Source organism: Triticum aestivum, chromosome 7D (genome assembly GCF_018294505.1).
Source record: "Triticum aestivum cultivar Chinese Spring chromosome 7D, IWGSC CS RefSeq v2.1, whole genome shotgun sequence".
Taxonomy (NCBI): Eukaryota; Viridiplantae; Streptophyta; class Magnoliopsida; order Poales; family Poaceae; genus Triticum; species Triticum aestivum.
Window position 1 is genome coordinate 20575942 of NC_057814.1, and position 71317 is coordinate 20647258.

General features: G+C 46.1%; 3 protein-coding genes and 1 pseudogene across 5 annotated transcripts; 2 read left to right on the top strand and 2 right to left on the bottom strand.

The window, feature by feature from the left end:
• Window positions 1-26574: 26574 nt before the first annotated feature.
• Window positions 26575-30960, top strand: LOC123164283 (WPP domain-interacting tail-anchored protein 1). 2 transcript variants are annotated; one of them, XM_044581701.1, is made up of 6 exons: window positions 26575-26783; window positions 26993-27057; window positions 27878-28390; window positions 28453-29612; window positions 29726-29893; window positions 30559-30960. In XM_044581701.1, the coding sequence occupies exons 3-6, from the start codon at window positions 27895-27897 to the stop codon at window positions 30775-30777; spliced, it is 2043 nt and encodes a 680-aa protein (XP_044437636.1). In that variant the 5' UTR covers window positions 26575-26783; window positions 26993-27057; window positions 27878-27894; the 3' UTR covers window positions 30778-30960. The 2 variants fall into 2 exon arrangements, with proteins under 2 accessions (XP_044437636.1, XP_044437637.1); XM_044581702.1 differs by lacking the exons at window positions 26575-26783; window positions 26993-27057 and having other exon boundaries at window positions 27846-28390.
• A 686-nt stretch (window positions 30961-31646) lies between these two features.
• Window positions 31647-33095, top strand: LOC123164284 (gluconokinase). Its single transcript, XM_044581703.1, has 4 exons — window positions 31647-31985; window positions 32093-32135; window positions 32293-32372; window positions 32483-33095. The coding sequence occupies exons 1-4, from the start codon at window positions 31745-31747 to the stop codon at window positions 32911-32913; spliced, it is 795 nt and encodes a 264-aa protein (XP_044437638.1). The 5' UTR covers window positions 31647-31744; the 3' UTR covers window positions 32914-33095.
• Window positions 33096-34655: 1560 nt separating this feature from the next.
• Window positions 34656-42083, bottom strand: LOC123165092 (protein MODIFYING WALL LIGNIN-1). Of its 2 annotated transcripts, none has more exons than XM_044582723.1 (3): window positions 37739-38057; window positions 35985-36190; window positions 34656-35335 (listed from the first exon to the last, which is right to left on the bottom strand). In XM_044582723.1, exons 1-3 carry the CDS (start codon window positions 37832-37834, stop codon window positions 35017-35019), a joined length of 621 nt encoding a protein of 206 aa, XP_044438658.1. In that variant the 5' UTR covers window positions 37835-38057; the 3' UTR covers window positions 34656-35016. The 2 variants fall into 2 exon arrangements, 1 of the variants encoding a protein (XP_044438658.1); XR_006482757.1 differs by lacking the exon at window positions 34656-35335 and adding an exon at window positions 41537-42083 and having other exon boundaries at window positions 37739-41295.
• Window positions 42084-46839: 4756 nt separating this feature from the next.
• On the bottom strand, window positions 46840-47568 carry LOC123170649 (uncharacterized; annotated as a pseudogene).
• Window positions 47569-71317: the final 23749 nt, after the last annotated feature.

Consider the following 71317-nt stretch of genomic DNA (forward strand, 5'->3'; position numbering starts at 1 on the left):
GTTTGAATTTCATTCTCATTTCTTCCATGGGACCTAGAAATTCAACCAAGGACACACATGTGATTTTTCAACCCACTTTGGTGCACCGGAGCATGTGCATGCAATTCATATTTAGATTATGCACATTAAAAGTCCAGAAACTCAATTAATGTATAAAAAGGCCAAATGAACCCGAAATAATTCCAAAATTTAACAGGGCACTCATATAGTTCTATGTTGCCTCTGTAAATAAAATCAGGGGGGAGGCAGCGTATATCGTTTCGCACACAAAGGTGACACGTTCCCTCTCGGAACCATGAGGTTTGTTGAGAGAAAGAGGCTTATACCAAAACTGGTCCCAATTCAGCCAAAAATTATACGTATGAAAATAGGGTTTTGATTATCCCAAACATCTCGCTACCTAGACCAATAATGTACTATGATTTGAATTCAACATAAAATGGATACAAATATTTGAATTGGAGAGCGTATGGTACATGTAGTTCATAGTGAAATATGATTACTGCTATATGTATGTTTTTTGTTATCAAGATAATATTTAAATTATTGTATAACTTGACAACAATCATATTCAAATAAGGAAAATTGATTCAAATTTAGTCCATATGGTAGACGACAATATATATGTTCACATGGTGGAGTAAAATGTTCATATATGATGGAAGATCAAAATGTACGACTACATCAATTATAAACCGCAAGGTCACCTAACGATATATTCGAATTCAACATAACGTGGATTCAAAAATTGAAATTCGAGATCATGGCATCTGTAATCATATAAAAAGGGACATTACTCTTTCTTTGGTGGGAATTGATTTGTTTTTTGTTGTTGTTGAGGGAAGTGCGAATCGATTTGGTACTGTGCAGGGTAATCTTGTTCTCCCGATTTTTTTACATTTTTCTTGTAGTTTTTTCAATGGCATCTATAGCAATATAGTAAAAGGGGACATGACTCTCTTGTGTCTTGTATGAATTGTTTTTTTACACGTTAAGTTTGTTCTGCCGAACAAGGAATCCGCACCTTGTTATCCCGAAATTTTCAAGCTCGAGTATCTTTTGTCTCACCTGCTTTGAAACTCCCGCTTCTTCAACCCGCGCCGCGCCTTGTTATCCCGAAATTTGGACGCGCGCGAGAACTCCCTCCTCATCCGAAATCGCTCCCGCAGCCCAGACACGCGAAATCCCCCTTCTACCCCTCAGCCGGAAATGAAGCTCCACGTCGCGGTGTCAAAACCGGTGGGGGTACGCTGGTAACTTACCCTACATTTCGGACAAGCGCGTCCCTAAGCTTGGCTCCCCCTCCCCCTTCGCCCCCCCCATTCGTACACCGAGGCCGCCAAAACCCGCGAAACCCCACGCTCCTCCGTCGGCCTCCCGACCGCCGCCCAGCCGGAGACTCTTCCCCGACTACGTCGTCCACCGCAACAGCTCGCCGTCCCTCATCCACCGCACCGGATGAGGATCCGTTGTCGATCTCGTCGTCCCGCCGGATCAGCCGCCCCGTCCTCCACCTCCAAGGAGCTTCCCCGACGTTCGCCTCGTCTATCGCGCCACCTCAATCCCCACAGCGCCGTCTTGACCTGCCCCACCGGAACCGCAGCACCCTCACCAATTCCTCCGATGAAGCCGAGGCCAACTCGGCGCCACCAAGGAGGTTCTGCACTCACCGCTGCATTTTATCTTTTATTCGATCTCACGGGGCTGCCGGTGCTCGATACCGAGCAGACATGGCGTGTCTCCATCGACGGCGCCGTCGCCGGCCACATCATCCACGGCGTCTCTCCCCCATGTCGTTGCTTCCTCGGCGGCGACTTCCACAACGGCACTAGCTGCAGCTGCTCCGGCTCTCGCTCGCGCTGCGGCTCTGTTCTTGCTGTCGGTCGCGCTGCTGCACTGCTCCTGCTTTCGTTCGTGCTGCTGCTCTGCTCTTGCTCTCGCTTGCGCTGCTGCTGCTGCACGACCTCCGGCAGCTACAGGAGTTGCTGCTTTAGCACTCGCTCGCGGTGCTACTGCACGACTTGCTCTCTGCTAGTGCGTTCCCTGCTCGAGCGTCTGCTGATTTAGATCACTGCTTCTCTGCTACTAGTGCTCGAACGCCCTAAACATCTATTGCAATGCTCTGTTACTAGTTCAATCAGTTTCGACAGTAAAATTCAGTTTCGACTGTGAAGTTCATTTTCTTCAGTTAAGTTCAGAGTGAACAGTACTTACAGCATCTGTCGGAGCGGCCGTGGCGCGGCTGATGCGTTTTACATCTAGCACTTTTTGGTGATGTATTTTACATCATCTATTGCAGATGATATTAGGGTCCCACTTCAGATTAACGTTGTCTGTCTTGTCATGCTTCAGCCTCGTCGCCGTACACCTTAGCGGAGCTGCTCCAACGACGGAACCGTCCATCACAGCGGAGCAGTACCCTCGGCGCCGTTTCCAGAGGCCTCGGATCTTCTTCCCCGCCTCCGACAGTCACACCAGCATCATCACCATCCTCCACGTCCAACCCAATGATGCTGAGGTCCACAAGGCTATGCCAAAGAGGTTGTACACTCGTCGCATCAGTTTGTTTCTCCATTCCTCTGTTCTTCCAATTCATGTGAGCCAAACACCCAGGTTGACTGAAATCCTATGTTTCCAAATGCTCTGTTTTGCACGTGCATTCCTATCCTATTCCTGTGTTTTTCCTGTCCCTGCGTTTATAGAATCCTCCAATTCTAAGGAGCCCTTACAGATTTACTTCATTTTCAGATAGGCGTCAAAGAAAACTCTGTGTGTTATGTCCTGCTCCTGCCGTGCCGTCATCCACCCCACCTGAGGTGCACCATCGACAGAAGCGTTCACTGCAGCAGAGATCCCCCCTGCAGACTTCCTTTCGCCGCCTCAGATCATCTTCCCCGTTGCCGGCAGCCACGCCAACTGCATTACCATCATCGACTGAGCAGATGAACCTGAGGACTACACAGTTCCGGAAGAGAGGTCGCAGTCTTTCGTGTTTGCTTACGTTATACATCGGTTATTATTACCTGCTACTTTATCGTTCAATCTTGAGTTTTGAATTGCCCATGGGTCTCATATCGAGCCAGCAACGAATAGTATCTGTCTACTATCTGGTTCATCTGGGGTCTTCTATGTGGTTCATGTTGGGTGGGCAACAAACAATAGATGATCCATTGTCTATCTTTTTAAACTGAAGCTATAATCTACCTGCTATCATTAGTTTTGGATCCATCCACTCGTTTGCTACCATCAGTCTTGATTTTTGCATGCACCCCTTAGGCCTTACAAAATCTAACTATTTTTTTATTATGCATGTCAGATATTGTACACAATCGTACTGAACATGTAGAGAAAAAGAGAAGACCGTTGCGTGCGAATATAATGTCATGCAGACGCCGCTCCATGGTGGGCGAAGTGCCCCCCCCTCCTGCATTTCCAGATTGTATTCCAGAGGAAGATAACTGTTCAGATGGAGATTCAGAAGGAGCCGACCACGCCTGTTTACCACCTGAGGTGTTTGCTCTAACCTGGCATGCTGATGTTGGTCATATCATGCATATGGCGCCTTGCATTGCTTACATTATACATCTTATATGTCATCAGCTTAGTTTAGATTTGCTTTGTGTGAATGCCACCTGTTTGGTTTCTATATCATACTCCCACCATTCCTAAATATTTGTCTTTTTAGAGATTTCAACAAGTGACTACATACGGAACAAAATGAGTGAATCTACACTCTAAAATATGTCTATATACATCCGTATGTGGTAGTCCATTTGAAATCTCTAAAAAGACAAATATTTAGGAACGGAGGGAGTATATGGGAATTATGCAATGCCATCTTCTTTAGCCAGGCATCATATACGTGAATCATGCAATGCCATCCTGTTTAGCCAGTCATCGTATATGTGAATTGTATTGTGCCATATTTTTTCCATAATGTATTCCATTTGTCAACAATGTTTATACATTCATCTACTCTTCCTGTGCATCAGCCATTTGAGTCGGTCATGGGAAAATCTGGAGTGAAAACAAGGTCTTCTGAGCAGTCAGTGCTACCTGTCGATGCAGATTTCTTGCTGGTTACAGATAGCTCCTCAGAGGAGGATTCAGAGAGAGATGACCAGTCGTATCCCCCCCCCCCGAGGTGCATGCTCTAACTTGGCTGGGTTATATTGCTCATATCATGCATATGGTGTCTTGCATTGCCATGCCATCTGCTTAGATTAGACATGCTTTGTGTGAATGCCTCCTGTTTGCTTTCTATATCAGATATGTGAATTATGCAATGCCATGTTTTTCAGCCAGTTATCATATATGTGAATTATGCACCGCCATGGAGCCAGGCATCATATATGTGAATTATCTCATGCCATCTTTTTTTTCATTACGTATTCCATTTGTCGACAATCTGTGTATATTGAACTACTCTTCATGTGTATCAGCCATTTGAGCCGGTTATGGAAAAATCTGGAGTGAAAACAAGGTCTTCAGAGCAGGCAATGGTACCTGTTGAAGCATATATCTCGATGGTTACAGGGAGCTCCTCAGAGGAGGATTCAGAGACAGATGACCAGTCCTATATCCCACCTGAGGTGTATGCTCTAAGTTGCAATGTTTATATTTCTCATATGATGCATATGGTGTCTTGCATTGCTTAGTTTAGACATCATATGCACAATATTGAATTCTATCTGCTTAGTTTAGAGATCATACATGCGAGTGCCAGCTGCTTAGTATATGAATCAATTATGTCAATTATATCATGCCATCCTGTATACTTAGACAACATGTATGTGAATTATTTCATCCCAACCTATTTTAGAAAGACATCATATAGTTTTGTCATGTCATCCTGTTTAGGTACTCATCATATGTTGAATTATGCCATTATATCCTGTTAAGTTATCCATCATATATCTGAAACTGTGTCATGCTATCCTGTTTAGTTAGGCATCATATATGTGAAATTGTGTCATGTTGTCCTGTTTGGTTAGACAACATATATGTGAATTACCACATCTGTCTATCATACAATGTCTGTACGTTCAATTTCTTTTCTTGTTTATCAGCCATTTGAATTGGAGGGGGTGATGGCAGTATCTAAGGGAGCAAAAACCCGTTCTTCACAAAAGACAGTGCTACCCGTCGATGCAGATAGAACCATGGTTGTACTGGCCCACAAACTAGCCCCACCACACATAATCGAGACTCTTCCAGATTGCACACTTACACCGTTGGGCAGAGAACCAGCTACAACCCATCTAACCGCAACCCCAGCGGATAGTAACCCACTTATAGTTGACAAAGCACCATGTCCACCACAGAGTACCCCCACACGAGCAGTTTGTAAAGCTACTGCAGTGCCCAAAGCACGAAGACCACCACAGCTAACCCAAACTCCACGTTTAAAGCAGAAGAGCAACTGTTCTCAGGTCAGATTCCGTAGCTATGGTCCATACTCCTTTGCTGTTGCATCACTGTATTTACTCATACCAACTACTTTCGAATTTGAAGGATCCAATTGAAACTCCAATGGCGCAACAGGTATGTTTTAAACCTATTTCTTTAACTGGATTGCTGTTCTAACTTCTTGCTCTATGTTGATTTCAGTTTAAGTTGTATAAACAGTTATGTTCTCATGTGATGCACATTACAAGTGCTGCCAATGCTGTGTAGTTTCTCACACTTATATTCTGTCTATGCTGCTGTGTCTTAAAAATATATGAGTTGAACTGTGTCTCTATCTTGATTAGGGAACATAAACTAGAATGATATGGACAATACAGTGACCATAGTACATAGATATATGTTTGTTTCATGCTGTTATCCTGTCCACCTTACTACTGAACCGGTTTACCAAAATGAGTTTCGTATACTACAAGCTAAACCTGTGATGTGTCTGCTTGTTTCTCTTGTAGTATGCAAACAGAATATTGGAGAAGAGCACCCCACTATGCAATGGTAGAGAAAGTAATGCAGATAAGGTTCAAGATAGTGAGACAACCCTGTTGGTCTCCAAGAAAGGTGATAAAAACGATCTTGTAGACAGTGAGAAAACCCCACAGTCCTGCGTTGATGTAGTGTTCGAGTTACTGGCCAGTACCGCTGGCACAAGCTCTTCGAACTCGCTGCCTGAATCACTTCGGCTTCTTCAGTCTCAGCTACAAGCTGAAAGGCATCAGTCAGCTGTGCTGCGGCAAGAAGCCGAAGGACTGAGGAAGTCCCTGCAGAATTCAGATGCGTACTTTCTTGTGCAACAGCAAGCGCTGGAGGATTTAAGCGCCAAACAAGAGAAAGTTAATAAGCTTGCTAAGCATCTTGCCAGCATTATGGGTACCCAGGATATTGTTTCTTGAACTCTTCTGAAGTGGTTTCAGTTCTGGACTTGTTTTGCTGCGGCGTTTATATGCTGCTTTGTTCCCTATATTTGCACTGGTGGCGAACTTTGATGCCCAGTGGATGTAATATGTGTAATAGCCGTGATAGCCTAGCATAAGTTGCTTGCTTATTTATTTCCTTGTTGTCTTGTTTATTTGTTTGCTTGTAGTCAGTGCAGTTCTTTTTCCGCGGTTTGCTAGTGGCTGCAATAACCTATTTTTTAAAACTAGGCCACAATAACCATGGGCTAATATTTACTGTAGTGACACTGGGCCTCCTACGGGCCGTAGAAACAGTGGGCCTTCTACGGGCCGTAGAAACAGTAGGCCTTCTACGGGCCGTAGAAACAATGGGCCTTCTACGGGCCGTAGAAACAATGGGCCTTCTACGGGCCGTATCATCAATGGGCCTTATACGGGCCGTATGATCGATTGGCCAAACATGGGCCAATAACAGGCCGCATTATGGCCGTAAACGGGCTAGAGTTGGAATCGTCCGTTCATGGGCCGACCATAACGGGCCATCGTTAATAGGCCGTATTTGATGACGCTATGAAAACGGCCCAACGTATTAACGGACCACAAACGGGCCGACTGTAACCACGGGCTGAATTTGGCCCACAAGCAGAAAATGACAGTAACGGGCCGTAAGTAAACGAATGCTGGAAATGAGCCCAAGAATAAATGGGCTCTGAGAAGGCCGAAAGATAACATGGGCTGGAAACGGCCCAACGGAATAACGGGCCGTTAATGGGTATAAAGTGATACACTGTTCATTACGGGCCAGTTTCACCACGGGCCGTTAATGGGTATAAAGTGATACACTGTTCATTACGGGCCAGTTTCACCACGGGCCGTTAATGGGTGTAAAGTGATACACTGTTCATTACGGGCCAGTTTCACCACGGGCCGTTAATAGGCCAAGAGTTACATAGGGCCTCATATGGGCTGAAAGACGTCATGGGCCATACATGGGCCAGAAGTGAAAACGGGCTGGAATCATATTGGATGGCCCAGATGACGCTACTGGGCCTAATTCGGATAGGGCGTAACGGGCCTTGGGTTAGCGGGCTGTAAATGGGCTATATGCGAACAGGCCGTTAACAGGCTTTCCATGGGCCGGCCCGCCACCTTTTGACCAAGTCAAACGGGCCGGCCTTTTCACAGGAATGGGCCTCTGTTGGGCCGTGCCACGTGTCGACGTATCATAGGCGCCTTCCGTCCAATGAGTGGATGACATCTGTCCCAACTCCCAACGATGAGCCGACACGTGTTTCCTCCAGCCAATGATGATTTTACACGTGGAAAATCTCCATTGGTCGGGGCTGTTAACGGGTTATCGGATCCAAAACCCGACCCGATAGCTTAACGGCGTTCCGTTACGGTGGATGCCACGTGTCGGTCATCCTTGACGAAAGCACTTCTGTGACGCGCGATTTATCGTCATGGAAGTGGACACTTCTGTGATGATAATTTTGGCAATGTCATGGAACACTTCTACGACAGCACAGGTATGACTATCTTGATTCTGTCATAAATTTGTCATGGATGTACATGCATGACAGAAAACGCGACCTACTGTGACAAACATGTATCATCACGGAAGTGTATTTTTTGTAGTGCATGTTTAATTTCTTGGGATTAACTCACCGATCCCGGTCCATGCCGATGCCAGGTAGCAATCCTCATTTGGGTACGGCCACGAGGTCGAAAACGGCCGGGATTAACGAGGTCAGGGTACTTATTTCAAGGATTTAGACATGAGGATCCTTTTTTCGTCGAGCTCCACAATCTCAGGGTTTAAATCAAACTTCGCTCCATATCGGCTCGTGCCTGAGAGACCGGGACAGGCACGGCGTACCACGTGCGTACGTGGCTCTTCCATCTTGAGTGACTAAACATACGCCGACTAAATTATGCCAACTTTGATCTCTTGCACTACATTAGCACCATCTTCTTGCTGTACTTATGCTACTAATCAGAATATTTTTGAACCGGCCAGCTCTCAGATCGCCTACCTACCTTTTCGTTCGACCAATGGGATCCTAGCTAGCAGCTCATCACCACGATATCAGTTAATGTGCTCCAAAAGACAGTGGTTACGAGTTTATATTAGTATGGCATGTACACACACGCGTATACTCACTTTTATGAGCACATGCACGCACGTTCTTATCCCTGCGAGCTTATCTAAAAGCAGTGGCGGACCCAGAAAAAAAATGAAGGGTGTGCATACTTTAAAAAAATCTGCCTAATCTAAGTGTCATATCATATATGGCAAAAGAATAACACAAATAGCTCAATCAATTAAAAAAAGCTCAATCAAGTTTCGCAATATTATGTTTCAGAAAAATAATTACAAATTTGCGAAATTACAATACAAATAGTCGTACATGAAAGATACACAAGAATAACTTCGGTTTGCCCTTCAGCTGCAGCCTTCTTTATTTTGACCTCATGTTCTCAACAAAATGGACATAATATTACTAATCCTCTTTGTCTGTGAACGGATGCAGGAGAAAATTTGTGAGTCAGCGTTGAGAATATGACGTGGTAGATCGAAGTTGTCTCAAAAAATAACGTGGTAGATAGAAGAGTTCTTTTTTCTTTTTCTGTTTGCAATCCACGCGAGTTGCCGCTAGAGTTTCCGTCGAGTTGATCGATGGAATTGGTCTAGCTAGCTTCTACCGGGCTCATGTATATACTGGAGTCTTGGCTGGACACACACGTAGTGCTGCTAGTAGAAAAATCAGTCAAGCTACTTCTATGGTTTGCTAGGTTTGCATGCACGTGTACAGCTTCAGGTGACTGAGTTCTAGTACTGTAAAACCAACAAAATCAGAAGAAGATGACATGTAGTGAAAGAAATCTGCAAAATGCTGGGTGTGCCACGGCACACCCGGCACACCCTCTAGATCCGCCAATGTCTAAAAGAGTGAACCAGCGGGTCTTATAAGGTTGATAGGGTCATCACAGACGCTTCGCTCTAATATACTCTTATATATTCATTGTAATAACACCATATATTATGAGACGGAGGAAACAAAGTAGGTGCTTGCTATCAACTACTCGGATTATTTAGTCGTTTTTTATCTCGACTTGCCTCTCGCACTGGCTGGCCTCTCTTTTTTAGCAACTAAAACAAAAGATTTAACGTACGGACAGGGGCCGGTGTATGTACGTGTTGCTTCTTTCAGCAGTATATATACAGTAATAGTACAAAAAGCAGCAGTTCAATCTCGTCCTCCCGTTTGGTGGCCGCTTCGGTGGTGTCGCAGAAAAGGAACATGCGCTGGTATTTTGTTCCTATCTTTTTAGTCATGTATGATCGGTGATCTTTACTCTATATAAATGAGACACGCATTCTCGCCCGAGTGCACAATGAGACCAGGGCAGCCATGCACGTATGGCTACGGGTCAGGTATTGTCAACTTCTGCTGGCGGGATGACATCAAGCAACACGCGTGGCCATATGCATTGGTTGAGTAGTGAAGTTTTCTCTTGCTTGCTTGAGGGTATAGCCACTTTTGATTCCAAAGTGTTCCTCTTTATTCAAACGCAAAAATGCAGCACCTTTTCTGTAAAGATGGAGCAACTCGGAGTGCTGGTGGAACTGATTTCTCGGTAGTGCCCCACAAAACACAGCAGTTGCTAGAATGAGAAATCCCGCAGAAAAGAGCTAAGTCACGGCTCAGAAGTTTCGGGCGAAAGGAAGATGGAGGTACCGAACTTATGTTGTGACCAGCAGAGAAGCAAACCGAGACGGTTGCCAAGTGCCGAATGAAATGTTATGCTCGGAAGTGCCGATGCAAAGAGGAGGTATGTCAAAGTGGAATATGTGGGTCAGCAACTCTGGAACAAATGGTGGTTCCGAACAGTTGAATTTGGTTTCGTCTCTGGATATGAATAACCCTAAGTAGCTCATTAGTACCGGTAGAAAATCATCAAAAGTACTGGGGCTTAGAAGATTTGGCTAGGCAGCAGTTTTTTTTATAACTTTTACAAAAAGGAAAACCTTTTTTCGCACGGTGCAAAATTGCTAGTGCTCTGCAAATCTGTATTTTGTACGAGTGGTGGCATGGTTGTGGTGGTTCTATGCAATTGACTAGAGCCAGTAGAGGTTTTATTTAGAGGAGTTTCTTTGCAAGACATGCGACGTGGGAATAAATCTGCCTTGATTGAAGCCGTATAGTGCTCATCTAACATTTCAAAATGCAAGATCCCAAAAAATGGATTGGGTTCCACTATCAAACGATAATGAAACAGAAAAACAAAAGCATAGTGTCTTGTGATCACCTCACCATAAGCCGCTGCATCTAATGCTAACGACAAAAACTAGAGAAGCAACCACAAATAATAGTACATACTACATGAGGGGAAACAACACCCCAAAAAAACCAGCAGAACAAATGCCCCGGGGAAAAAGCATGTCTGCAGCAAAACATGGCTAGAGCAATTCCTATATAATTCGGAACTTAGTTCAATTAATGTGTAAATTAAATATTTGTGATGAATAACTAATGAACAGTTTAATGAAACTCAAATATATAGATAGATAGATTCATTACATCAAGTATAACATTACTTCGAGATAACATTGGATAGGAGTGGAAAAGTCGATTAGCAACAGAGAGGCGACAGGGAGCACGTGGTGCTTGATATGAGCTGCGTGGGCGAGCCCTCGGCTGCTCATATGGGATATGCATCTACCTTTGCTATATATCCCAAATAATGGAGTGTATACTGGGATTCCAATCCGGGCACATATCGAGGGAAGGATCCGCATGTGTAGTCTTCAGCGCATTATGACGATCCTCCTCCTTCTTCTTGGTGATGAGGGAGGCCTCCTCCTCTTGCTCCTGGTCCACCATTCTCTCCTCCTCTGAGAGCGGAACCCAGTCCGACCAGAGGGGAAGCGACATGGCAACCTGGAGGGATAAAGTGGCTATGGGCAGCGGTGCTGGAAGTGGTTGTTGTGAGCTATTTGGCCATGGTGACGCCATTTCTATAGCCGCAGACGATGAATAATATGTGACAGGCACCAAGAAAATGTGGCGGGAGAGGCCGCAGACGGTTGGCACGCCACAACTGCCACTAACCAGCACATTTCCTGGTGTCATGGCCATTTGCGCCATTGGCAAGGAGAGGATTCCAAAGTGTTCCTCTTTATTCAAACGCAAAAATGCAGCACCTTTTCTGTAAAGATAGAGCAACTCGGAGTGCTGGTGGAACTGATTTCTCGGTAGTGCCCCACAAAACACAGCAGTTGCTAGAATGAGAAATCCCGCAGAAAAGAGCTAAGTCACGGCTCAGAAGTTTCGGGCGAAAGGAAGATGGAGGTACCGAACTTATGTTGTGACCAGCAGAGAAGCAAACCGAGACGGTTGCCAAGTGCCGAATGAAATGTTATGCTCGGAAGTGCCGATGCAAAGAGGAGGTATGTCAAAGTGGAATATGTGGGTCGGCAACTCCGGAACAAATGGTGGTTCCGAACAGTTGAATTTGGTTTCGTCTCTGGATATGAATAACCCTAAGTAGCTCATTAGTACCGGTAGAAAATCATCAAAAGTACTGGGGCTTAGAAGATTTGGCTAGGCAGCAGTTTTTTTTTATAACTTTTACAAAAAGGAAAACCTTTTTTCGCACGGTGCAAAATTGCTAGTGCTCTGCAAATCTGTATTTTGTACGAGTGGTGGCATGGTTGTGGTGGTTCTATGCAATTGACTAGAGCCAGTAGAGGTTTTATTTAGAGGAGTTTCTTTGCAAGACATGCGACGTGGGAATAAATCTGCCTTGATTGAAGCCGTATAGTGCTCATCTAACATTTCAAAATGCAAGATCCCAAAAAATGGATTGGGTTCCACTATCAAACGATAATGAAACAGAAAAACAAAAGCATAGTGTCTTGTGATCACCTCACCATAAGCCGTTGCATCTGATGCTAACGACAAAAACTAGAGAAGCAACCACAAATAATAGTACATACTACATGAGGGGAAACAACACCCCAAAAAAACCAGCAGAACAAATGCCCCGGGGAAAAAGCATGTCTGCAGCAAAACATGGCTAGAGCAATTCCTATATAATTCGGAACTTAGTTCAATTAATGTGTAAATTAAATATTTGTGATGAATAACTAATGAACAGTTTAATGAAACTCAAATATATAGATAGATAGATTCATTACATCAAGTATAACATTACTTCGAGATAACATTGGATAGGAGTGGAAAAGTCGATTAGCAACAGAGAGGCGACAGGGAGCACGTGGTGCTTGATATGAGCTGCGTGGGCGAGCCCTCGGCTGCTCATATGGGATATGCATCTACCTTTGCTAGATATCCCAAATAATGGAGTGTATACTGGGATTCCAATCCGGGCACATATCGAGGGAAGGATCCGCATGTGTAGTCTTCAGCGCATTATGACGATCCTCCTCCTTCTTCTTGGTGATGAGGGAGGCCTCCTCCTCTTGCTCCTGGTCCACCATTCTCTCCTCCTCTGAGAGCGGAACCCAGTCCGACCAGAGGGGAAGCGACATGGCAACCTGGAGGGATAAAGTGGCTATGGGCAGCGGTGCTGGAAGTGGTTGTTGTGAGCTATTTGGCCATGGTGACGCCATTTCTATAGCCGCAGACGATGAATAATATGTGACAGGCACCAAGAAAATGTGGCGGGAGAGGCCGCAGACGGTTGGCACGCCACAACTGCCACTAACCAGCACATTTCCTGGTGTCATGGCCATTTGCGCCATTGGCAAGGAGAGGATTCCAAAGTGTTCCTCTTTATTCAAACGCAAAAATGCAGCACCTTTTCTGTAAAGATAGAGCAACTCGGAGTGCTGGTGGAACTGATTTCTCGGTAGTGCCCCACAAAACACAGCAGTTGCTAGAATGAGAAATCCCGCAGAAAAGAGCTAAGTCACGGCTCAGAAGTTTCGGGCGAAAGGAAGATGGAGGTACCGAACTTATGTTGTGACCAGCAGAGAAGCAAACCGAGACGGTTGCCAAGTGCCGAATGAAATGTTATGCTCGGAAGTGCCGATGCAAAGAGGAGGTATGTCAAAGTGGAATATGTGGGTCGGCAACTCCGGAACAAATGGTGGTTCCGAACAGTTGAATTTGGTTTCGTCTCTGGATATGAATAACCCTAAGTAGCTCATTAGTACCGGTAGAAAATCATCAAAAGTACTGGGGCTTAGAAGATTTGGCTAGGCAGCAGTTTTTTTTTATAACTTTTACAAAAAGGAAAACCTTTTTTCGCACGGTGCAAAATTGCTAGTGCTCTGCAAATCTGTATTTTGTACGAGTGGTGGCATGGTTGTGGTGGTTCTATGCAATTGACTAGAGCCAGTAGAGGTTTTATTTAGAGGAGTTTCTTTGCAAGACATGCGACGTGGGAATAAATCTGCCTTGATTGAAGCCGTATAGTGCTCATCTAACATTTCAAAATGCAAGATCCCAAAAAATGGATTGGGTTCCACTATCAAACGATAATGAAACAGAAAAACAAAAGCATAGTGTCTTGTGATCACCTCACCATAAGCCGCTGCATCTGATGCTAACGACAAAAACTAGAGAAGCAACCACAAATAATAGTACATACTACATGAGGGGAAACAACACCCCAAAAAAACCAGCAGAACAAATGCCCCGGGGAAAAAGCATGTCTGCAGCAAAACATGGCTAGAGCAATTCCTATATAATTCGGAACTTAGTTCAATTAATGTGTAAATTAAATATTTGTGATGAATAACTAATGAACAGTTTAATGAAACTCAAATATATAGATAGATAGATTCATTACATCAAGTATAACATTACTTCGAGATAACATTGGATAGGAGTGGAAAAGTCGATTAGCAACAGAGAGGCGACAGGGAGCACGTGGTGCTTGATATGAGCTGCGTGGGCGAGCCCTCGGCTGCTCATATGGGATATGCATCTACCTTTGCTAGATATCCCAAATAATGGAGTGTATACTGGGATTCCAATCCGGGCACATATCGAGGGAAGGATCCGCATGTGTAGTCTTCAGCGCATTATGACGATCCTCCTCCTTCTTCTTGGTGATGAGGGAGGCCTCCTCCTCTTGCTCCTGGTCCACCATTCTCTCCTCCTCTGAGAGCGGAACCCAGTCCGACCAGAGGGGAAGCGACATGGCAACCTGGAGGGATAAAGTGGCTATGGGCAGCGGTGCTGGAAGTGGTTGTTGTGAGCTATTTGGCCATGGTGACGCCATTTCTATAGCCGCAGACGATGAATAATATGTGACAGGCACCAAGAAAATGTGGCGGGAGAGGCCGCAGACGGTTGGCACGCCACAACTGCCACTAACCAGCACATTTCCTGGTGTCATGGCCATTTGCGCCATTGGCAAGGAGAGGATTCCAAAGTGTTCCTCTTTATTCAAACGCAAAAATGCAGCACCTTTTCTGTAAAGATAGAGCAACTCGGAGTGCTGGTGGAACTGATTTCTCGGTAGTGCCCCACAAAACACAGCAGTTGCTAGAATGAGAAATCCCGCAGAAAAGAGCTAAGTCACGGCTCAGAAGTTTCGGGCGAAAGGAAGATGGAGGTACCGAACTTATGTTGTGACCAGCAGAGAAGCAAACCGAGACGGTTGCCAAGTGCCGAATGAAATGTTATGCTCGGAAGTGCCGATGCAAAGAGGAGGTATGTCAAAGTGGAATATGTGGGTCGGCAACTCCGGAACAAATGGTGGTTCCGAACAGTTGAATTTGGTTTCGTCTCTGGATATGAATAACCCTAAGTAGCTCATTAGTACCGGTAGAAAATCATCAAAAGTACTGGGGCTTAGAAGATTTGGCTAGGCAGCAGTTTTTTTTTATAACTTTTACAAAAAGGAAAACCTTTTTTCGCACGGTGCAAAATTGCTAGTGCTCTGCAAATCTGTATTTTGTACGAGTGGTGGCATGGTTGTGGTGGTTCTATGCAATTGACTAGAGCCAGTAGAGGTTTTATTTAGAGGAGTTTCTTTGCAAGACATGCGACGTGGGAATAAATCTGCCTTGATTGAAGCCGTATAGTGCTCATCTAACATTTCAAAATGCAAGATCCCAAAAAATGGATTGGGTTCCACTATCAAACGATAATGAAACAGAAAAACAAAAGCATAGTGTCTTGTGATCACCTCACCATAAGCCGCTGCATCTGATGCTAACGACAAAAACTAGAGAAGCAACCACAAATAATAGTACATACTACATGAGGGGAAACAACACCCCAAAAAAACCAGCAGAACAAATGCCCCGGGGAAAAAGCATGTCTGCAGCAAAACATGGCTAGAGCAATTCCTATATAATTCGGAACTTAGTTCAATTAATGTGTAAATTAAATATTTGTGATGAATAACTAATGAACAGTTTAATGAAACTCAAATATATAGATAGATAGATTCATTACATCAAGTATAACATTACTTCGAGATAACATTGGATAGGAGTGGAAAAGTCGATTAGCAACAGAGAGGCGACAGGGAGCACGTGGTGCTTGATATGAGCTGCGTGGGCGAGCCCTCGGCTGCTCATATGGGATATGCATCTACCTTTGCTAGATATCCCAAATAATGGAGTGTATACTGGGATTCCAATCCGGGCACATATCGAGGGAAGGATCCGCATGTGTAGTCTTCAGCGCATTATGACGATCCTCCTCCTTCTTCTTGGTGATGAGGGAGGCCTCCTCCTCTTGCTCCTGGTCCACCATTCTCTCCTCCTCTGAGAGCGGAACCCAGTCCGACCAGAGGGGAAGCGGCATGGCAACCTGGAGGGATAAAGTGGCTATGGGCAGCGGTGCTGGAAGTGGTTGTTGTGAGCTATTTGGCCATGGTGACGCCATTTCTATAGCCGCAGACGATGAATAATATGTGACAGGCACCAAGAAAATGTGGCGGGAGAGGCCGCAGACGGTTGGCACGCCACAACTGCCACTAACCAGCACATTTCCTGGTGTCATGGCCATTTGCGCCATTGGCAAGGAGAGGATTCCAAAGTGTTCCTCTTTATTCAAACGCAAAAATGCAGCACCTTTTCTGTAAAGATAGAGCAACTCGGAGTGCTGGTGGAACTGATTTCTCGGTAGTGCCCCACAAAACACAGCAGTTGCTAGAATGAGAAATCCCGCAGAAAAGAGCTAAGTCACGGCTCAGAAGTTTCGGGCGAAAGGAAGATGGAGGTACCGAACTTATGTTGTGACCAGCAGAGAAGCAAACCGAGACGGTTGCCAAGTGCCGAATGAAATGTTATGCTCGGAAGTGCCGATGCAAAGAGGAGGTATGTCAAAGTGGAATATGTGGGTCGGCAACTCCGGAACAAATGGTGGTTCCGAACAGTTGAATTTGGTTTCGTCTCTGGATATGAATAACCCTAAGTAGCTCATTAGTACCGGTAGAAAATCATCAAAAGTACTGGGGCTTAGAAGATTTGGCTAGGCAGCAGTTTTTTTTTATAACTTTTACAAAAAGGAAAACCTTTTTTCGCACGGTGCAAAATTGCTAGTGCTCTGCAAATCTGTATTTTGTACGAGTGGTGGCATGGTTGTGGTGGTTCTATGCAATTGACTAGAGCCAGTAGAGGTTTTATTTAGAGGAGTTTCTTTGCAAGACATGCGACGTGGGAATAAATCTGCCTTGATTGAAGCCGTATAGTGCTCATCTAACATTTCAAAATGCAAGATCCCAAAAAATGGATTGGGTTCCACTATCAAACGATAATGAAACAGAAAAACAAAAGCATAGTGTCTTGTGATCACCTCACCATAAGCCGCTGCATCTGATGCTAACGACAAAAACTAGAGAAGCAACCACAAATAATAGTACATACTACATGAGGGGAAACAACACCCCAAAAAAACCAGCAGAACAAATGCCCCGGGGAAAAAGCATGTCTGCAGCAAAACATGGCTAGAGCAATTCCTATATAATTCGGAACTTAGTTCAATTAATGTGTAAATTAAATATTTGTGATGAATAACTAATGAACAGTTTAATGAAACTCAAATATATAGATAGATAGATTCATTACATCAAGTATAACATTACTTCGAGATAACATTGGATAGGAGTGGAAAAGTCGATTAGCAACAGAGAGGCGACAGGGAGCACGTGGTGCTTGATATGAGCTGCGTGGGCGAGCCCTCGGCTGCTCATATGGGATATGCATCTACCTTTGCTAGATATCCCAAATAATGGAGTGTATACTGGGATTCCAATCCGGGCACATATCGAGGGAAGGATCCGCATGTGTAGTCTTCAGCGCATTATGACGATCCTCCTCCTTCTTCTTGGTGATGAGGGAGGCCTCCTCCTCTTGCTCCTGGTCCACCATTCTCTCCTCCTCTGAGAGCGGAACCCAGTCCGACCAGAGGGGAAGCGACATGGCAACCTGGAGGGATAAAGTGGCTATGGGCAGCGGTGCTGGAAGTGGTTGTTGTGAGCTATTTGGCCATGGTGACGCCATTTCTATAGCCGCAGACGATGAATAATATGTGACAGGCACCAAGAAAATGTGGCGGGAGAGGCCGCAGACGGTTGGCACGCCACAACTGCCACTAACCAGCACATTTCCTGGTGTCATGGCCATTTGCGCCATTGGCAAGGAGAGGATTCCAAAGTGTTCCTCTTTATTCAAACGCAAAAATGCAGCACCTTTTCTGTAAAGATAGAGCAACTCGGAGTGCTGGTGGAACTGATTTCTCGGTAGTGCCCCACAAAACACAGCAGTTGCTAGAATGAGAAATCCCGCAGAAAAGAGCTAAGTCACGGCTCAGAAGTTTCGGGCGAAAGGAAGATGGAGGTACCGAACTTATGTTGTGACCAGCAGAGAAGCAAACCGAGACGGTTGCCAAGTGCCGAATGAAATGTTATGCTCGGAAGTGCCGATGCAAAGAGGAGGTATGTCAAAGTGGAATATGTGGGTCGGCAACTCCGGAACAAATGGTGGTTCCGAACAGTTGAATTTGGTTTCGTCTCTGGATATGAATAACCCTAAGTAGCTCATTAGTACCGGTAGAAAATCATCAAAAGTACTGGGGCTTAGAAGATTTGGCTAGGCAGCAGTTTTTTTTTATAACTTTTACAAAAAGGAAAACCTTTTTTCGCACGGTGCAAAATTGCTAGTGCTCTGCAAATCTGTATTTTGTACGAGTGGTGGCATGGTTGTGGTGGTTCTATGCAATTGACTAGAGCCAGTAGAGGTTTTATTTAGAGGAGTTTCTTTGCAAGACATGCGACGTGGGAATAAATCTGCCTTGATTGAAGCCGTATAGTGCTCATCTAACATTTCAAAATGCAAGATCCCAAAAAATGGATTGGGTTCCACTATCAAACGATAATGAAACAGAAAAACAAAAGCATAGTGTCTTGTGATCACCTCACCATAAGCCGCTGCATCTGATGCTAACGACAAAAACTAGAGAAGCAACCACAAATAATAGTACATACTACATGAGGGGAAACAACACCCCAAAAAAACCAGCAGAACAAATGCCCCGGGGAAAAAGCATGTCTGCAGCAAAACATGGCTAGAGCAATTCCTATATAATTCGGAACTTAGTTCAATTAATGTGTAAATTAAATATTTGTGATGAATAACTAATGAACAGTTTAATGAAACTCAAATATATAGATAGATAGATTCATTACATCAAGTATAACATTACTTCGAGATAACATTGGATAGGAGTGGAAAAGTCGATTAGCAACAGAGAGGCGACAGGGAGCACGTGGTGCTTGATATGAGCTGCGTGGGCGAGCCCTCGGCTGCTCATATGGGATATGCATCTACCTTTGCTAGATATCCCAAATAATGGAGTGTATACTGGGATTCCAATCCGGGCACATATCGAGGGAAGGATCCGCATGTGTAGTCTTCAGCGCATTATGACGATCCTCCTCCTTCTTCTTGGTGATGAGGGAGGCCTCCTCCTCTTGCTCCTGGTCCACCATTCTCTCCTCCTCTGAGAGCGGAACCCAGTCCGACCAGAGGGGAAGCGACATGGCAACCTGGAGGGATAAAGTGGCTATGGGCAGCGGTGCTGGAAGTGGTTGTTGTGAGCTATTTGGCCATGGTGACGCCATTTCTATAGCCGCAGACGATGAATAATATGTGACAGGCACCAAGAAAATGTGGCGGGAGAGGCCGCAGACGGTTGGCACGCCACAACTGCCACTAACCAGCACATTTCCTGGTGTCATGGCCATTTGCGCCATTGGCAAGGAGAGGATTCCAAAGTGTTCCTCTTTATTCAAACGCAAAAATGCAGCACCTTTTCTGTAAAGATAGAGCAACTCGGAGTGCTGGTGGAACTGATTTCTCGGTAGTGCCCCACAAAACACAGCAGTTGCTAGAATGAGAAATCCCGCAGAAAAGAGCTAAGTCACGGCTCAGAAGTTTCGGGCGAAAGGAAGATGGAGGTACCGAACTTATGTTGTGACCAGCAGAGAAGCAAACCGAGACGGTTGCCAAGTGCCGAATGAAATGTTATGCTCGGAAGTGCCGATGCAAAGAGGAGGTATGTCAAAGTGGAATATGTGGGTCGGCAACTCCGGAACAAATGGTGGTTCCGAACAGTTGAATTTGGTTTCGTCTCTGGATATGAATAACCCTAAGTAGCTCATTAGTACCGGTAGAAAATCATCAAAAGTACTGGGGCTTAGAAGATTTGGCTAGGCAGCAGTTTTTTTTTATAACTTTTACAAAAAGGAAAACCTTTTTTCGCACGGTGCAAAATTGCTAGTGCTCTGCAAATCTGTATTTTGTACGAGTGGTGGCATGGTTGTGGTGGTTCTATGCAATTGACTAGAGCCAGTAGAGGTTTTATTTAGAGGAGTTTCTTTGCAAGACATGCGACGTGGGAATAAATCTGCCTTGATTGAAGCCGTATAGTGCTCATCTAACATTTCAAAATGCAAGATCCCAAAAAATGGATTGGGTTCCACTATCAAACGATAATGAAACAGAAAAACAAAAGCATAGTGTCTTGTGATCACCTCACCATAAGCCGCTGCATCTGATGCTAACGACAAAAACTAGAGAAGCAACCACAAATAATAGTACATACTACATGAGGGGAAACAACACCCCAAAAAAACCAGCAGAACAAATGCCCCGGGGAAAAAGCATGTCTGCAGCAAAACATGGCTAGAGCAATTCCTATATAATTCGGAACTTAGTTCAATTAATGTGTAAATTAAATATTTGTGATGAATAACTAATGAACAGTTTAATGAAACTCAAATATATAGATAGATAGATTCATTACATCAAGTATAACATTACTTCGAGATAACATTGGATAGGAGTGGAAAAGTCGATTAGCAACAGAGAGGCGACAGGGAGCACGTGGTGCTTGATATGAGCTGCGTGGGCGAGCCCTCGGCTGCTCATATGGGATATGCATCTACCTTTGCTAGATATCCCAAATAATGGAGTGTATACTGGGATTCCAATCCGGGCACATATCGAGGGAAGGATCCGCATGTGTAGTCTTCAGCGCATTATGACGATCCTCCTCCTTCTTCTTGGTGATGAGGGAGGCCTCCTCCTCTTGCTCCTGGTCCACCATTCTCTCCTCCTCTGAGAGCGGAACCCAGTCCGACCAGAGGGGAAGCGACATGGCAACCTGGAGGGATAAAGTGGCTATGGGCAGCGGTGCTGGAAGTGGTTGTTGTGAGCTATTTGGCCATGGTGACGCCATTTCTATAGCCGCAGACGATGAATAATATGTGACAGGCACCAAGAAAATGTGGCGGGAGAGGCCGCAGACGGTTGGCACGCCACAACTGCCACTAACCAGCACATTTCCTGGTGTCATGGCCATTTGCGCCATTGGCAAGGAGAGGATTCCAAAGTGTTCCTCTTTATTCAAACGCAAAAATGCAGCACCTTTTCTGTAAAGATAGAGCAACTCGGAGTGCTGGTGGAACTGATTTCTCGGTAGTGCCCCACAAAACACAGCAGTTGCTAGAATGAGAAATCCCGCAGAAAAGAGCTAAGTCACGGCTCAGAAGTTTCGGGCGAAAGGAAGATGGAGGTACCGAACTTATGTTGTGACCAGCAGAGAAGCAAACCGAGACGGTTGCCAAGTGCCGAATGAAATGTTATGCTCGGAAGTGCCGATGCAAAGAGGAGGTATGTCAAAGTGGAATATGTGGGTCGGCAACTCCGGAACAAATGGTGGTTCCGAACAGTTGAATTTGGTTTCGTCTCTGGATATGAATAACCCTAAGTAGCTCATTAGTACCGGTAGAAAATCATCAAAAGTACTGGGGCTTAGAAGATTTGGCTAGGCAGCAGTTTTTTTTTATAACTTTTACAAAAAGGAAAACCTTTTTTCGCACGGTGCAAAATTGCTAGTGCTCTGCAAATCTGTATTTTGTACGAGTGGTGGCATGGTTGTGGTGGTTCTATGCAATTGACTAGAGCCAGTAGAGGTTTTATTTAGAGGAGTTTCTTTGCAAGACATGCGACGTGGGAATAAATCTGCCTTGATTGAAGCCGTATAGTGCTCATCTAACATTTCAAAATGCAAGATCCCAAAAAATGGATTGGGTTCCACTATCAAACGATAATGAAACAGAAAAACAAAAGCATAGTGTCTTGTGATCACCTCACCATAAGCCGCTGCATCTGATGCTAACGACAAAAACTAGAGAAGCAACCACAAATAATAGTACATACTACATGAGGGGAAACAACACCCCAAAAAAACCAGCAGAACAAATGCCCCGGGGAAAAAGCATGTCTGCAGCAAAACATGGCTAGAGCAATTCCTATATAATTTGGAACTTAGTTCAATTAATGTGTAAATTAAATATTTGTGATGAATAACTAATGAACAGTTTAATGAAACTCAAATATATAGATAGATAGATTCATTACATCAAGTATAACATTACTTCGAGATAACATTGGATAGGAGTGGAAAAGTCGATTAGCAACAGAGAGGCGACAGGGAGCACGTGGTGCTTGATATGAGCTGCGTGGGCGAGCCCTCGGCTGCTCATATGGGATATGCATCTACCTTTGCTAGATATCCCAAATAATGGAGTGTATACTGGGATTCCAATCCGGGCACATATCGAGGGAAGGATCCGCATGTGTAGTCTTCAGCGCATTATGACGATCCTCCTCCTTCTTCTTGGTGATGAGGGAGGCCTCCTCCTCTTGCTCCTGGTCCACCATTCTCTCCTCCTCTAAGAGCGGAACCCAGTCCGACCAAAGGGGAAGCGACATGGCAACCTGGAGGGATAAAGTGGCTATGGGCAGTGGTGCTGGAAGTGGTTGTTGTGAGCTATTTGGCCATGGTGACGCCATTTCTATAGCCGCAGACGATGAATAATATGTGACAGGCACCAAGAAAATGTGGCGGGAGAGGCCGCAGACGGTTGGCACGCCACAACTGCCACTAACCAGCACATTTCCTGGTGTCATGGCCAATTGCGCCATTGGCAAGGAGAGGAGATGGGTCGCGGGGAAGGTGGAGGAGGGTGGTCACCCCCCTCCCCCCCCCCCCCCACTAGTAAAAAAGGGCCGTTAGTCCCGGTTCATAAGGGCCTTTAGTCCCTGTTCTGGAATCGGGACTAAAGGGTCGTTACTAAAGCCACGAACCGGGACTAAAGGCCCTCCCACGTGGCCGCTGCCTGGAGGTCCACCTTTAGTCCCGGTTGGTAACACCAACCAGTACTAAAGAAATTTTATGATTTTTTTTAACTTTTTTTGAATTTGTTTTTGATTTTTTTTATTTTCAAATTTCTGAATTATTTTAACCTCTAATCTCTAATCACCCCTCATCACTGCTCAATTTAACCTCTAATCTCTAATCACCCCTCATCATTCTAAATCATCTAACTTCCCGGACGGTCACCCATCCTCTCACTACTCCAGCCTGAGCACGCTTAATTTCCGGGTTCTATTCTCCCTCGTTTCCAAGTCTGCACTTGTTGTTTTCCTGACAATAGTAAGATGTCAATCCTATTAACCCTCAGGAATTTAGCTTGAGCATGAAGTCACACATTTCATTGTTTGAGTTTGAAACTATTGTTCTAAAAAACAATAATTATTTAGTAACACTAATATTTCTTGAATAAGTAGTTTGACCATAGTTTGACCATAGTTTGACCAGATTTGACCAAAATTCAAAAAACTGAAATAATTATTTAGTAACACTAATATTTTTTGAATAATTAGTTTGACCACAGTTTGACCAGATTTGACCAAAATTCAAAAAAACTAAAATAATTATACTTTTTTTGTGCGGATTTTTGGTCAAATCTATAATTTTCGTGCTGAACATTTTGATATATTATACTTTTTTTCTGACATCGTATGCAAAAGTTATAGCCGTTTTACATTTTCCCTACACTTTTTGTAAAACATGTCCAAATTTAAGTTTTTAAATTTTCTTAACTAGTACATGTAGTAACATAACTACATCTGGAAGGATTTAAATTTTTGAAGTTTTTATCATTTTCTTTTGCTTTTTACAAAACTGAAAAGGCGATCCCGGGGGGTAGAGTTTGAAAATGGGACCTTTAGTACCGGTTCGTGCCATGAACCGGTAATAATTCCTCAAACCCCATTAGTACCGGTTGGTGGCTCGAACCGGGACTAAAGGTCTAACCTTTAGTACCGGTTGGTGCCACGAACCGGTACTAATGGGCATCGCACCCTTTAGTCCCGGTTCGTGGCACCAACCGGGACTAAAGGTCCCATTTGAACCGGGACTAATGCCTGTACGGTGCCCTAGCCGCTCGAACCGGGACTAATGCTCACATTAGTCCCGGTTCGTAATGCAACCGGGATTAATGCTCTTTTCTGGCCGAACCAAAGCCCTGTTTTCTACTAGTGCCCGCGTGCACTAGAGGTTGGCGTATGGAGGACGCTCCAAACCAATGACCGGGCCTAAATATGGAGGCATATGGGCACCATATTGAGCGTCCTCCATAAATTATGGCGATCAAGGGCGGGATGGCGAACCGTAATTAGAGGAACTTTATGTTTTTATGCATAGACAATGACAAAAATGGAGCCCACTCATCAGTGTCATAAGCAATCCCATATTCTCCTCTTGTTTGTCACGAGCCATACAGTCAATGGTGGTGTGGAGGAGGGAGACGCTCCAGACGCACGTGACGATGGCCATGAAGGGTGGAGGAGGAGCACCGCCCGCGTCGTCTTCGACATGCCCTTCAGAGCTAGAGCGTGTGAAGTCGGCATGGGCTGCTGGAGTAGGCGTCCAGTGCTGAGCAGAGGAGGTAGGATGCTCATACACCGATGTTGCACAAATCGAAGATGACTCGGGGCTGCAAGGGGAGCTTAGTGGTGACCTGAAATGGGTCGGCGTGGGGTTGAGAGAGGCCATGCGATGACAAGGGATGGCCGAAGGTGGAGTGTCAATAAGTCGACGATGGTGTTGTGCATGCAGGAGAGAAAGCCGAAAGTTGAAATGTCCTAAAAAATGTAAGGTTCCATTCTCACTTTCCTTCCCACCAACCATTCATCCAACTTTCCTGTACGACCTTTTGAACCAATTCCACTTCAGTTCACTTACCAAATTTCTCATGAAGTGTAAATCACAAGTAGGATTTGATAGACATTATTCTCATGAAGTGTAAGTCACAACCTAACATACTAGAATATCTATATCTCGTTGCAACGCACCTGCATGGTCCTAGTACCCGAAAAAGAAGTACAACTCTAGGTTAAAAAAATCACAGGGAGTTTTTTTTACAATACGAGAGTCTATTTTAACTTGTTTTCTCTAATTTAAAAGGGAAATGTTTACCTTTAACCGACCGATTTTAGGCGAGCGTCCGCCGCCTCCTTGTCCATCGGATTGGTTTTTCATCCAACGTTCGGGAGTCAACCTCCACCTACTTCATATTCTTGCAACTCCACCCTTGTTTCAGAAAGCAGACTACAACCAGGCCTTTGTTGCAAAACGGACAAGGAGTTAGATCCTGCAGCGGCTGGGATTGGGAAGAGCAACGACAGCTGGATCCTGCAACGCCGTCGTCGCAGGATTAACGGGACAAGCGGGTGTAGATCCCCTGCGGTGGTGACGACGACCAAGTCTCCGTTGGCGGTGACCTCCTGGACTCAACTAGTTACAGATCCAGAAACAATGGTTGCCATGGCCGACCTCCACCACCAGATTCCGCCATCGGTCGTCGGCCTCCACTGCGCCGCCACTAGGAACTCACCGCCTCCGCGCGCATCCCCTCGGTCCGGCATCCAGGAGCGCCGCGACCCCGCGCCGACCTCCGCCTAAAGCCCTAAACCGCCTCGGCCTCGTGCATGTGCTCACCAGGCCGTGCGGCCACTGACCGACGAGTTTCTGCAACAACGATCATCATTGCAAATGGCGACGGCGGTGGTGTTGCGACATCATCTTTCATTGCAAAGTTTTTTGCAACATCGTCCTTGTTGCAAAAGGATTCCTGAAACGTTATCAATGTTGCAAAAAAAAAGTGAATATATTTTCTTTCCGGACGCGGCGTTTTTGCTCCTAGGTGCATATGCACCCATTGTCGAAAACACACATTTTGAAAAGTTGGAAAATTCGGAACAAAAATCCCGCGTGTATATCCGGACATTTTATGTCCGTTCACAAGGTTTCGGTGAAAAACGACGTTTTTTGTGGCTTGTGTAAAAAAGATAAAGAAATGCCTCGTGAATAGTTAGAATGAAGCATCAGAAATTGTCTTTTTTACACAAGCCGCAAAAAACGTCGTTTTTCACCGAAACCTTGTGAACGGACATAAAATGTCCGGATATACACGCGAGATTTTTGTTCCGAATTTTTCAACTTTTCGAAATGTGTATTTCGACAATGGGTGCATATGCACGTAGGAGCAAAAGGGAATATCCCTTTTCTTTCCACAACACAACCTTTGTTGCAAAGAAAAAATTCCCGTGAGACAATCTATGTTTCAAAAAAAAATCCCATGACACAATCTATGTTGCAAAAAATAAAATCCGCAACACAACCACTTTGCAAATGTTTCCGCAACAAGGCGTTTGTTGCAAAGTAGAGCAAGACGTTCAACCGTAAAATTGTGTGGGATCTGATGGCTCGCGAGGCGGCGGATCCTCGGCCGACGCGTAGCAGCCCCCTAATAAAATATAAAGGCTGGAGAAAGCTCTTTTTTTTCCTTCACGGTGTAAAGGCCGAGAACTATGTTCAAGGGGCCCTTCAACCGGTGGGGCCACAGAAAGGATGGATCGTTGATTCCCCGTCACAGCAGAAAAGCTGCGATTTTTCCTCTGTCCGTCGACTAGCCTAGACAGCTACTGCATCTCGCTTTTTCTTCCCTCTCTGTCCATCTCGCGCCGCGGCGACGGCGGCGGCCAGATCGTGGAGCTCCGGCGACGGCAGGACGCAGGTGCGTGCGCCCGCCCTCGGCCCATTTCCCCCGCTCCCATTCCCTCTCCCGCCTCCGCCGCAACGGCGGCTTAGGGCCCGGCGCGGCGCGCGGGCTGGGCGATGCCCGGGGCGGCGGCCTGATGCACGCGGCCGCTGAGCACGGGGCTCTACTCTGATTGCATCAGCTTGGTACTGATCTATCTCCCTCACTTGTGTGACTGATTGCAGCGGCCGAGCAGCTCAGCAGGAGCAAGCAGCACAAGTCGTGTGATTTTTTCCCCCTTCAGTCGGAGGTATACAAACTCTTTGTTTCTACCTGCAGTCAGACGTACTATATATACGAAGAGTGTGTAGTGTTTGTATGCTGTGTGCTTGCTGTTCTTGTGTTTGGGAGCGGTACGGTGAGACCAAGTTTAGTTCAATTTTGCGAAATGATTATTGTTCATATTCATATCGGATTGCACGGCACTCTGTCAACGATCTAGTGATTATTTTCAGTTCAATCCCACTGACCACGGCGATCTCTCGGTGTGCCGGCACACCGAGAGATCTGCGCTCCGTCAGAGCAGAGCCAATTCCATAATACATATTGCTAGCTACCTGGGGTAGCTGATTCCTGTGGGTTCAGTAGTCCTCTTGGATTGATATCTGAACATTTTATGAGCTGATATCCTTGCCACATACTAATACTTAGTTTTGACCTTGTGACAGGCCCTTATCCCGTTTTATTATTTTCCGCAAACTCAAGGCGGGCCTGTGTCTGCAAAACTGACACTATCTCGTACTATAATTTAGTTGAATTTGACGAAATTTGGCATTTGGTATGCCCATACATGTCCGAGTTGTCTGCCCAGTCAGCTGTCCTGTCATGTCGTCCTGATGAATGGATCTAGCTTTTCAGTTTGTGGAAAATAATAAGATGGGGTAAAGTCGTCACATTGTCACAACAAAGGGGTGAAAATGGAATTTATTTATAAGCTAGATACATTGTCGTGCTCTGGTTTTTGTTGCTCATCTGGTTCTCTTTCATATTTGTCTATTTTAATCTTCTGTATTGCCTATTGCTTGTATCTCATATCAGTATCTTGTTTTTTATGCGACTTTCATGTGTAGGTAGCACACAAGGAATTATGAGTGCCGAGAACACTATAAATGATGTTCTTGCCAAAGAAAATTCCCTGTCTCCGGGAGATAGGATGAATGCAGTAGGAACCAACATGGAAAGTATTACAAGAGTAGAACTCGACCTTGCATTTGCCTCTGAGAAATTGCTAAATTTGGAGATGTTGGTGATGGAAATAGCTCGCCGAGCTACTGAGTTTGAGCCTCTTACCTTGGAAAGTGGATCTGTTTCTTCTGAGACTGCTGAGGATGCCTTCGAGTTGGACACCTTGTATGGTATTCTCGATGCAGAAGTCCAAGAGTTAGATGACATGATCAGTTCTCTTCAGATTGATGCTAAAAATGTTGAGGACAAGGTTTATGACGAAGAATCTGGAGGCAAGGTTAAAGCTAAGCTGGATGCTGCTATGGCTTCTTTGAAACAGATGCAGGATCTAATTGCTGATATCAGAAAGGAGTCTGCAAAGTTTGAGAAACCCATTGAATTTTCCAGTGACCAAGCAGGTAAATGCTCACTTATCCCTATTATGCATCAATTGGATCCCTTTCTAACCGCTCTTGTACAGGAATTGCTGAACATGGTGTGTGTGAAAATGGTCATATGTCATCCGTCACTAGCATGCATACAGAAGATGAACGAAGAAATGTTCTGCAGATGTTAGAGCAATCCATAGCAAGTGAGCTAGATCTTGAAAAGAAGCTCTCTGATTCAAGATATGCTGTAGAAGAACTTAAAATGAAGCTTCGTCTCCAAACACAAGAAGCATCTTTTCTAGAGGAATTAACAGAAACAAATTCGGGGAGGTTGTTTGAAGCAGAAAATGCTTCTGAGATACTCCTGGGAACTTCCAGGGAACTTATAAATGAACTTAATACCATACAGGTCCATTTAAGTGCATCAAGATCTAGAGAAGATGATCTCAATTCAAAGTTAGAACGCAGCTTGATGGAACTGTCTTCTCTGAAATTAAACCAAGAGAAGATGCAAGAAGAGAGTAAAAAGGTTGAAACTGAAGAAGCTGTGCAGAATGAGGCACGATCAAACCTTGAATTGTTATCCTTGCAGCATCAGGTTGAAGAGCTAGAAAAACATTTCAATGAATCTAATTCACAGTTGTTGCTGGAGAAGGTATCATCAGAAGTAAGTCAGGAAAAAGAGAATGTGACGCTCACTGAGCTAAGCACACTGGAAAGTGTCATTAAGAATCTCAAAGCTGATGTCCTAAGAGCTGAAAATAGAGCGCAAAATGCCGAAGTAAGGTGCATGCAGTTAACAAAAGATAATGTAGAGCTCAGTGGGGAGTTAAGCTCTGTTAAAAGCCAGGGTCCGGATAAGGCCCGTCTTTTGGAGAGGGAATTGTCGGAGTCAAATGCCCAGTTGGAGCATGCCAAGGCATCAGTTGCTGCCTTTGCTGAACAGCAGGGTATGCTGAAATCTACAGTATCTGACATGGAACATATGATTGAAGATTTGAAAGGAAAGGTTTCAAAATCTGAAACCAGAGCCCTAAATGCTGAATCAAAGTGTGCATTATTAGCAGACACCAATTTAGAACTTAGTGAAGAGCTATCGTTTCTGAGAGGTCGAGTTGAACGCCTAGAGAGCTCGTTACATGAAGCTAACCATGTGAAAGTAGCAACCATCAAGGACATTAGTCTCAGAACTAAAGTTATTACTGAATTGGTCACGAAACTTGCAGTGGAAAGAGAACGGCTTCATCTCCAGGTATATGCATGATTCCATACACACCATTAATGTTTGCTTTTTATTAGCTCTTATTATTACTTTCTCATTCCTGTATGTTCATATGCTGGTTTGGCTCTTCGTGGTGGTTGCAGATTTCTACGTTAACAAAGAAGAACAAGATATTGACTCACAAGTGCAAAGGAACTAGTGTTAAGGATGGCACAAAGTTGTACAAAAATGCTACTGGTAAAGATGCTGAACTTCAGTTCGCTACACTGGCCGAGGAAATAGTTTCAGATTCTTCATCAGCACAGAATGTGGTGAGGTTTCTCTCTAATTTATTCGCGCCTCTTCTTTGAAGTAAAGTGCATGAGCATCCACATCCCATTGCATATAATGAGGTGCTACAGCGGACATACTCCAGCCCCTATAGATGCTACTAACGTCCTGTTCGGAGTCCCTCCACTCCGCCGCTCCGCTCCAGGAGCTGGCGGAGCTGTAGTTAAAAAGGATGGAGCTGTAGTCCCTCCACTCCGCAGCTCCTCGTATTTTTAGGAGCCGGCGGGTTGCCGAACAGACCCTAAGTTGACATGAAAACTTTAAATTTGACGTTTATAATAGAACTCATATAACTAAGCATCAGCAGCGAAGTTTAGCTTTGTTGCCAGTCTGCCCTTAGTCTGGATGCCTACAGTTGTCCTCTCCTTTACCCTCTCATTAGCATCATGGGGTGTGGATGCTCTGAAGTTAGTGCGGTGCGATTGGCTCCGGTAGAACTTGGGCTAGGCCAAAGCCATCGATAAAAAATATTTTGCTAAACCCCGGCCATTTTCCTAGCAAAATATCCGCACTTACACCGTGCAACATGCAGCATTACCTGCATACCTTGATCTTATTTTTTCCTAAGTTGTTCATACATACCCGCATAAGCGTTACAAAGATTGTACTCATCTGTAAACGTTGATCCATGATATGTTCGGCTCAGGTGGAGAAAGCCGCGGACCTTATCGACGGCAAGGTGGAAGCGGAGGGAAGCACTGGAGAGGAGGAGGAGGATTCGGCTGACGAGGGCACGCTGCGGACCATAAAGCCGTCGGCGGCGCTCAGCTGGAAGTACGTCGCCACGGCGCTCCTCGCCGTGGTGGGCGCTGTCGTCGTGTGCCACCTGCTGCTTGAGAACGGCTGGGAAGGGCGCATGGCCTGACGCTTCCTTTGATTTCTCGCCTGAATAATGCGCAGTTTTGGGCTGGACTGAATCGGCGCTGAATGTATACTCTGATGCTCTCACCCGGCCTGAGTGAGACCTTTGGGACGCCTCCTCGTGGAGGAAAATGGCGGGCTGATCTTGAGTGGGAATTTTGTATTACTAATATATGGGTTTTGTTAACCTCCTTGTGATTATGTATGCACGGTGTGCTGCAGCAACGTTCGAAGAAGAGTTCTGTGCTAGTGTTCATTGATTCTATTTCTGGGCTTGAGACTGGGCTCCTTGATGAGGCGGACGACGACCCCGCCTCTGCGACGTCGATCCTCAGCTGCCTCGCCATGGCTCGGGCCGGTGCCCTGATCTCGTCGGACGCCATGGCGTTCGTCGCTCGTATTTGAGGTGTGGTAAAGAGACGCTATTTGAACCATTTCCACCCCTGACCCATCGGTGATCTGAATTATCTTGCACTCAAACCACTCCTTGTCAGCCGTCGCAGAAATACCATCTTCAGAGAAAGAAGCTACAGTCGATGCTCTTCCAGTGGAATATCAGCGTGCTCAATGTCTTAATCAGCGCCGATGCTGCCAAGTCCAAGCGGTGCTACACGCCACGCCATTGACAGTTTGACTTAAGACAAAATTTGGGGAATGTTGACATTTTTGCCTATGAATTTGGTCAGACTTTATAAAGTTTGATTCAGTGCAAAACCACAAAGAAATAGAGGGAGTATTATGATGAAAACAAGAGGGCAACAAACGACCATGTTACTTCACATGCTTCGATGCTTCGGTGCCGTAGATACATTGAGCTGAAGTAGCAAGACGGGAGACATAAAGCTTAATACGAAGATTTTCCGAGAAATAAATAAAATTTGACGTTGTAGATGCTCCCATCATCAGTGGAACGTTTGTGCTAGCAGGTGAGTAAATCTCAGAGTGGCGTCGTGGAGATCGACGTGCAGCTAATGCTGCCTGAATTATCTCAGACTCAGAGCAGGTGGGAGGCAGCAGGGTCAACCCCGAGAAACGGAAAGGCGACGGTGTCGTCCTCCTCACTCAATTCATTCGCCGGCCGCTCGCTCTTACTTTTGTGTCCTCCTCTTGCCTCTCGTCCCGCCGTCGCCGCAGAGGAAGGCGGAGAGACCGCCGGAGGGAGGAGCGCCATGGCCGGCTCTGATCTCTCCCCTCCAGATCCAGCAGCCACAGGTCAGTTCACTACTGTCTATCTCTTCAGGAAATTGATTGGGGCAGAGCCGATCCGGTCGGCCTCCAGCTGCGAATTTCACTCCTTTAATCGCCGGTTGTGGTTGCAGGGGTGGCCATCGTGATCATGGGGGTCAGCGGCTGCGGCAAATCGTAAGATCTAATTTCTTTCAGCAATCAATCATCCCCTCTTACTCCTACTGCTTGCTCTCTCAAGACTCAACAACTCAAGAAGAGAACACGGGACGGGGAGCGGCAGCTGCCCTCCGCTCTGCCTCTGCTCTGATGCGAATTCTCTATTCTGCCGCAGGACCGTGGCGGCGATGCTCGCCGACGCGCTGGGCTGCGGCTTCGTCGAGGCGGACGACCACCACTCCCACGCCAACAAAGGTAGTACCACCAACCAACGTCTGTCTGTGTGGCCTCTGAAGCTTCACCTCAAAACAAACTCTCAACTTCTTCTCTGCTCCTTCCATGTCCATGTGTGTCCAACAAAACAGACAAGATGAGCAATGGCGTCCCGCTCACCGACGAGGACCGCCTCCCGTGGCTGGAGTCGCTGCGCGACACCATCCGGGAGCGGCTGGGCCGCGGCGAGGACGTCGCCGTCAGCTGCTCGGCGCTGCGGCTCAAGTACAGGGAGGTCCTCCGGCAAGGTGACGTCAGCTACAAGCCAGGGAGCTACGGGGCCTGCAGGGTGAAGTTCGTGTGCCTGGAAGCGTCGGCGGAGGTGATCGCCGAGCGGGTGCGGTGCAGGGCGGCGGAAGGGGGCCACTTCATGCCGGCGAGCCTGGTGCGGAGCCAGCTAGACCTGCTGGAGATCGACGCGGCGGAGGGGATCACCGTCATCGACGCCACGGTGCCCGCCCACGCCATCGTCCAAGCCACCGTCGCCCAGTTCAGGGACGAGCTGGCGTCGACGGCGCGCTGACAACCGAGAGTTTCTGCTGGTTCTTGTTTCTGAACCCAGCATCATTCATTTCGTCAGTGTGCTGGACTGGACAGACATTATTCAGTCCACATACAAATTGTAAAGAGGCTTGCAGACAAGCAAGATAGTATCATCAACCTTATCAAATTCATGATATGATGCAACCAATTCATTCAAAAGTCCGAACGGATGAAGAAGTGCGGACAGTATACTTCAACAAATCTCAACATTACCTAGTTCATTCAAAATAAAACATGCATCTATACCACTATATAGTGTGGGAATAACAATGAATGTGAGCCATTCGATCTACACATCCGATGGCCAGGATGTGGCAAATCCCTACAGCGTGAGCCGTTGATTTCGGCATCCAACGGCTGAAAATAGGCATGCCGCCACCATTCTCAAACAAAGAAAAAGACAGACTGAACCTTCCTCTTTTTTTTTTTTACTGAACCTAGTTTTTTTCTTTTTGACTGAACGTAGCTAATAACATTAATCGAACTGCTATTGTTCTAACCTGCAGGGCCATACCAACTTGCCAACATGGCGTTAATATGAAAACCAATAATAGCAAAGCGACAGGCAAAAGCTCAACATGATAATTAATGTTGAACCCGACATATCTGTGCATATCTCCTAATTGAGCTCTCTCTCTTAGCTCTAGTCATTTATATCTTAGTTTGTAGAGATTTGGTAGGGTTAGTTGGTCGAAAACATTTCTTGTATATATTGTAAACGACTCTGATTAATACTCCATCCGTTTTTATTTACTCCGCATATTAGAGTTGAATGAAGTCAAACTTGGAACTTTGACTAAGTTTATAGAAAATAATATTAATATTTACTATATGACGTAAAAGTACATTCAATAATGTATCTAATGGTATTGATTTGTTATTATACATGTTAATATTTTTGTCTATAAACTTTGTCAAATTTTACAAAGCTTGACTTTGACCAAAGCTAATATGTGGAATAAATAATAACGGAGGTGTTATCTGTACCTTGATACTTTATTATTTTGATAAATGGCTTGATGTAGAGGCCAGGGGAATCCTTGTTTCCGAAAAAAATATGGGGGAGAGGCTGGATGGGTTTATGTGTCTACCATATTCCCATGTTTTTTGATACAACACAGCCTTGGAGAAAATGAATAAAATTATGAGAAGATTCTTGTAGAAATATGGAAGCACTAAGAAGGTATCACATGGTCAAGTGGGATTTGAGGGGCAATATCCTTAACATCAGTCTCTTGTGCGAGTGGTTTGGCATGTTGTCCATGTGTTTTCGGGTGCGAGCCAAGCAAGGGAAGGGGCTTCCCTGCACGGCACCCTCATGCTTAATTTGTTTGCTCACCAACCTCTCGTGCTTTCCTCATTGACGTCCAATGTCATCTGCTGCTGTTGCCGTTGGTTACTCACCCAACCTGCAAACCAACTGAATCTACCATGGGACTCAGAAAAGAAGTTGTTATGTTATTTATATTTTTGACGTGACATGGCTGAATTTATGTAAAATTGTTTGGGCTGAATGTGAGAAGCTGGCCTAGCAGCAAGACGGCAAACGGCGCCAACCTCGAGGAACGAGGCAAACCAGAGCCGATCCAATCACAAACCTGCTAATCCCACCTCCACCTTGTCGAATCACCGTCGTCGTCGTCGACGGCCATCGTCGAAGCCACCATCGCCATGTTCAGGGACGAGCTGGCATCAACGGCATGCTGATCGCCGATCATTCAGTTGGATCAAGTTTCGTTTCATCATTTGCACTGGACAGATCATCCCATATGTCACGTACAACTTGTAATGGCTTGCAAGCAAGCAAGACACCAACAACTCCCAACATTACCCAGTTCATTCAAGTTCAAACATCCATACTGGCGTGCCGCCACCCTTCTCAAATCTCAAACAAAGAGAAAAGAAAGACTGAGCCTAGCTAATAACGGTAACCAAACTGCTGCTATTGTTCTAACCTGCAGGGCTATACAAACCAAACTCGCCAACATAGCCTTCATACGGGCCGTCGAAACGGCTTAGGTACGACTGCCGGTCGTAAGTATCCTCATGGGAGGCCCTTGAAACGGTTTACATATGGCTGCGATCATGGGAACTGCTGCCGGTTGTAGGTGTCCTCATGGACGAACACCGGCTCGCTGCTCTGCTGCGGGATCACGGGCTGGCCCATGGAGATGCCCTGGTTCTGCTGCGGGCCCCAGCTCGGCGGGCCTTTCGAAGACGTCAGGGCCACGTAGTAGACTATGGCCAGGGCCACGCTCGCGAGGGAGAGCACCGCCCCGCCGGAGAAGACCCCCGGCTTGACGACGTAGCAGAAGCTGCCGAAGTACATGTTCTCCTGGCCCCTTTGGTCGTTCAGTGCGGCTCCGGTAAGCAGGAGGAGGAATGCGATTATGAACGTGACCCTGCAGAATGCAACAATCCCCAGAATGATATTATGACAAATAGTTGATCGAGTCCTCGTAGCTAGCAACAAGGAGTTTGCACACTGATGAAATGTAGCATTCAAGTTGTTAATTTTTAAGCAGCTCAAAGTAGCAGAAGTGAGTGCTAAAATGTTCAGAGGAAAAGGCAGAATAGCCCACAATGTTGTAAGTGATATCTATCTAAAAATTTGTTTTCATATAGAGTCATCATATAGACAGTAACATCAGCCTGAAAGCAATGTGCAAACTCCTACATTGATGTATCGGTTTTAATATAGGGTGATGATCCAAGTGGTCAAATGTGCACGGTCTTTCTAATGAATGTATTCCTATTCCAAATATGAATGAGATAAAGGGATAACAATATGACACTCAAGAACCCATGATAATAATCAACATGAACAGAGCAACTAGGCTGGAAAGAAGGAAAAACATTGCACAGATTTAGGGTCCTTGTTTCTTTTAACATTGTTTCAACAAAATGTAACACTGTGTGTGGGTTCAACATAATATAGCAGCATTCAGAATTTCTAATAATTGTTAAGCTGAACTCAACGTTACATTGAATTCTTCAGAATATGTGAGGAAGGAACAAAACAGAAGGTAAACCTGTCGGGCAGAATATTACCAAGATACGATGAATGAGATCAGAGCCACACTCCAGTTAGTGTCTGAGGGAACCGGATGCCTCTTACAACAGATGCAACCAGCAACTGTATTGATAATGGCCTGTGCGACCATAAGGGCGACGGCAGACATCAACCCAAGGCCTAACGCCGGGCTTCTCGGGTATATGCATTCACCTGGAGAAGAATCTGTTTGCACATCCGAAACCTGCATGAATCAAGCAGTGCATTAATACTTGGGCATAGTAGTAAGGTGTTGCTTCAATAATACTGCGAGCCTACGACGTCGTTGCAACGAACTCTCCGTAGATCACCCACACTGTATCAGTTGATTCTTAGTGCCAAGTGTGCTCACCGCTCATTGTTTGCTGGTACAAATTCTTCTTTCATAAAGTAACTTCAAAACAAGAGAGTGTTATTGTGTATACTCTTCACAGGAACAGGGCAAATTGGCTTCCCTGATACTACTTAAAATATAGGGCATCCTATATTTCTATGTGATAGACGTGGCTACATAGAAACATGCCCAAGCCTCGAAGGGGCATAAGTTTGCGATGTGAGCATAAGCAGTAGGACTTGTGTGTTTGAAGTATTGACCAAATTTAAACCTAGAGCAAGTGATTCCTACTCATGCTTCCCTATTAACCTCATTAAAAGTGAAAGATAATCAGATTCAAATGTATCAAGCAAAGCGACCACAATGTAATACTATAATTGGGGAAAACAGCCACACCTTGTGACAGCCCATCATATCACTACTTGCAGTCCCACATGCATCCGTAATATAAACGGATAAACAGATTCGCAACTAGTACAATAAAGGGATATATTATATATATCAAGAAGTTATCGATCGCGACAAAATAGATTGGTACGAATGGCGTTTACGCACCGCCGCATCCATAATATCAATGGTTAAATAGATTCCCAAGTAGTACACTCAAGGGATATATGTACATATCGAGAACTTATCGATCCCAACAAAAAATATTGCCATGAATGTCGTGTATGCACCGCCAGATATAGCATACGTAACGTACAAGACAGATTGTATCACATTGTGCATTTGTCGGTCAGCTCCATGGAAAGCGACAACTTGGGCAAATCCTTGCCCAATCAACCAATCGCACTAGTTTAGCTACGAGGGACTGCCCAGTCAAATAATCTAGTACAATCAAAGGACATGTATATCGAGAACTTATTGATGACGACAGAATAGACCGCCATGAATGTCGTATACGCACGACCGCACGCAGCATACATACATACTAGACATTCTAGCGGTAGCTACTCAGCTGCATGGAATGGAAACAAGCTGGGCATCACCAACCACACTATCTTAGTTAGGAGGGAGGGATTGGGGCACCCAAACCCAATGTAGGCCAAGCATCCACCCCACTCCACTATGCCTCGCAAATGATCTTGGTTCAGGGCAAATTAGTGGGCCCTCGCAGCAGCAGCAGCAGCACGCTTGAGCTGAAAATCCCCACCGCGCAAATGCACAGCAGGGTCGATCCCATCCCAAGCTCCGAGATCGATACTAGTAACATCACCGCAGCAGCAGCAACAGGTGGCCAAGCTCTCCGCAGCCCGTTCGTTTCTTCTTGGTCGGTGGCGGGGTGGTGGGGGGGACGAGATCTAGCAGTAGCGCGTAACTTAACCGCAGCAGCAAGCAAAGCGAAGCAAAGGGGGGCGGTTTCCTCGTCCGCGGCGAGATGCGCTGGAAACTGACGGACGGGGACGGGGCGGTTTGTACCTTGACGCGGGTGCCCTCGGCGGCGAAGCCGAGCGCGGCGGAGAGGACGCCGAGGAATCCGACGAGCGCGCACACCACCACCGCCTTCCGCTCCATCCCCGCCAACCAACCCCTCACCAACCTTCTTGCAGGCACAAGCCGCGCCCCGCCCGCCGGATCTGCCCCCTGCCGCCTTCCTCCTCCCCGATCCGCCCCGGCTCGGCTCTCGTCTCCACCAGCACTCACCTGCAGCAGCAAGCAAGCAAGCCGAGCAACGGGGGAGGAAGACAAAAGAGGGCCGAGGACGAATTTCCCCCGTGATTTCTTTTCGTTTTCCCCCGCACACGCAGCGCTTTTTCTTGTTCGGTAGCGCGGCTTTTTATTTATTCTTTCGCTCTTTCTTTGCGCCTCACCGCCTTTCGTTCTTTCTTTCGCTTGCATGCGGGCCCAGGCATGAGGCGGGACGACGCGTCGGTGGGCGTGGCGTGGGAAGTGCAGGTTGGATGGAGGCGTGGGAAGCGCGCGCGGCTGGCCGGCTGGCAGGGAGTGGGGTTGGGGGCAGGGTCGGACCTGACTCGTCCTGGCGCGCGGTCTACGGTGGACCGGTGGACCGATGCGGGTGGGATATGGCGGAGGGCCCGCTGGCAGCGGGAGTGTGCGCCGTGGACGCGGTGCCTGCGAGAGGTAACTGACTAACAGACTCGGTGCGTAGCGGGCGTGGAGTCTGAACCAACTCGCTCCCCCTTTTCTCGTGCTCACTTCAAACGTGGCGAATGGAATCCACGACGCCGGACCAGAAGAAAGAAGAAGAGAACAAAAGCCGTCTCTTTTCATCTTTTTGAGCATACTGGCAAGATCAGTGGCGGAGCTAGCATTTGACAACTGGGTGGGCCGCTTCCAAAAATCTATTTTTTGACAACAAATTTGACATGTGAACGATCTAACTAATTATCAATAAAACATAGAAATAGATCAATATGGTCTTACAAACACACTAAAACTCCCAGTTCCGCATGAAAGAAGACTACATAGACATACTACATACCTTGACAAGTTTAAAGAAGACTATGTTTCCGGCCTACACTTCTGCATGACCATGAAAGTATCAATTATGTCATCTTCATTCACCTTAGAGAAAATATCCCGCTCAATGTATGTGACCAGGCAATCATCCAAAAGACTACCACCCATCTTATTTCTCAACTTGTTTTTGACTAAACTCATGGCAGAAAATGCTCTCTCAACATTTGTCGTTGCCACTGGTAGAATCAATACCAATTTTAGAAGCAAGTACACGAAATTATCAACTATATGCCTCCCTGTTTGAACAAGCTTAACTGAGAGATCAACAAGATTTCCAAGGCCTTGTTGAAAGTTCTCATCTTTTCTCATGTCACCAATATAGTTACCAAGTTGTAGTTCAAGGTGTATCAAGTCAGCACTTGAAAAGTCTTCTGGATAGAACTCAGCAAGTTTGCGTACCTTGTGTGCATCAAAAGCAGCAAATGAGTTGGCAGGATTCAAAGCAGACATACAAGATAGCAACTCCATATTGATCTCGTCAAACCGATTTTCAAGCTCTTGACTAATTTGATCAATTACTCCAAGAAATACTTCTCTTCTAAAGTGATCATCATTTGTTTGGGGTCGAACAAACCGTGTTGATCTTCCATAAGGCACATAATTATCCTCCATTGTAGGAACTTGAATGCTATGCTTGTTACAAAATAATGTGACTCTTTGAAGAAATGCATCCCACCCATTAGACCTCAGTTCTTGTATTCTATCTTTTGCCAATCTAACCATTGCCATTGCAGAAAGAATGTCTTGGTCTCTTCTTTGCAAACAATCAGACAAATCACTTGTGTATCCAAGAATGACAAGCATCAAGTGGGCATTGAAAATAAAGTCAAATGACTCGAACACTCCAACAATAGTATGGATTTTTGGCCAATCACTCCTTTGTGATGCATCTTGTCCAAGAGTGATGATTACATCACGAATTGTGGGGTACATAGCAATAATGTTGAGAACAGTTTTGTAATGAGAGCCCCACCTAGTATCACCAGGCCTAGGTAACCCCATCTCTTGATTCAGACCACTCCCAGTTTGTAACTCACCACATTCAAGTAGTTTCATGATATTATGAAGTCTAGCATCTCTAAGCATGTCATGACGCTTACAAGAAACTCCAATAATGTTCAACAATAAAGACACTCGATCAAAAAACCATACACAGTCATCATTTCCCTTGGCAACAGCAACAAGAACTAGTTGGAGTTGATGTGCAAAACAATGGATGTAATAGGCAGAAGGTGACTCTTTCATGATCAATGTTTTCAGTCCTTTAATTTCTCCTCTCATGTTGCTAGCCCCATCACAACCTTGCCCACGAATTTGAGTTATAGTCAAACCATGATTGGCAAGTAAAGTTTGAATTGCTTCCTTAAGTGACAATGCAGTGGTGTCACTTACATGAACAACTCCAAGAAAGTGCTCACTTAGCCTTCCTACTTTATCAACAAAACGCAAACATAGAGCTAGTTGTTCTTTATGTGATACATCACTAGACTCATCAGCTAGAATAGCATAATGATCATCACCAACTTGTTCAATAATTTGATTTCTAGTATGTACTGCACAACATTGAATAATCTGATTTTGTATCTGGTGAGAAGTCAATTTGCAATTACCTGGTGCATTCTTCAAGACATACTTATTCACCTCCTCACTATTCGTTGCAAGCCACTTCAATAGCTCAATGAAGTTTCCCCTGTTGCTAGATTGTTCACTTTCATCATGCCCACGAAATGCCAATCCTTGATGAAGAAGAACTGCAAGCATCTAAGTGAATACTTCAACCTCATCCTATAAAGACGTAGATCCTCACTATCCACCCTCACAGGAAGATCATTAATTGTTGCACGGGGATTCACAAATAAGTCATATTTCTCTTGAGCTGCATTGTGCACACTTGTTACACCACCAACATGCTTATCAAGAGCATCATCTCTATTCCAATTTCTCCAACCACCATCAGTAAATGCATTAGTTCCCTTCCCACTAGTTTTTTTCTCTTTGAACAAGAAGCATACAAAGCAAAATGCAGCTTTCTCCTTGATACTATATTCAAGCCAACTATGTTTATGAAGCCAAAAAGGACTGAATGATTGAAATCTATTCCCAATTCTTCTTGCTTCAAAGTTATGTGCATAAGGTTTGAATGCAGCCTTAAGGATATATGCTCTCCGAACTGCGTCTTGATCATTGACAGGATAACTTGCAATGGGTGGCCTTTCCCCGGGATCATGTTTAAGACGGCTAAAATCATAAACCGGCGGTGGCGTTGAGACATCTTCAAGTCGAACCATTGGTTCCGGAGTTTGCTCAACCGTGACATTTGACATAGACACCACTGTTTCTTAAGTTTGCTCTTGAACCACAAATTCTCTGGTTTGCTCTTCGGCCACATCCGCGGTCCCATGCACATCTGGCGTACTAGCTTTCTTCCTTGTCTTCTGAGCATGTCTCGCAAAAAGGGAAGCAATGTTTCCTGCCCTCTTCATTCTTCAAAAATTCTGCAAAATTTATGTGTATGTGTTCATCAGTTCACCGTTAATCTACTAGTTTGTTAACAGACATTCCAAGTTTCCAACAACATACATGATACTGATACACTACTTTGTTAACATGAAAAAATTATGTCAGAGAGCATCTATGTAATATATAAGCATTGCATCTCCTTTCCATTCCCTATCAAACAAACAAACAAATTTAACTGAAATAGGCCGCTGGGGATTGAGGATTTGGGGCCAGTACCCCTCTCTCTCGGAAGGGAGTGCAGGAGAAGGGGACTGGGCGCCGTCGGCGACTGGCCGACTCCGGCTACTCGGCTAGCAGGGGCAGGGCGGCTGCGTAGTGGTTGCTCCTGGTCCGGGAGCGCTGATGCTCAGTGCGCTGCTGCGCAGGGCGACCGGGCGATGGGAGGAGCAGGCATGCCGCGGCCCGCAGCGGCGCAGCCGTCAGGGGCGGCTGGGCGAGGTGGTGCGCCGTGCGCCGTGTGCAGACAGCAGCTAGCCGGGGCGGGTGGGCGTCAGCCGTCAGGGAGGTCCGGGATCCAGCGGTGGGCCGGCGACGGCGAGGGGCGACTTGGCTGGCGGCGGATCGAACTCGACCAGATGTGGCGGCCGTGCGTGGTTGCAGAGGAGAGATGACTGAGAGGAGAGGATGTGCCCTGTTCGTCTGGTTTCAGCTCGCACTTGTTGATGGGCTTATTTTTTTTGACTCGGCCCGTCTCTGAAAATGCCATCCTATATAGGCCAGGCCGAAATCTCAGGATGGAGCGCGGCCCACCCTGTCCACCCTGTGGCTCCGCCACTGAGCAAGATGCCCCTGTGTTGCACGGAACATCAAGATGCATTTGTATGAGTAGTTTATTTTATGGGAGAAAATAATGAATGAGGGAAGGCCTTATCTGCAAATGTGGAGAGGAGTGCGGGTAAATTGTCATAGTTTCTTTCCTATCCTTTAGATATAGATCGGACGGCCTATATTGCAGGATAGCAGGCACACCATCATCACCAACTCTGGTTCTTATATCATCTTTTTGAGCATATAAAAGATACCCTCGCTTTTCATCTGCAAGGAAATTGCGTTCCCTTCTTCGAAACTACTGTACTTCCTTTATAGAGAAATATACAAGATCTAAACCGACGCTCTTACATTTCTTTACAGAGGGAGTATGTTTTTCTTTCGCGGGGTTAAGAGGATACCTTTTTTGAAACGCTCAAATTCATGGGGGAGTCGATCCGGGTACACGTACCAGCTTCCGCGTCACCAAAACAAGCCAAGCTGCGACTAACGGCATCTTGGAACCTGTTGATACGAGCGAGAAAATTACCCCTTTCAACCTACAAGTCTCCTCAGCTTATGCCTGGATGGCGATACATCTACAGCAGCTTGAATGTAGGAGCCATCGGCATTGAGTTTCACACGTCCTTCAGCTGGAGGTGACCACCCAGCAGGGGGCGGCTGGGTAGGCGCGACGTGCGATAATGTCGCCGGACCGCACCCAGAAGTGATCGCCATTTTACCTTCCACAAAATCACCCATTAGAAAACCGCTTGAAGCCGAGCAGGAATCGACCGGACGCTTCTACTGGCGTGGAGGATTTCATTCCGCACGTGCCAACTGCGCCAAAGAAACGTCGGGGACTAGCGTACGATCGTCATCTCCCAGCCCGTGCAGCACGTCAAACAGCCGTTCGACGTCCCATGCAAAGCAAGATGGAAATAGCTGCTGGCAGATTCCAACGTTCCGCCATGGCTTGCCATAGTGCAGCCGCCCCGTGAGGACCTACAGAAGACGTGGAGCGTGTCCTCTTTGTCCGCTTGGAAACTACCTAATCCTCTGCATGTTCTATCGATAGGAGGTTTCACAATCCACCCTCTCTTGCCCCCACGCGCGAAGCTGCCCGTCTCCTCCCACGGACGCAACCTCCATAGCCTCTGACGAGCTCCCCCTTAACACACTCCTCTCACCCCAACTCAGTGTTGCCGGTGGTGCTTCAGCTCCCTTCTTCCATTATAGAGCATTCCCGCGGGGGCTATCAACCTCGCGCTTGGTGCGGGAGGTGACACAGTTCATGCCAGATCAAGGGTCATGTCGGCCGACCCTCGTCTTTCCTTTTCAAACTTGTTGAAGAGTCCAACGCTACCCCCCTGCTCTCACACGGAGCTGATGTTGTTGCCTTGTGTCATGTGGCCATCCTCCTCCACAGCTAGGTAGGACGCGAAGATCAGGAAAACCAAAAAAGGACAACCTAATAACGAGAAGGTCCGTCACGGAAGAGAAAATATAAAGGATGTAGTTTAGGGAGTCTGATAAGGAAAGCATTGAAAGCCTCTAAAAGCTTTAGAGGGCCTCTAAAAACTTTAGGGAGTCTCATCTGGAGAGCGCTCAAAACCTCTAAAACCTTTTAAGGAATCCACTATAGTTTCTCTAAGAAGGCAGTCGGTATGCCATTAATCATAACTAGTGAAATCCCCCATAAAGATCATTATTGGATAAATATGGCATGTTTGGTCCAAAGAAAATTCATATAAATTTTGTAGAATTCTCCCTGGGAATTTTTCCAATATAGGAAGTTTGGTTTATAGGAATAAATATCATAGAAACTTTTCATATGGTCTACATGGCATGCAATCCCATAGGACAATTTATTTACATTGGGCATGACCTCATGTAAAAATTTCTTTGTTTCACTCACAACCATGACATATACCAAATCATTCACACAAAAACTACATTTTCCGGTGGTGTGCTGATACGTGTTAAATGTACTTATAATTTTAAAAATTTGATATTATTTCTCATTCAATTATGCATTGTTTTATATTTCGTTGAACTTGCCCATCAATAAACAGCTAGACGACCAGTTTATGTCAATGTGTCTATGGGTACAAATAAAACAAATGTGTCTATGGGTACGTGTATTTTCCATAATTCAAGAAAATAAGAGAACCATCAGCATATAGTTTCTCATAGGACCAGAGCCAAAAGGTGGACCCATGGGGCGGCCCACAGGGTCCACACGCACCCTTGGCAAAGTTAGCGAGAGGTATGTGCGTTGTGTCATGTGATTCGACCCACTTTGTGTTCCTGAGTTTTTTAGAGCAACTCTAGCAGAACCCCGTAAAACGCCGGTCCATAAAACACGTTTGCAGTTCGCGCAAAACCGCTTTTACGGGCCGGCGCGGGCTAGCACAGATGTAGACCCCCCAACGGACCCGTAAAAAAGTATATTCGCGAAATATGTTTTTTACGGGTCCGCTATGCGGGTTTTGCTCGGGCAACAGCGCAACGACTCGCAAACAGAAAAACTGCAAATCTGAAATTTGTCATAGGGTTTTACAAACAAGTTCAAATTCAATGACATACACAGTTTGCGCGCAAATAAAAGCGAAGTTCATTACGCAAAAGAGGGCATGCAAAGGTATGCGCCCATGTCCGGCATCATCTTGGGGATCGATCTTCACTCCGCGCCATGGAGTCCATCTTGAAGTTCATCGGCGCCACCGTAGCCACCGTAGCCACCTTCGTCGCTTGTTCCAACCCCCGCACCGAAATCATCCACATTGCCACCATATGAAGCAGAGAAAACATCACCGGAACTGCCAGACGGACCGGCCGAGGCGACCATTCTCCTCTTCAAGATCTCTCTCCTTGCCATATCATGCCATGTTTTGGTGACGTCGTCCATGTCATTGCAGTTCATTGACATGATCTTGTTATCTTCGGCGAGCAACAATGACAGCGATTTGTTTTCAGAGGCGCGTGCTTTTCTCTCCTCAATGGCAGCTTTGTGCAGCCCCTCTTCCTTGAGCATTTGCCATTTTTCTTGCTTTTCTTTTGCCTTCTTCTCGGCCAACTCTTTCTTGATCTCCAACGACTTCAACAACATCAACTCATTTGATTGCACCATGGCATCAATCTTCTCCCTCAAGCTCGATGCTTCTTGCTCTCTTTTTATCTTCTCTCTAGTCTTCTTGTCGCCATCGGGCTTGTTCAAATTTCTTGGGCCATCATCATCCTCATCTTCATCCATGTTTGTAAGTGAGCCTTTCTTTGGTGGGGATTCTTTGTCGATCAACTTCAACTTGTCGCACTTTTGGAGCAACTCCCAACAATGCTCTAATTTGAAGAATCTGCCTTCCGAAGCTTCCATGTCCTTGTATCTATGTTGAGCAATCTTGTCCTACACAATGTGAACAAAGTGATGCAATCATTTCTCATGATACATTATGATGATGCACAACTTGAACAAAGGCAAAGCAAACTCACATAGTCGGACTCCACGGTGCCACTTGGAGGTGCATTGCGTACTTGCTCCAAGCAAGCTGCCCAACGGCTGCACATAGGCTTGATGTTCTCCCAACGACCTTGAAGCGACCGAAATGTGCGTGGAGTCCTATTGGGGTAGTTTTTCATAATGCGGAAGTATTGATCTTCAATCCTTTGCCAATATCTCTTGGAGGTTTGATTAGTACCCGTGCATGCATCAAGAGACACTGCACTCCATGCTTTGATCAAAGCTTGATCTTCCAAGATCGTGTAGTTCTTCGATCTTTGGCTTTTCCCAGTTTTTGCTTGTGAATGCTCAAACGCTTACGCTTCGATCTCCTCCAACTCGTCCGCACAACCATGATCGTCCACGCCACCCTCCGTTTCATTGTGGTCGAATGGTTCGAAAGGGGCTTGATCAATGTCAACCGCGTTCGTGTCCAACAAGTTCACGAATTCGGTTGTTGCATTGTTCGAACCACCACTATAGCGAACAATAACAAGTCACGAGCTATCGAGAACAATGGCGAAAAATGAAAGAGAATAGCCGAAGACCGAAGAGATATACCTTCCGGCCATTTCGTCGAACACCTCGCTCGCGGTGGGAGCGGCACCGTTGAACGACATCGCCGGAGCACCTCCTTGCGGCGGGGGGGGGGGGGGGTGGCGTGAGAGGTTGAAGAAGATGGCTTCCTTGAAGCCGGAACCTTCCTCCGCTTTGCGCCCGCGGCCTTGCCGGCCTTCTCCGCCACCGCCCGGGATCGCACTGCGGCGTTGGCGCCCGGAGCGCGGGCCATCGCGGCGGGGGCAGCCGGATTCCCGCCCTGCACAACCACGTTGCCCTGCCGCTTGCGGGCAGGCGCGGCGTGTGCTTGGGCGACGGCGGCGGGGCCAACATGGCCGGCGACGATATCCGCCCGAGGGGAAGGGGCGTGCGCGACCTCGACGATGACGGGGGACAGCATGGGGTCGTCCATGGCGGTGAGGGACGGCCGGAGCTTGCGGAGGGGGGCAATGGTGGCGGAGGGTGCGGGGAGCGGGAAAGGGCGCGCGGAAATGTCCCTCCCGCCAAATCTCGCGCCGGATAGGGGTCGAGCTCGGGTCGGCCTCCCAGCCCGTGAAGATAGAGGTTGGGGGAGAAGATTTGCTGCGCCCCGCAAAAAATTTTACGGGCCGGCGCGGGATGCGGGTTCTGATCGTGCAGATTTTCTGACGCCGACCCGCAATTTGGCAGTTATTTTGCGGGCCGGGGCGTTTTAGGGGGTCTGCTAGAGTTGCTCTTAGGGCATCTCCACTAGTCCCCCCAACAAGCCTCCCCAGGGCACTTTTTCATAGCCGGCGAGGAAAAATGCTCCCACTCGCACCCCCAGCCCCTTAGTTTTCGCCGGGTTCGACCAAAAACGACGCCGGCGTCCCCAATGCAATCCCAGGAAGCTGGGGGGCACCTGGGGGCTTAATCTCGCCGTTTGCAGGCGCTGGCCCGCCTGCCAGCATCTCTCTGTTGTTCTTGCTCCTCCCCTCAGCTGCCCCCACCGGTTGCCGCTCCCCCGCGGCCTCCAGTGCCCAGGCGCGAGCCCGGCCTTGAGCCGCATGAAGTCGGCGATCCCCTCGACGAGCCCCCCGTTCGCCGTGCCCTGCCCGTTCCACTGCCACACGTGTGTCGCCTCGTGGTACAGCACGCCGGTCACCTCCTTGACGTCGCCCGAGGTGTAGCCGCCGACGTAGCTGGTGCTGAGGTGGATGCCGTTGTCGCTGGTGTAGGCGATTCCGTCGAACTCCTCCACGACGAGGGTGGCGACGTCGCGAGGCCGGCGGCCTGGTCAAAGCGCTGGCCACCGGTGGTGTCCTATGGCCTGGTTGAAGCGCTGGCCGCCGGTGGTGTCCGACGCGTCGAACGTCACAGCCCGGGCCGGCGCGGCCATGGTCACCAAGAGGAAGATGGCTACCGTGGCTACCTGAAGTTTCACCAGGTCCAAACGGAGGGAGTGCGCCGGGAGCAGGGCCTGCATGCACCGGAGCAGCGCCTGGTGTACGTGGCGCTCGCCGCAGGCGAGCTCGTCGGGCGGCGGCGTCACGGCAGGGCGGCGCGGCGTGAGCGCTTCCACGGACAGCCCGTCTCCTCAAGCTTCTCCACCACCGCCCGTGTGCTCGACCCGAGGGCCGCCACGACGTCGTCTGTGAACTGCTCGACGAAATGCCGCTGCCTACTTGAGGCTCAACACTGCTCCTGGGGGGGTGCAACGAGTGGAAACTTTTGCGCCCCCAGGCCAAAAAATTTCGCTGGCAGCCCCCCAAGCGGCGAAACAAATGCCTCCTGGGGGTGCCAACGAGTGGAGATGCTCTTAGACTCTATGCCATTGGGAACGGACACCTTCCCTGATTGGTGGCTTCGGAATAGAGTTAGCTTCCGGACGTCATAGAAAAGGGGATTTGATAGTCTCGTCATTTGCACGGCTTGGGCCTTATGGAAGCTACGAAATGCCCTGAGTTTTCAATAGACCGGAACAACAAAATGGTGCTGCTAGCCTTGCTAACGTGATCCGTGATGAACTTAGAGATTGGAAAGTTGCTCTCAATGGAGTAGGTGGTTTACAACGTTTTGTGAGAGAGATGCTAGCTAGTAGGGTTTGTGTGGGTGTACCTACCTTGATGTTCACCTACTTGGGGGAGCCACTAGCGCGGGCTTGGAGGTTCCGGGACCTACACTTGACGCTTTCCTGGAGGAGCAGGGGCAGTGGTGACGGGCGTCACTGCACAACCGACTTCCTCACTAAGGAGAGCGTGGACCGCTACTAGCCGGCACGGAGGTGGAGCTGCCCCGCCGGGCCACCGGGTCACGGACTGCGATGAGCTTCTGCTAATATCCATCCACGACCGACGGAGGGTGGCATGGATGGCCTACTCCTCGTCCGACTATCCTACAAGGGTGTCCCGGTCCACGTGGTCGAGTTCAGATGAGGAGCCGCTGCCGGATCTGGCGATATCCCCCCCCCCCCCCCCCGATCGATGGGTTGTGTTATCTATGTATGGATCGTTCATTGCTTCGAAAGACAGTGCGGGGTCTGGTATGATTCTACAAAACTGATCCGAAGATGTTATGTATGCATCTCGCCGTATTTTGTTCAACTGCGATGAGTTCACTCGTAGCTAAGCTTAGTGCTATGATGGAAGGTGTTGCTTTGGCAGTTTAGCATATCAAGGCAGCAATGATCATCTAATCTGACTGCTCAATTGCATTGAATGTTATAACTAATCGCGGTCTTGATTCCTACTATGGACATCTTAGAGCATGGTTAATATTACAGCCAACAACCGGCTATATGAAGTTGCCAGGTCACATATAGCCACCTAATACCCCACTTGTTAATGTTAGCGATAAACATTTACTACTTTATCAGTGTTTGACCCACTATCTTGTGTCACCAGTTTTTTGGAGCTCGTTCTGCAGCTGGCTACTAATCTACAGTTTGCTTCTCTTTTCCAACTCAGCAAAATTATTATATTTAGATCCTTATATCCTGCTTACATCATATTATTACACTTGCTCTTATGAATGAAATTGTAGTTACTTTGGAAGGAGTTTGTCCTCCAAAAACTACATTGTGAGAAAATTAGGGTTGTCGTCTTCTTAGCGAATTATGGCAGAGCTAAGGGGGCAAACCGTGTGTTGGTTGCGTCACTCACCTATATTTATCTCAATGCTATTGCTAGCCGACTGTAACCTTGTTACTCCCATACAAGAATAAGACTATGTGCTTTCCCTCGTAAAAAAAAACCAATGATAAAAGGGGATGTGATAAATGAAACTATTGATGGACACATAAATGATGAGATGCTCAACCGGGGAAGGAAATAGTGAGTGATCATGTATAAAAGATCACATTATTAGATGGATATGTGTGTGCTATGAGGATAGATTTAATAGCATTCAAAGAAAGAAAGAAAATATCAATGCCCATGGCACTATATATAGACATAGTTGCTGTGGCTTATTGGCAAGAACAATAGCAGGACAAAGAAAAAAATCTACTCGAGTACTCCTTATGGCGCATATCAAGAAGAGCGTGCAGACTATGTGCCTGCTGGCTCTTGTTGTCATGTCTACCACTCTCTTGCCCTCTCATGTAGAAGGAATGATGATGGGTACATTCATTTTTTTTCTTTTCTATTAATATTTGCATAAGCTGTTGGATGTTATTAATTGGGAAGTTGTTGTTGTGTTCCCCATCCTCTACATGCAGATATGAAGGGCACGACGGTCCGCACGTCGTGTGTTGTTATGAAACACTGCACAATCGGTCAATGCCAGAAAAACTGTTCAACGCGTGGATATGATAAGGATAAAAGCAGTTGTGTATCCTTCGAAGATGACAACTGCTGCTGCTTCACGAAGGGAACACCGCCACCAAGATGATATACAAACCATCCTTGCTAATGTGAAATAAGACTATTTGATGTAACTGATGTAGAAATAAACTTTAAACTTCACTCCATGAATGCAAGGATTAAAAGGGAACTCACCAATACTTATAATAGTTTATGCTCACTTAGTGATACACATGCATGTCTCGGCTTGCCATGAAGTCCTCTCTAGGAACCGTTGTCAACCTCCTCCCCTCCTTTATGAAGGAACACATCAACCATGGCTAGCAGGTCGCCTCCTCAATTGCCCTTCTTCTTAATGAATTCACACGCAATCTCTCAGGGTTGTGGCCCAGGCTGAAATCAGCAAACAAAATGTTGTTGTATACATGTTTGTTGATGATTTTTGACGCCGACATGGATGCTTGTTGATGATTGTTGTTATGTACATGTTTGTGATCTATTGAGAAAAGAAACGGTGCCATCCGCTTCCTATCTGCAATGTGGATTTTTTATATAGCATTCAAGTTCTATTGAACAAATTCCTCCATACAAAAATTGTGCCTATTGAGTTTTAAATTCCACCTATTAATCCAGTTAATAGGCCAACTCAACGATTAATCGCTACTCCCAAATCGAACGAACAGCTACCAGTTAAGGATTTCCTCAACATTAGTTGCTAGGAATGCAATTTAATGCATCTATAAAAGCAAATCCTTGGCCCGCTAGCACTTGGATATTGCGTTGTTGTCGGCTGCCACGTGCAGCTCCTTTTAAGAGGTTTTTGTGGTAGTTTGGTGGCTTCTATTTGTTGGAAGAGTTTGTTCCATTGATCACTCTGGTACTGCTCGTCCTCACAAAGACGCTTCATTCTTTTTTTCTAGAAGTATCAACTAGCCTTGGCCGCAACGCATCATGGTTAGGGCTATTGAGCGACTCGTCCAAGATGTCATCATCGTCAGGTTCGAGGCTGCTTCATGGCTTGTCGGTGTCGTTGTTGGGATTGGCGTTATTATCGTCGTTGTTATTTTCCCTCTGTTGTTGCCGCTGCCGCCCACCACAATTATTCGCCCTTTGTCATTATTGTCGTTACTGCCTCTGCCGTTGTTGGGGTTGCCGCCTCCGTTGTTGGGGGTGTCTACTATGTAGAAATCGTAGTGGAGGTTGCCGTCCACTTCCCCACGGGCATGGTGTCAGTTGGTGGGCTACCCGAGGACTCGCCGCCCCCCTCATCCATGCCATCGACTTCGCCAGAGGCACTTGCAGGGACTTCAGTGAGGTCCTCGATATTGCCCACTAGGTGGGTGGTGGGTGGCCAAAAATTCTAGCTTTTCTAGGAGACTCCTGGATTCGATAGTAAACCAAGGCCTGGTCATGGGATATTGTGATCCTCTGAATTAGATCTAATCTAATATCTCATTCAAGAGAGACTCCTTGCACTCCTCTTGGGTTCGGTCCGTCGACCAGACCGTTGGGATTTTTCCTAAGATCCAATCTGACATGGATCCAGGTTCTTTATTGCCGGCCAGATCGAGCGCCTAGCCTTGGGGCGATGTCATCGGATCATGACTCATGGTTCGGTCCGATGAGTTATCCTTGCTTTTATCCTGGTTCATATTTGGCATCGAAATAAGTGCTTCAGGCTAGTCCTCAGTCTGGTGTGACACCCAGCTTTAGCCGCCGTGACCCCCTTCTCCTCGGTGAAACACTTCGACTCGAGTCCGAGCCGCAATTTCTTTGCATTTTGGCACTGGCGGGCGTCCATCTTGCCCGAGGTCAAGGACCGGCGTAGAACACAACAGACGACCTTGTCCTCATCAGATTATGAGGGTTGGGGCACTGGTGCGGATCTGCAAGACCCGCAGACGGACCATCTAGATCCGTCCCTGGCCACTTGCCTCGCGCGACGAGCTGTGAGCGCCTCTGACACAGGGAGTCGTGGCAGGCTCAGTGGTGACAAGGACTAGCACCCATCGCCGGACGGGAGGAGCAGGGGCCGAAGCTGATGGGCGCCACTAGACGTCGACCGCCTCAGCAGGGAGTGCACGAACCGCGATGAGCTGGCTCGGTCGAGCGCAACGCTAGAGCTTCCCCGTCGGACCACCGAGGAGGGCACACACTCCAATGAGCTTCCACCCCAATCCACCCGTGAGACTACCCACGGTGGGAGTAACATAGGTGGTAACATCACATTTATCTAGGCAAAATAGATGGTGTGTCATGTAATTAATGAAGAAAGAGGGGCATGTGGTAACATAGCTAGTTACTGTAACATCACACATATCAAGAAAATATGAGTCTACAACGTAATAAATGAAGTCATGCATGACACAACACATATGTTACTACCCACTGTGGAGGTAGTAATATAGACTAGTAACATATGCATGCTACTACTCTAAGTTACTCCCCACTGTGACTAGTCTGATCGGTGGAGGGTGACGTGGATGGCCAGATCCTCGTCGGTGTCCTAATCCATGGGTTCGGACAAGGAGCCGCTGCTAGATCCGGCCCCTTGATGATGGTTTGGGTTATCTATGTATGGATTGTTCGCTGCTTGAGATGGTGGCAGTGAGGGTGGTATGATTCTACGGAACTGATCTGAAGATGTTACATGCACATCTTGCCGCATTTTGTTCAACCGCAATGAATCCACTCGTAGCTGAGATTAGCGCTCTGATGGAAGGTGTTGCTTTGACAGTTTAGCACATTAAGGCATCGTTGATTATCCAATCTAATTGCTCGGTTGCACTGAATGCTATGGTTGATCGCAGTCTTGATTCCTGCCATGGACATCTTATGAATGAAATTAAAGTTACTTTGGAAGCCTGTGAGTTTATCATCCAGAAATTAGATTGAGCAAATTAGGGTTGTTGTCTTCTTAACGAATTGTGGTAGAGCCGAGGGACGAACCATGTGTTTATTGCGTCACTCACCTGAATTTATCTCAAGGGTATTGTTGGTCGATTGTAACCATGTTATTGCTATACAGGAATAAAACTCAATGCTTTCCATCGCAAAAAAAAGAGCAAACAAAAGGTAGAAAAGTGGATGTGATAAAGGAAACAATTAATGGGAACACAAAAATGGTCACCATTTATTGGATGGATATGTGTGCTAGTATTTAAGGATAGAGTTAATAACGTCCAAAGAAAGAAAAAGATAATCAATGCCCATGGAATACAAAAGATCACATTTATTGGATGGATATGTGTGCTATTTAAGGATAGAGTTTAAAAGATCACTTTTATTGGATGGATATGTGTGCTATTTAAGGATAGAGTTAATAACGTCCAAAGAAAGAAAAAATAATCAATGCCCATGGAGTTATATAAACACTAGCATAGGGACATAGCTGCTACGACATATTGACAAGAACAGTAGCAGAACAACAAGAAAGCTAGCTACTCAAGTACTCCTAATGGCGCTTATCAAGAACAGCGGGCAGGCTATGTGCCTTCTGGCTCTTGTTGTCATGTCTACCACTTCCTTGCCCTCTCTAGTAGAAGGAAGGATCATAGGTACGTACATTTCTTTGGTCTTCTTTTCTCTAAATATTTTCATACATATTTGGATGTTAGTAACTGGGAAGTTACTGTTGTGATCGCATGCATGCAGATACGAAGGGCACGATGGCCGGCAAGCCGCCGTGTTTTGTTATGAAACGTTGCACACTCGATCTATGCGAGAAACAATGTTTAGCACATGGATACCATAAGGGTCAAAGCGACTGCATATCTTTCACAAAAAACCAATGTTGCTGCAACCGGATATGATAAGGGTCAAAAACGGATGTCAAATAAGACTATTCGACGTGATTGATGAAGAAGATTCAATAAAATTTAAACTTTATCTAGTAATTATTGGTTCATGTATAACTGCCAAGTGTTAGCAAGTGAATCGTTGTCTGATGGGGTGGAATCGTTCATTTATGTTTGCACATGGTCTCATTGTTCGATAAAGAGCTCTTTTATTAACTTAAAACTTAGTATCAAATAGATACAAAGCATAGCGAGTAATGTCTGACCTTTGCATAGCTAGGATACACACAACCAACACAGACAGTCTGACAAAAAAACTAACATGTTGGAACGAGTAAATTCATATAAGACTGACACTACGCCCATATTGAAGGAGGTGGTGGACCAATCCGATTATGTTGCCACCCTTTGTCCTTTATGAGGCGTGAATGTTTGATTGGCCCAAAATTTGGGGGGGGGGGGGGGGGGGGGTAGCCAGCACAACCCTTTGTCCTTCCTACAAGAAATTCTTCAGAACAAGTACTGCTGTGTATGTGCAAATCAGGCACCCCTTAGTTTTTATTTTGAGATCTTTATGAGATTACTCATAATTCTAATAAGAGCCGCATCAACAATGATTAGTGAGAAAAATCCAAAGCAACTCAAGGACTTTGGGGCTTAGGTGACAAGCATAAAATGAATAAATTAGCTAGGGAGTAGTACCTGATAAGTAGGATTTTTTTTTAAAGAAAACCCGGATGGTCTTGGAGAACGGACTACGAGCATAGTTTAGCTCGTGAGTTATAAACAACCGAGTATCCTTTAGAGGAGTATATTTACTCCTCTAAAACCGTGTGGTTTCTAACCAAACCCCAAAACTTAACTCCCTATATTTGGCTCGTACATTTCATCGAACATTTGCTATGCGTCTCTGCGATGAGCGGCGGCCATGGTGACCACGTCGAGATGAGCAACACCGGCCAGGAAGACGCATCATCGGCGACCCCAGAACGTGCGGCCATGTCCCTCTTCTTCCCCTACGTTAGCTTCTTCCGGCCAGGATGCAACAATGCATAGGTCACCTTCTCTACCTCGCCTTCGTCCGCTGCATCTCGAGCTCCGGCCACCGAAGCCTGCACCTTGCTCTTGTTGTTGTTCCACTTCCCCAGCCCTCACCTAGCTCACCATGGAGCTCTCCAAGGTGAGCCATGTCTCTTCCCACCACTTTGTCTTTGTTTCATTTCATTTGTGCGCCGTCTAGCTCTAATTCACACATGGCTACCATAGCTCGAGCTTTGAAGCTCGATAGACGGGCGTCCCGCTCGACAGACCTTGGAATAGCTGATGTTATCTTGAACATCAAGATTTTTTGAGGTGATAATGGTGGGATAACACTGTTGCAATCTCACTATGTGGAGAAGGTCCCGAGTCGCTTTGGATATTTAGATTGTAAACCTTCTCCAACACCTTACAATCCGAGTGTGTTTTAAAAGAATTAAGGATAAACAAAGTATATATTGACATATTGTCAAAGCATTGGCTCGATCATGTACTTAGCTAGAGACCTGACATCTCATTTGCAATGAGCAAACCAAGTCATTTTGTGTCAAATTTGGGAGATGTTCAAGGACATGCTCTTGAAAGGATAATGCGCTATATGAAAGGTACTTCGAGTTATGGGCTTCGCTATAATGGGTACCCAAGGGTACAAGAGGGATATAGGGATGCAAATTGGGTATCTAATGTTGATGATCTTAAAGCTACAAGTGGTTATGTGCCACTTAGTGGTGGTGCTATTTCCTAGAAGTCTAGCTGGCAGACCATCTTAACGACGTCAATATTGGAAGCAAAACTCATAGCATTAGACACATCAACTGTTGAAGCAGAGTGGCTTCGAGAACTCTTGATTGACTTGCCGGTGATTCAAAAACCAATAACAACTATCATAATGAACTATGATAATCAAACGGTGATAGCCAATGCAAATGGTTATAAGGATAATAAGAAGTCATCAAGATATGTTGGAAGGAGAACGAAATCTGTCAGATTTATAAAAAACTTTAAATTTATAGGTATGAAGTTATAAACACATCAATGAATTTGGCAGATCCCCTCACAAAGGGTTTATCATGGAATAGTGTATGCATAAACGAAGATGGGATAGAGACCCACTACATAATTTGTTCATGGTGGTAACCCATTCTATGGGATCGGAGATCTCGTGAATTAGAATTGACGAGACAAGCTATTGGGTAAATGAGAGGAGAGTACTTACTTTTATCCACTCTGTTACGATGCAAATCTCTCCTAACCTGTATAGTAGGTTCATATTTACCTTAATGTGTTCTGAATGGCTTGCCTAGGCATAGATGTTGTCGTACGGAACATCTTGAAAGAGCGTACCTATATGAGTTAAACTATTAAACCTTACAGTCTATGAGAGTTGGATGCTCTCTAATAAACTCATGAAGAGGCCCCCGGAACGATGTATATGCTCCTACATGCAGAAAAGCTTTTCAACGGTCTAGTATCGGTCAAGGCTTTGCGAGAAACATGTTTAAATAAAACTTGTTGTTCAAGGGTCGTCCACTGTTCAGGTTGTGAATGAGCGTAGCATTGAGTTCTAGGTGGAATTTCAACTTAACAGTCCTCATCGAAATACCGATATATAAACATGTTGTGAAACCACAGGCAAACTTTATGTGCCTATGGGATCTGGTGGGAGATTGTTGAAATTATTGGTCCCAACCCATTTAATAATTCAAAATTTTATCAAATATTTCTAGGAAATCCCAAAGGCCATGTGGTCCATTCATGACAAAGGGGTGTGGAAAGTTTAGTTTCAGCATGCTAGTGGAGGATGTGGTAGACCAACTTATAAGGTAAGTTGCTCCACGTAACAATAAGAGCTTGAGAAGAGGACACGCGCGCGCTCCTCCTTCTCTGTCCGCCTGCCACATACCATGTCATGCCTTGCACGTGCGTCATGTTTCGTGATCGAGCCAAGCCGTGCCAGGACCTATGCCACGTGCGCATACTGCCTTATTTTTGTCACGCAAGAAAAAAATTGAAACTTTTTTTCTTCTAGTGGGAGACGAATCCGAACTGTCGCGGTGTATTGTTTCTCTTCCTCTCTCTAGTGGACATCCATTTATCTTCCACTACCGATGGGTCAGTTGCAACTTGCCTCGTCTATAAGAGGTCACTCCTCTTTCCAGATGAGACACACTTCTGTTCATTCTTTCAGAGCATCGCGCTTCCTACCTCTTTTCCATCTCGCTTCTCGGCATGCACCAAGGAGTGAGATAGCAGGCCTTTGAAATCCCGCCTCTTGCGATCATGTATGGGAGAGGGGCGATTATGTTTTTGAGCAGCGCTTCCGCACAACTGTTGGATCTTTTTCAACGTGGCTACAGATGATGAGTTCCCTGACGACTTCTTTCCCAACGTCGACCACCTTCTTCACAACATCACACTCGGTGATTATGCCGTTGCGATTGCAAATGCTTCTTCTTCTTCTTCTTCTTCAGTTGCGCTGTATGTTTTCTTATCCTCTTCGTTAGGGTTTGCGTTTGGTCTACTAGCAGAACAAATCGATATGGATATGATGCTTATCCTTTTTATTCTTTATTGCATGCCTAGATTCAATATCTGTTTCCTGTTCCGATTGCCATGTCTATCATATTTTATCTACTCTTTTTTGAATTAAACTTAATGAAAAATTATTCAATCGTTCAATAGTTTCCCCTACTGCTACCCATCGACGTCGCCGGTTTGCCTCGTCTTGTGTGGCTTTAGGGACATGGAACTGCGGTGGATCCTGGCCCTTTTCGGCGGGAGGGCATCATTTTTAGGAGTTTTTTTAGTTTTATTAGGGTTTGTGTTATGCTTAGGAAGGCAAGGCGGCGGTGGCTACCTGAAGATAAAATAAGATTCTTTCAACCTAACCTCCACCCAAATGTTGTTTACAGCATTGTCGAAGGGCGTGTGGAGATGTGTCTCCGGTGGATCTTTTGCGATTCTGTCCACGTTTGTCTTTGTTGGTTCTGCTTGGATCCGTTCTTTATTTGTTTGTGTTCGTGTGTTACAAGTTGGATCCTTTCAGCCTACGCTTCTCTTCGTTGTTGCTATTCTCGTGCGCTGATCTTATGGGGACTTAGAGCCCGTTCGGATCTTCTCCAGCTTCACGGAATAGCTAGCTTCCCGAGAAGCCAGTCATCGCTAGCTTCCAAGCGGACAAAGATGCGTTCGGCGGCACCGAGCAGCTCCTCTCGTCCAGAATGGGCTGACAACCCAGAAAGCGAGCCGAAGGTCCAGTTCGGTGGCTCATCAGAGAGGAAAACCGTACGAGGAGAAGAAAATGTTTCACCAATGCCACTTCGGAAGGGCATTCCAACGTAATTGAAAGCAACTTCCCCTTCTCGTTTACGCGAAGCTGCACCTCGGCTGCTCCAAAAATTTGCACTGCGGGTCGCTCGTTCTCCAGAAGTGGGATTCTAAGAGCTGTCCTGTTCGGGTGGCTTCTCGGGAAGCTGAATCGTGGAGAAGATCCGAATGGGGTCTTAGCATGATGACTTCGCGGCTGTCTAGTACACAAGATTTGCCCGGCTCCGACGAGGGAAGTGCGATGACGGTGGCGCGTCGTCGGCTCGCTACAGTATTTGTAGTCGTCGCTACGCAGTCTGCGGACCTAGATGTATTCTTTTTCTTATGTGTTCTTTGTATTACCTTGACAACTGATGAATAATAGATTGATTTTTTTTAAAACATCTTGAAGTTACAACCGAGTTTTTCCTAGGAATTTATTTTTCACACGAATCAAAGCCCTGAGAGTATATTCCTAGAAAAAAGACATTTTATACTAAATTTGTGTAAAGTTGAGTCATCTATTTTGGAATGGAGGGAGTATATCGTTGTATTCCCTGAAGAAACTTCAAAATCCAGCAAAAGAAAAGAAAACCATGAGAGTTCCCCCAAGCGATGGCGACCACTACGCCGCCGGCGGTGGCGATGGCGACTCCGCCCGCCGTCTTCGCAGCTCGTCGGGCCCCTCTCCAGCTTTCTACGGGGGCAGCCGGCTCCCTTCCGTGCCGAAAGCCTTGCTCCAACAGTGGCCGCATCCGCATCGATGGATCCTCCCCTGCATCCGGCGGCTCGGCGGCGCAACGGCGGGTGAGTGACCGACCTTTCCCCACCAGCCATTGCTAGGTGTTTGATTCTTTGCCTTTTGTTCTGAAATTACTGACGCGGAAAGGGATCAACCATTGTCAGGTCTCGGGTCAGATCCCTTTCTTGCCACCCCGGACCAAAAAAGGCACCGAGGAGAAAGGAATAAACAGGGGCCATGGCCGTGGGTGGCTTTGCCGGCGACTCAAGCAAGGCACCGTCTTTCTTACACGACTTCTTCCGGTGCCCCCGCCGGCGAGCCCAAAGCTAAGCATCAGCCTGGCTTTGCAAGCCAGCAAAGCATCCAGATCCATCACCCACCAACAAGACAGAGCACCACATTTCAGCCTAATTGCTACCGTCCCCTTCAACATCTCCTAGCTAGCCTGGAAGCCAAACACACACACTCCGTTGATTACCAATTTCTTCACCGGTCTGTGGACAAAGAGAAATCAACCATGGCCATGGTGCTGGACGTATTTGCGTCCTACATCGCCGACACGATCAAGCAGATGGCGGCGGACGAGGTGGGGATGCTGCTCGGCGTCACCGGTGAGATCGACAACCTGAAGGACAAGCTGGAGAGCCTGAGGGACTACCTCGCCGATGCCGAGAGGAAGCACATCACTGACCGGAGGGTGCAGGGGTGGGTCACGAAGCTCAAGGGTGTCATGTACGAGGCGACCAAAATCCTCGACCTCTGCGAGCTCAAGGCCATGGGTCGGCGGGACGCAGCACCCTCACCCTGCTGCAACCCGCTGCTCTTCTGCTTGCGGCATCCCATGTCCGCTCACCACATTGGTAGCTACATCAGGAAGCTCAACAAGAGGCTGGACGATATCTGCAAGCTCGGTGCTGCCTTCAGCTTCATCAAGCTGGAGACCTACCAGGACTACAGGCCCGGACGGCCTTCTGCGGCTGACCGGAAGACGGATCCGGTGTTGGAGCGCTCGGCCGTGGTAGGGGAGAAGATTGAAGAGGATACGGGAGCGTTGGTGAAGGAGCTGACAAAGGATAATGATGGCATCGTGGTGCTCGCCATCGTGGGTGTTGGTGGGATCGGGAAGACCACCCTTGCCAAGAAGGTCTTCAATGATATGGAAATTCAACACAAATTTGAAAAGAAGATGTGGCTGAGCATCACACAAGACTTCAGCGAGGTTGAGCTGCTAAGGTTGGCCATCACCACCGCCGATGGAAAACTCCCTGCAACTGAAGACAAATCTATGCTTGTGCCGGCCCTTCTCAACGCTGTCAGAAATCAGAAGTTTCTTCTGGTTTTGGATGACATGTGGAGTGATAGAGCATGGACCTCATTACTCAATCGTCCCTTCAGCTACGGTGCCCCTGGTAGCCGGATTATTATCACCACGAGAAATGATACGGTTGCCCGAGGCACAAGAACCAGAGAGCCCTACCACCGCATCGACAAATTAGGGCCCCGGCAACAGCGCCAGAAAAGAGCTTAGTTGACGGGGTGTTAGTGCTGCTTACCTCGCCTCCCCGGCAACGGCGCGAGAAAAGAGCTTGATGTCTACTACACAACCTTCTTCTTGTAGACGTTGTTGGGCCTCCAAGTGCAGAGGTTGTCGGAAAGCAGGAAATTTCCCTCAAGTGGATGACCTAAGGTTTATCAATCCGTGGGAGGCGTAGGATGAAGATGGTCTCTCTCAAGCAACCCTGCAACCAAATAACAAAGAGTCTCTTGTGTCCCCAACACACCCAATACAATGGTAAATTGTATAGGTGCACTAGTTCGGCGAAGAGATGGTGATACAAGTGCAATATGGATGGTAGATATGGGTATTTGTAATCTGAAAATATAAAAACAGCAAGGTAACTAATGATAAAAGTGAGCGTAAACTGTATTGCAATGCTAGGAAACAAGGCCTAAGGATACTTTCACTAGTGCAAGTTCTCTCAACAATAATAACATAACTGGATCATATAACTATCCCTCAACATGTAACAAAGAGTCACTCCAAAGTCACTAATAGCAGAGAACAAACGAAGAGATTATTGTAGGGTACGAAACCACCTCAAAGTTATTCTTTCTGATCGATCTATTCAAGAGTTCATACTAGAATAACACCTTAAGACACAAATCAACCAAAACCCTAATGTCACCTAGATACTCCAATGTCACCTCTAGTATCCGTGGGTATGATTATACGATATGGATCACGCAATCTCGGATTCATCTATTCAACTAACACAAAGAACTTCAAAGAGTGCCCCAAAGTTTCTATCGGAGAGTCAAGACGAAAACGTGTGCCAACCCCTATGCATAAGTTCACAAGGTCACTGAACCCGCAAGTTGATCACCAAAACATACATCAAGTAGATCACGTGAATATCCCATTGTGACCACAGATAAGGACATGCAAGACATACATCAAGTGTTCTCAAATCCTTAAAGACTTAATCCGATAAGATAACTTCAAAGGGAAAACTCAATCCATTACAAGAGAGTAGAGGGGGAGAAACATCATAAGATCCAACTATAATAGCAAAGCTCGTGGTGCATCAAGATCGTGTTGAATCAAGAACACGAGAGAGAGAGAGATATCAAACACATAGCTACTGGTACATACCCTCAGCCTCGAGTGTGAACTACTCCCTCCTCGTCATGGAGAGCGCCTGGATGATGACGATGGCCACCGATGAGGGATCCCCCCTCCGGCAGGGTGCCGGAACAGGGTCCCAATTGGTTTTTGGTGGCTACAGAGGCTTGCGGCGGCGGAACTCCTGATCTATGGTGCTCTCGGATGTTTTCAGGGTATATGGATATATATAGGCGAAAGCAGTCGGTCAGGGGAGCCACGAGGGGCCCTCGAGGGTGGGGGGGGGGGCGCCCAGGGGGTTAGGGCGTGCCCCTGACCCTCGTGGCCACCTCGAAGCTTCCCTGACGTCTACTCCAAGTCTCCTGGATTGCTTCCGTTCCAAAAATAACTCTCCCGAAGGTTTCATTCCGTTTGGACTCCATTTGATATTCCTTTTCTTCGAAACACTGAAATAGGCAAGAAAACAACAATTTGGGCTGGGCCTCCTGTTAATAGGTTAGTCCCAAAAATAATACAAAAGTGTATAATAAAGCCCATAAACATCCAAAATGGGTAATATAATAGCATGAATACTTCATAAATTATAGATACGCTGGAGACGTATCACCCCTCACATTATCTTCGCGGCGTTCATCGTGGTCAGTGTCATGCGGCACATTCTCCATGTCATCATCGCCATCCTTGTCAAGACCAGCGTCAATGCCACCAAAACCATCCCCATCTAGATCACCTTGTGTGTCAGGAAGCTCCTGAGAGCTGTTGTAGTCATACCGGCCACGGCAACCAGTTGGACGATGTGTCCGTTCTCCAATGAATGATGTGAAGTTCCTCGCAACCACATCGCTATCAGAACCATTTAGCGATGTCCAACCCTCGACTAATTTCCCAAGCAAGCTGGTCATGCCAGAAACAAACTTCCTAACTTGGTGCTCAACAGGTGCCCTTGCCTGATCGGAAAACAAAAAGTAACAAACTACAAAACATATTAGAGACACATGATTAGGAAAAATAAGGCAGAACAACCATAAAAAAGCAATCAAAATGCAATATAAAATGTAATTTCAGAAAACAAATAAACATGCTTGACTACCTCAGCGGGACAAGATGGAGTTGAATGCACATCCATCCACTTGCCAAAGTTTTGTGGCCCACCAAACACACTGTAGTCTATAGCATGCTTGGCCATCAATTGGAAAAAATATCAAAAACAACTAAAGAAGTCAAAAATGAAAAATAAGAAGCAGTGACTATAATTATGGATTGCAAGGAAGAAAAAGGAGTTTCAACGGGTAACGGCAGAGCTGCCGTATCAAGACAATTATGGTTGCCATGTGCAGCCAACCATGGTTGGCAAGTTCTTTATGACTCGTTAGCCATGATGGAAGCGGTTAGGCGGTGTAAAAGATGACACAACTAACCTGCAGTTTCCTATATTTTGTATCAGAAGCCCTGTCTGCAGCAATTACAACCTTGACAGCATCATACGTCCACGCAGAGACGACAAACATATGTGCAGGTGGTGGGCCTCCTATCCCAGTAAAGTCGATAGTGGACAAATCAAGACTATCGACGTACATGAGCTGGTTTGCACAATAAAGCGAACAAGTAAATAAGAATATGACAATGATCAAATGTTGTCCAGAAAAAAGAAAACATATAGAAATGCGGGGAAAAAGGAAAAGGAAAATGACCACGGTTTAAACGTCATTGGTAGTACAATGCCCCTTGAGTCACAAGTTAAAAAAAAGTAAAACAAAGAGATTTGCCATCTACATATGTTCTTAGTTTTAGCCTACATATATTGTTAGTTGAAAGCATGTTATGTTACAGTTGCCATGTTATTATATTCTTAGTTGCCACCAGTTCAACACTGCAATTGCCATCCAGATTGTATAACTAGAAATGAACATAGGAAGTGGTTCACTATGTGTACTATAACTAGAAAAAATGAAATTGCCTTGAAAACACCAACTACAATTGCCATGTATCAATCAAACTTCAATTTGGCATGAAGAAGTCACAAAACAAAAAATAACAAACGGTTGCCACGCACGATCAACTATGATTGCCATAAAAAAATCAGATAAAAGCTCTATCAAGAACTATGGTTTGTTCAAACTATGGCCAAACAGAGATACTGAAATGCAAAAACAGTTCGGTTGCCACTTATTAACAGCTGCAAATGTTGATTTATGAAAAGAATGAACCGTGATAAGAACATTTGCATAAAGAGTAGGGGGGAAGATACCATTAGATGCAAGCGACATCCCTTTTGGTACATCTTATTTGAGAATGCATCATGCAGGAAGTCGGCAATGAATTTACACCAATTCATGTTTTTAACATCTTTCAGCTTCGCCTGCACAAACACAATTCGGGATAGAAAAGATGCCGCGTCGACATTCAATAAAAACATTAAAACTGGTAGTGACTAACTTCTGCATGACATCAAAAACAAAAAGATTGTATGTAGAAGAATAAAGAGAGTGAATTCACCAGGATAGGAAAGCACTTGTTGCTTGAGCGAAGAGATGTGGTAGACGCAAATACAGCCGAGATCAAGTACATGAGCAACTTCATCTTAAAAACCTCGCCATGGCTTGTCATCTCCTCCAGCGAAGTTGCCAGAACAGTCATATTAGGCATGGAAGCCATTCCAGGAAACAAATGGGCAAACAAAGCTTCCTCAATCTTATTGTTCACTTCATAAGGGACTTTGATTTCTCCACGGGGGACACCCAAAGTGCAGAACACGGATTCCTCATTCAAAGGCAATCTTCTGCGTCCTGAAATCACGAATTCCCTAGAAGCAGGCTCATATATCTCGCGGAGCCAGTCACATACAAGATTTACTAGGTTCGTACACTGAACCATCATCAGAGCCTGCATACCCATCTCACCAACAAAGCTTCCTCAATCTTATTATTTAGTAACAGTAATATTTCTTGAATAAGTAGTTTGACCATAGTTTGACCAGATTTGGCCATAGTTTGACCAAAAGTCAAAAAAGTAAAATAATTATTTATTAATACTAATATTTATTGAATAAGTAGTTTGACCATAGTTTGACCACAATTTGACCAGATTTAACGAAAAGTCAAAAAACTGAAATTTGAGCATATCTTTTTTTCCTTTTAGAATATGAGGATTCTAAAAATTTGCAAACAGGCGTACGACCATCAAAATCGGATGCGTATTTTCGTGCTGATTTTTTTGATATATTATGCATTTTTTTCAACATCGTATGCAAAAGATATGGCCGTTTTACTTTTTCATAACACTTTTTTGCAAAACATGTCCAAATTTAAGCTTTTAAATTTTCCTAACTAGATGATGTAGTAACTTAACTATATCTCGAAGGATTTTAATTTTTGAAGTTTTCATCATTTTCTTTTGTTTTTTACAAAACTGAAATGGCGATACACTGGGGCGGGGGGGTAGAGTTTGAAAATTGGGCTTTAGTCCCGGTTTGTGTCTCCAACCGGGACTAAAGGTTAGACCCCTTTAGTCCCAGTTTGTGACACCAGGACTATAGGTTAGACCTTTAGTACCGGTTCGTGTCACAAGCTGGGACTAAAGGGGCTCGTGGGGCCCCGGCCTGATGCCAGCCTGCCCCCACCCCTTTAGTACAGGTTCATGACACAAACCGGTAATAAAGGTTCAACACAAACCGGGACTAATGCATAGCCGTTCGAACCGGCACTAATGGTCACATTAGTGCCGGTTAATTTACAAACCGGGACTAAAGGGCTAAACATTAGGCCCTTTTTCTACTAGTGAGATGGGGCCAAGACATGTCATATAATGCTAGCGAGGACCAAATCTCCTAAACATAGCTAGTTTTGTCTGACAAATGAAGGATTAGGAGTACATATATGTGTACTATTGAGAACATAGGGGAGGCCAAAGCCCCTGCCAGCACCCCCTGCCTCCGCCACTGACTCTGCTTTGCTCTGCTCTGAATATGTATAGAATGAAGAATGTGCATGAGAAAATCATGAATAGCAGATGTGTGCCAGTCCACAACATGTAATGTGGCAAGTCACACATTGGCCTGGTGGAAAAAAGAGTTGCCATGTACTGCAGTCAAATATGTTGTGCTATCACAGAACAGTATGGCAACTAAGTGAGTACATGGTACATAAAAAACTACCATCACTCTACATATGACATGGCAACTGTCATACTTGATTTTCAGAATTAGTTGCCACTTAGAAGGATAGTTGATTCAGAAACACAACTATCACTCCTTGAATTTGGATCTCATGAAACTGCCATTATCCTACACAGGACATGGCAACTGATAGAGTTCATTCAGAAAATTAGTTGCCATCAACTGACAGAGTCCATTTGTTGAAATTGCCATGACTGCCATGATCCTATACATTGAAATGCACCTACCTAGATCTAGGGCTCATACTCAACTATCAAACCCCTCAATTCGATAGCAACATTAACCTGAAACAGTGAAGATCGTAGCCTTCGATACAAAAATCGCAACTAACAAATGGAAACGGAAACCCTCACGCATCTAATCGCATCAATCTAATTGCCACCCCGGGCGAGCCTCACCGGCTTGAGTACCACCGCGACGGCGACGGGGCTGCACAATGCCGCCGTAAAATAGCACACGCATGACTCCCCCGACGACGAGGACGCCGGAGCGGCCGCAAATCCGCCTGAATCTCTGGGGGAGGGGAGAGGGGGGCTCGAGAGAAGTGAGACCAAGGAGGAAGGGGGAGAGTACAAAAGCTTCCACGGTCTTACCTCCTCACTTCGGCTGCTCCAGCGACGCCGCTCTGGTCCGGCGAACACAAGCAACGGCCGTGAATGCTGTTGACTCTTCCGCCGGCGTCGCCGCCTCCTTTTCTCGTCTTCTCCTTCAATCGAGCAGAACTACTCTGTAATGTTGGTTGGGGGAAATGAATGAGACGGGCAGAGGCAATGAGGGGGGGAGTGGCCAGTCGAGGGAAACAGCGACAGAAGTCGTGCGCCACGCGTGCGGGCGCGACGACGGTTCCACCGCACGCCTCCAACTTGCAACCGTTGACGATGGAGTGGTAAACGCGTGCGGGCGAACTGCTGCATAGACCGCACGTCGCCCATGTCCTACGTGGCAACTAAAAATTGTGTCATCACGCCAAGATTCGTGCAGGTTACAATGGACGGCGATAAAGGCGTGTGGGCGGGTTGGAGAAGTGCTACACGTGTGGCAGTTAGTCTTTTCGTTATTGTTTCTAACCATAGCAGTGTCCTCGACTAATCTGATTGATCTTAAGCGTGTGCCCGCTCCTTGGCGAGGCGGCCGCAAGTCCTTGGCATTTTGCGGTGGCGGAGACAGTTATTTGTCTCGTCCGGGGTCAAGAATCGACGCAGGACACCGCAGACAGCCTCATGCGCGTCGGAGTCAGAGGGAAGGGGCACCAGTGCGGATCTGCATGACCCGCAAACGGACTGGCTAGATCCGGCCCGGGCCACTTGCCTTATGCGACGAGCTTCCCACACCTCCGGCTTGGGGGAGCCACGAGCGTGGCTTGGAGGTTCCGAGACCTACACCCGATGCCTGCCTGGAGGAGCAGGGGCAGTGGTGGCGGGCGTCACTGCACAACCGACTGCCTCACTGAGGAGAGCGTGGACCGCTACTAGCCGGCACGGAGGTGGAGCTGCCCCGCCGGGCCACCGGGGCATGAACTGCGATGAGCTTGCACCAATATCCATCCATGACCGACGGAGGGTGGCGTGGATGGCCTGCTCCTCGTCCGACTATCCTACGAGGGTGTCCCGGTCCATGGGGTCGAGTTCAGATGAGGAGCTGCTGCCGGATCCGGCGATGATGGCGATGGCGCCCCCCTGATCGATGGGTTGTGTTATCTATGTATGGATTGTTCATTTCTTCGAAAGACAATGCGGGGTCTGGTATGATTCTACCAAACTAACCCGAAGATGTTATGTATGCATCTCGCCGCATTTTGTTCAACTACGATGAGTTCACTCGTAGCTAAGCTTAGTGCTCTGATGGAAGGTGTTGCTTTGGCAGCTTAGCATATCAAGGCAGCAATGATCATCTAATCTGACTGCCCAGTTGCATCGAATGTTATAACTGATTGCGATCTTGATTCCTACTATGGACATCTTAGAGCATGGTTAATATTACAGCCAACAACCGGCTATATGAAGTTGCCATGTCACATATAGCCACCTAATACCCCACTTGTTAATGTTAGCGATAAACATTTACTACTTTATCACTGTTTGACCCACTATCTTGTGTCACCAGTTTTTTGGAGCTCATGCTGCAGCTGGCTACTAATCTACAGTCTGCTTCTCTTCTCCAACTCAGCAAAATTATAATATTCAGATCCTTATATCCTGCTTACATCATATTATTACACTTGCTCTTATGAATGAAATTCTAGTTACTTTGGAAGACCGTGAGTTTGTCCTCCAGAAAGTAGATTGTGAGAAAATTAGGGTTGTCGTCTTCTTAGCGAATTATGGCAGAGCTAAGGGGACGAGCCGTGTGTTGGTTGCGTCACTCACCTATATTTATCTCAATGCTATTGTTAGCCGACTGTAACCTTGTTACTCCCATGCAAGAATAAGACTATGTGCTTTCCCTCGCAAAAAAAAAACAAATGATAAAAGGGGATGTGATAAATGAAACTATTGATGGACACATAAATGGTGAGATGCTCAACCGGGGAAGGAAATAGTGAGTGATCATGTATAAAAGATCACATTTATTAGATGGATATGTGTGTGCTATGAGGATAGATTTAATAACATTAAGAAAGAAAGAAAATATCAATGCCCATGGCACTATATATAGACATAGTTGCTATGGCATATTGGCAGGAACAATAGTAGGACAAAGAAAAAAGTCTACTCGAGTACTTCTTATGGCGCATATCAAGAAGAGCGTGCAGGCTATGTGCCTGCTGGCTCTTGTTGTCATGTCTACCACTCTCTTGCCCTCTCATGTAGAAGGAATGATCATGGGTACATTCATTTTCTTTTCTTTTCTATTAATATTTGCATAAGATGTTGGATGTTATCAATTGGGAAGTTATTCTTGTGATCCCCATCCTCTACGTGCAGATATGAAGGGCACGACGGTCCGCACATCGTGTGTTGTTATGAAACACTGCACAATCGGTCAATGCCAGAAAAACTGTTCAGCGCGTGGATATGATGAGGATAGAAGCACTTGTGTATCCTTCGAAGGTGACAACTACTGCTGCTTCAAGAAGGGAACACCGCCACCAAGATGATATACAAACCATCCTTGCTAATGTCAAATAAGACTATTTGATGTAACTGATGTAGAAATAAACTTTAAACTTCACTCCATGAATGCAAGGATTAAAAGGGAACTCACCAATACATATAAAAGTTTATGCTCACTTAGTGATACACATGCATGTCTCGGCTTGCCACGAAGTCCTCTCTAGGAACCGTTGTCAACCTCCTCCCCTCCTTTATGAAGGAACACATCGACCATGGCTAGCAGGTCGCCTCTTCAACTACCCTTCTTCTTAATGAATTCACACGCAATCTCTCGGGGTTGTGGACCAGGCTGAAATCAGCAAACAAAATGTTGTTGTATGCATGTTTGTTGATGATTTTTGACGCCCACATGGATGCTTGTTGATGATTGTTGTTATGTACATGTTTGTGATCTATTGAGAAAAGAAACGGTGCCATCTGCTTCCTACTACAATGTAGATTTTTTATAGCATTCAAGTTCTATTGAACAAATTCCTCCATACAAAAATTATGCCTATTGAGTTTTAAATTCCACTGATTAATTCAATTAATAGGCCAACTCATCGATTAATCGCTACTCCCAAATCGAACGAGCAGCTACCAGTTAATGATTTCCTCAACATTAGTTGCAAGGAATGCAATTTAATGCATCAATAAAAGCAAATCCTTGGCCCACTAACACTTGGATATTGCGTTGTTGCCGGCTGCCACGTGCAGCTCCTTTTAAGAGGTTTTTGTGGTAGTTTGGTGGGGCCTTAGTAGCTTCTATTTGTTGGAAGAGTTTGTTCCATTGATCACTATGGTACTGCTCGTCCTCACAAAGACGCTTTTTCTCACTCTCTTTTTTCTGGAGGTATCGACTAGCCTTGGCCGCTGTGACCCCCTTCTCGGTGAAACACTTTGACTCCTCAAGTCCGAGCCGCAATTCCTTAGCGTTTTTGCAGCGGCGGGCGTCCATGTCGTTCGAGGTCAAGGACCAGCGTAGAACACAACAGACGGCCTTGTCCTCGTCAGATTTAGAGGGTTGGGGCACTGGTGCGGATCTGCAAGACCCGCAGACGGACCGTCTAGATCCGTCCCTGGCCACTTGCCTCGCGCGATGAGCTGTGAGTGCCTCTGACACAGGGAGTCGTGGTAGGCTCAGTGGTGACAAGGACTGGCACCCATCGCCGGACAGGAGGAGCAGGGGCCAAAGCTGACGGGCGCCACTAGAAGTTGACCGCCTCACCAGGGAGCGCACGAACCGCAATGAGCTGGCTTGGTCGAGCGCAACGCTAGAGCTTCCCCGTCAGACCATCGAGGAGGGCTCACACTCCAACGAGCTTCCACCCTAATCCACCCGTGATCGGTGGAGGGCGATGTGGATGGCCAGATCCTCGTCGGTGTCCCAATCCATGGGTTTGGACAAGGAGCCGCTTCTAGATCCGGCCCCATGATGATGGGTTGGGTTATCTATGTACGGATCGTTCGCTGCTTCAGACGGCAGTGAGGGTCTGGTATGATTCTACGTAACTGATCTGAAGATGTTATATACACATCTCGCCACATTTTGTTCAACCGCAATGAGTCCACTCGTAGCTTAGATTAGTGCTATGATGGAAGGTGTTGCTTTGACAGTTTAGCATATCAAGGCATCGTCGATTGTCCAATCTAATTGCTCGGTTGCACTGAATGCTATGGTTGATCACAGTCTTGATTCCTGCTATGGACATCTTATGAATGCAATAAAAGTTACTTTGGAAGACCGTGAGTTTATCATCCAGAAAATTAGATTGAGCAAATTAGGGTTGTCGTCTTGTTAGCGAATTGTGGTAGAGCTGAGGGGGACGAACCATGTGTTTGTTGCGTCACTCACCTGAATTTATCTCAAGGCTATTGCTAGTCGATTGTAACCATGTTACTGCCATACAGGAATAAAACTCAATGCTTTCCATCACAAAAAAGGCAAACAGTAGATAGAAAAGGAGATGTGATAAAGGAAACAATTAATGAGAACACATAAATGGTGAGATTCTGGATGGATATGTGTGATAGTATTTAAGGATAGAGTTAATAACGTCCAAAGAAAGAAAAAAACATCAATGCCCATGGAGTATAAAAGATCACATTTATTGGATGGATATGGAGTACTATGTGCTATTTAAGGATAGAGTTTAAAAGATCACTTTTATTGGATGGATATGTGTGCTATTTAAGAATAGAGTTTATAACGTCCAAAGAAAGAACAAATAATCAATGTCCATTGATGTCTACTACGCAACCTTCTTCTTGTAGACGTTGTTGGGCCTCCAAGTGCAGAGGTTTGTAGGACAGTAGCAAATTTCCCTCAAGTGGATGACCAAAGGTTTATCAATCCGTGGGAGGCGTAGGTTGAAGATGGTCTCTCTCAAACAACCCTGCAACCAAATAAGAAAGAGTCTCTTGTGTCCCCAACACACCCAATACAATGGTAAATTGTATAGGTGCACTAGTTCGGCGAAGAGATGGTGATACAAGTGCAATATGGATGGTAGATATAGGTTTTTGTAATCTGAAAATATAAAAACAGCAAGGTAACTAATAATAAAAGTGAGCGTAAACGGTATTGCATTGCGTTGAAACAAGGCCTAGGGTTCATACTTTCACTAGTGCAAGTTCTCTCAACAATAATAACATAATTG

What these genes read in the sequence shown, in the direction of transcription:
- LOC123164284 (XM_044581703.1), top strand. Translation starts at nt 31,745, where the DNA reads ATGCTGCCTGAATTATCTCAGACTCAGAGCAGGTGGGAGGCAGCAGGG. An exon ending in GTCAGCGGCTGCGGCAAATC is followed by an intron (nt 32,136 to 32,292) that starts GTAAGATCTAAT and finishes ATTCTGCCGCAG; the next exon opens with GACCGTGGCGGCGATGCTCG. An exon ending in CCACTCCCACGCCAACAAAG is followed by an intron (nt 32,373 to 32,482) that starts GTAGTACCACCA and finishes CCAACAAAACAG; the next exon opens with ACAAGATGAGCAATGGCGTC.
- LOC123165092 (XM_044582723.1), bottom strand. Translation starts at nt 37,834, where the DNA reads ATGGAGCGGAAGGCGGTGGTGGTGTGCGCGCTCGTCGGATTCCTCGGC. An exon ending in CCGAGGGCACCCGCGTCAAG is followed by an intron (nt 36,191 to 37,738) that starts GTACAAACCGCC and finishes TGATTCATGCAG; the next exon opens with GTTTCGGATGTGCAAACAGA. An exon ending in ATCTCATTCATCGTATCTTG is followed by an intron (nt 35,336 to 35,984) that starts GTAATATTCTGC and finishes TGCATTCTGCAG; the next exon opens with GGTCACGTTCATAATCGCAT.
- LOC123164283 (XM_044581702.1), top strand. Translation starts at nt 27,859, where the DNA reads ATGCGACTTTCATGTGTAGGTAGCACACAAGGAATTATGAGTGCCGAG. An exon ending in ATTTTCCAGTGACCAAGCAG is followed by an intron (nt 28,391 to 28,452) that starts GTAAATGCTCAC and finishes GCTCTTGTACAG; the next exon opens with GAATTGCTGAACATGGTGTG. An exon ending in CTTCATCAGCACAGAATGTG is followed by an intron (nt 29,894 to 30,558) that starts GTGAGGTTTCTC and finishes TGTTCGGCTCAG; the next exon opens with GTGGAGAAAGCCGCGGACCT.